Source organism: Mustela lutreola, chromosome 17, assembly GCF_030435805.1.
Source record: "Mustela lutreola isolate mMusLut2 chromosome 17, mMusLut2.pri, whole genome shotgun sequence".
Taxonomy (NCBI): Eukaryota; Metazoa; Chordata; class Mammalia; order Carnivora; family Mustelidae; genus Mustela; species Mustela lutreola.
This window is the reverse complement of record NC_081306.1, coordinates 1,622,466-1,681,293: the sequence shown is the minus strand read 5'-3', so window position 1 is coordinate 1,681,293 and position 58,828 is coordinate 1,622,466. Positions and strand designations below refer to the sequence as shown.

At 54.8% G+C, this 58,828-nt stretch overlaps 3 protein-coding genes and 3 long non-coding RNA genes across 11 annotated transcripts; 1 reads left to right on the top strand and 5 right to left on the bottom strand.

Annotated features, from left to right (window-relative positions):
- Positions 1-8,825: 8,825 nt before the first annotated feature.
- On the bottom strand, positions 8,826-17,079 carry LOC131819564 (uncharacterized). Its single transcript, XR_009349239.1, has 3 exons — positions 15,368-17,079; positions 11,273-11,451; positions 8,826-10,367 (listed from the first exon to the last, which is right to left on the bottom strand). It is a non-coding gene; the product is annotated as an uncharacterized LOC131819564 (long non-coding RNA).
- Positions 17,080-17,302: 223 nt separating this feature from the next.
- Positions 17,303-27,115, bottom strand: LOC131819562 (uncharacterized). Of its 6 annotated transcripts, XR_009349235.1 has the most exons (5): positions 26,203-27,115; positions 23,772-24,057; positions 22,195-22,267; positions 18,462-18,568; positions 17,303-18,235 (listed from the first exon to the last, which is right to left on the bottom strand). It is a non-coding gene; the product is annotated as an uncharacterized LOC131819562 (long non-coding RNA). The 6 variants fall into 6 exon arrangements; XR_009349234.1 differs by having other exon boundaries at positions 17,303-18,568; positions 22,195-22,334; XR_009349233.1 differs by having other exon boundaries at positions 17,303-18,568.
- A 540-nt stretch (positions 27,116-27,655) lies between these two features.
- LAT (linker for activation of T cells) lies at positions 27,656-32,135 on the bottom strand. The gene is given in 13 exon segments (XM_059154572.1): positions 27,656-27,927; positions 28,055-28,150; positions 28,271-28,333; positions 28,458-28,520; positions 29,947-30,041; positions 30,125-30,188; positions 30,191-30,234; positions 30,236-30,296; positions 30,391-30,443; positions 30,592-30,679; positions 30,940-30,974; positions 31,082-31,109; positions 31,265-32,135. Coding segments are annotated over 12 exon segments (777 nt in total). The 5' UTR covers positions 31,359-32,135; the 3' UTR covers positions 27,656-27,927; positions 28,055-28,061.
- A 139-nt stretch (positions 32,136-32,274) lies between these two features.
- Positions 32,275-39,971, bottom strand: SPNS1 (SPNS lysolipid transporter 1, lysophospholipid). The gene is made up of 12 exons (XM_059154571.1): positions 39,447-39,971; positions 39,283-39,348; positions 37,547-37,683; positions 36,246-36,397; positions 36,059-36,125; positions 35,099-35,244; positions 34,649-34,804; positions 34,187-34,376; positions 33,743-33,808; positions 33,387-33,485; positions 32,899-33,070; positions 32,275-32,618 (listed from the first exon to the last, which is right to left on the bottom strand). The coding sequence occupies exons 1-12, from the start codon at positions 39,685-39,687 to the stop codon at positions 32,524-32,526; spliced, it is 1,587 nt and encodes a 528-aa protein (XP_059010554.1). The 5' UTR covers positions 39,688-39,971; the 3' UTR covers positions 32,275-32,523.
- Positions 36,915-39,452, top strand: LOC131819448 (uncharacterized). The gene is made up of 3 exons (XR_009349190.1): positions 36,915-37,269; positions 38,213-38,313; positions 38,707-39,452. It is a non-coding gene; the product is annotated as an uncharacterized LOC131819448 (long non-coding RNA).
- Positions 39,972-44,872: 4,901 nt separating the features above from the next.
- Positions 44,873-54,650, bottom strand: NFATC2IP (nuclear factor of activated T cells 2 interacting protein). Its single transcript, XM_059154784.1, has 8 exons — positions 54,243-54,650; positions 53,581-53,659; positions 51,289-51,406; positions 50,479-50,559; positions 50,204-50,390; positions 49,005-49,149; positions 48,778-48,887; positions 44,873-46,949 (listed from the first exon to the last, which is right to left on the bottom strand). The coding sequence occupies exons 1-8, from the start codon at positions 54,621-54,623 to the stop codon at positions 46,791-46,793; spliced, it is 1,260 nt and encodes a 419-aa protein (XP_059010767.1). The 5' UTR covers positions 54,624-54,650; the 3' UTR covers positions 44,873-46,790.
- Positions 54,651-58,828: the final 4,178 nt, after the last annotated feature.

Sequence of the window (58,828 nt, the reverse complement as noted above, 5' to 3'; positions counted from 1 at the left end):
TCATGATTCGGGGCGCCTGGGTGGCTCAGTGGGGTTAAAGCCTCTGCCTTCGGCTGGGGTCATGGCCTCAGGTCCTGGGATCCAGCCCCCGCATCGGGCTCTCTGCTCAGCAGGGAGCCTGCTTCCTCCTCTCTCTCTGCCTGCCTCTCTGCCTACTTGTGATCTCTGTCTGTCAAATAAATAAATAAAAATCTTAAAAAAAAAAAAAAAGGAAGTTTCATGATTCCACATATATTCAGCAAGAAATGTATTACCTTCTCGTTCCAGACCCTTCAGTAGCTCCGTACACCAGTTAGGGTGGAAGTCCTTCCAGTGGCCTCCAAGGTCCCGCTCCATCCCCTCCCCCGCTCCCCTGTGCTGCCTCAGAGCCACACTGGCCTGGCTGCGAGGACCACCCAGCATGCTCTCCCCTTGGAGCCCGTACCTTTGCCCAGGACTCTCCCAAATCTCCTGCTTCCCCTCCTGCGGGTCCCTGCTCAAATATCGGGCCATCAGAGAAAACTTCCTGGAGCAGAAGCCCCTTCCTTAGCTTCGTCGGGCGCTGAGTGCTCACCACCACTCCCGATTCCGTGTTCATGCTTGTCCCCATCTCTGCCTGCTAGCACAGAAATTCTGTAAGAACAGAGTCAGTGTTTGGCCAACTGCTATCCCCCCCATGCCTCGGGGAGGGCCCGCCACAGGACAGAGGCTCCCGATGGATTTGTCAGCTTAATAAGTGAATACCCAATACTATTCCAGGGGCTGAGGATATAGCAACAAACAAGACAGATAATCCTGGGGCACTCAGTCAGTTGGGCGTCTGCCTTTAGTTCAGGTCATGATCCCAGGTCCTGGGATCGAGCCCCACACTGGGCTTCCTGCTCTGTGGGGGGCCTGCTTCTCCCTCTGCCTCTCGCTCCCCTACTTGTGTGCTCGCTCTCTCTCTCTCTGTCAAATAAATGATGGACTATTTGGGGAATGGGGGACACAATCCCTAGTCCCTGAAGCTTACTTGCTAAAGAGGAAAACAGATATTAATTAAATTACATACTTATCTATGAAATGGGGTGGGCATAAAAGAAAAATAGGAAAGAAAATAAGAAATGAGAAAAACAAATCTACCCAAACTAGATCAGAGGGAAAGGACTCGTCCCCAAGAATTTCATCTAGGATACGTTAGAGAAAAACCCTGTCATTTCAAAACATCTATCACTTCTCTGCAATGATGAGGGTGGACACCCAAAGACTTCACAGAACACTTTGGTGGGTTATTAAGGGGGGAAGTGGAGATCTCCAAATGCAAACAGTATCCGTGGTTCATGAGCCTTAGTGTACAAATACCTAAAATTTAAAATATAAATAAAATAAAATAAATAAAATAAAAATTAAAACAAACTTAAAATAAATATAAAAATAAAATAATAAAAATAAATAAAATTAAATTAAAATTAAAAATTAAATGAAATAAAAATTCGAACTGCCAATGCGTCTGAGAATGCCAGGACTTACCACTAGGGGGCCTTGGTTTTCTGCTGACGCTGCTTCTGTCTGCCGCTTAGGGTCACTCCTGAACTTCCCTGCCAACCGGCTCTGTCATGCCCCAGGGGCTTGACCAGAGGGGTTTCCAGCCGCTCCTACACACTATATCAGAACCGGACCAACCCTGGTAACCCCTTAGGTCCTTCCATTTAGCCTAGGTCACCTACCCTTGCTCTTGGCAAGTGCCTTCTCAAGGGCACTTAGTGGTTTCTCCTGCCCATAGTCTCCAGGCTAGACTCAGTCCATCAAAAAGGCTCCAGTAACATTGAACTTCAGAAGGGAAGGAATTGTATTCTTCATATTCCCCCTTTTTCTCCCAACATGCTCCTTGAGTTCTATGCAGGTTTTCCTAGCTACTTGCTAGTGAAAGCTAAGCGTGCCAAGACAAGGCGTATCGAAATGGCAGCCTGGGCCCTCGGCTCAGGTTAGGATCCCTGGGTCCTGGGAGAGAGCCCCTAGTTGGGCTCCGACCTCAGCAGGGAATCTGCTTCTCCCTCTCCCTCTGCTCCTCCCCCACCTCCCACTCATGCTCCCCCCGCCCCCGCGACATGCACTCTCTCTTTCTCTAATAAATAAAATAATTTTTTTTTAAAGGGCAGCCTCAAAGTCCATTACACCCTCAGGCAAGGCAGTAGATGACAACTCAACCTACTTACATCGTGGAGGGAGAGAGTCCCCAAGCAGCATTTCTCTCTCAAAAATGTAGAACCTTACCCCCTATCCCCATCTAGTCCTATTTCGGGGTGGAAATGTGGGGGATATTTCCAGTTCTTTACTGGCAGTTGAGGAGAGGAGAATGTTCATCAACCCAGCCTTGGTTTTTGGAGAAAGAGGGCAATGGAGAACTTCAGGAGTTTTCATCTGGAACCAAACAAGGGGAGAAACATATGGTGGTTCCAGAGGCCGGGAGTGTACAGGGACAGTTGAATAAGCAGTCTGTGTAATCAACAATACCGTAGTGTACACTTGAGATTTACTAAGGGAGCCTATGTTAGGTGTTCTCACCACACACACACACACACACACACATGGTGTGAGACAACACATACATTAGCTTGTGGTGACCATTTCACACTGTACACCTATCTCAAAACACCAAGTTATACAACCTTAAGCATATACGGTTTTTATTTGTCAAGGATACCTCAATAAAGACAAGAAGAAGAATAAAAAGAAGTAGGCTGGTCACGGCCTGACTCGGGAGACCATGAGCCCCAACTTGGAAATCCTCAGAAAGATCAAGGAGGGGCTGTCCTTAATATATGGTTGCCCTTAATATATGGGAAGGGGGCTCTTTTGATATTAGAGGGAAACAGAGGGTGCCTCCAGAAGGTGGAGGCTTTGGGGTTATATATATATATGAGTTGGCTCAGACAAGGACATATAACCCAAGCGAAGCCGCTCCTGGCCTTTTATTACACCTATCCTAACACAAAAGTGTTCTCTTTTCATTAGATTTTTCTAAGTCTGTGTCATGCAAGGCTGGACCTGGCCACCACGTGGGGAGATTCTGTCCAAGCATGAATATGCTCATAAATCCATTTGAGTCTGGTGACTGTAGCCTGCAAATAAAGGAGTTCTAACCGATATCCAGAGAAATTTACTCCACAAGACCCCTGAAACACCCGTATCTGCCTTACAGATACAGTCCTGACCAACAAATGACCTTGATCACGAGAGGCCACTGAGCCCTTCCAGGGGATGGACGCTCATTTCTGAAGCCGAGATTACCAGAGTATTCACTAGCTGCCATTTGGCCCAAAACAACAGAAAACCCAACTCAAAGTCGCTGATGTGAAAACAAAGAAGTAAAGGTCCCTAAATGGAACCAACTTCAGGTGAAGCTTAATGCAAAGGCTTCAGCTGTGACACCAGGATAGGTTTCTTTCCCCAACTGCTCTATTTCTTCCGGGAAGACTCATTCCTGGACTTCGCACCTCTCTCCTCCGGGCGCAGAGTGGCTGCCAGCCACCACAACCTCCATCCTCTCCAGAACGACGCCCAGCGGGAAAGAGCGTGAGAGTCCGGGTCCCAGGCAGGGTGTCCTGGTTGGTGCGTTCCCGGTGTGTGCTTGATTCTGATTGGATGCTGTCCCCGTCGCTGATCCAATCACATGGACAGGGCAATGCGGTTCTCTGATTGGCCGAGGCCTTGTCACGCGCTTCCCTCCCCCCTGCTGGGAGCGGAGCCCCACCCAAAGTAATTGCATTTGACAGTGGTTTGGGGGGGTGAGGTGGGAGGTGCAGAGGGGGAGGGAGGCCCCATGCCTCGCTGAATCCCAGGACCCCAAGATCATGACCTGAGCCGAAGACAGCCTCTTAACTGACTGAGTCACCCAGGCGCCCCTGAAAACTTCCTGAATTTGATGGAAAACATGGGTGTGTCCATCCAAGAATCTTATTGAATATTATTTTTCGCTATTTATTATTATATTAGCTGAGCCATGTAGGAAATTAGGATTACCTTTCCTTTCCGCACGACCTTTTATTTTCTAAGCGTAGGGAATTTCCTTTTCTTATTTGTGTGGAATCAGCCATGTACTTACTATGAATCCAACCCCAATCTCTTGTTTCTCGAGAGGTTTGGTTTGATTAAATGGTTTCCAGATTTAATCTTCTAGGAAAGGGTTAGAGGGACGCCCCTCTTACCCCCGTTCCAAGATGAGCCCACGAATCTTCGGACCTCTTGCAGGATTGTCCCAGGGTCTGTCCCCTCTCATCATTTCCAGGAAAAGTCTCTCTCCCTCCTTTCTACTGGAGCGCCTACTCCTGTATTGAATAACGTTTCTCAAACTTGATTGACTCTTTCGTTTTGGTGGATCACATTCTCCCATAGCCCAATAAAGTAAATTTTTAAAGATCTTCCAAATGCATAGTATGGGATATTGCCAGATTTCTTTCTAAAAGACCGATTAAGAGTTTGTCTCTCCATCAGCAAAAATGACAGTGTGTGTCCCCTAAAACCAAGCAGACATTCCTCGTTGCCTACCGCTCAGAATAAAGTGCTAATTCATCCGAACTTTGACTTGCTCTTTGGATTTTGCCATTTTTCTTTTGCTGTCTGTACGGGCTGGTTCATTTATGTGCCGGGTTTGCACATGGAAATCATCCTTTAACTTAGCTTGGGTACCTTTCCCATAATCTTCCCTCTTGAGTTTAACATAGATTCATCTGGAAGACTTTCGCTGGCCTCTGGGCTTCTTTTCTGGATTTGAAAATTATCCCCAGGGACGCCTGGGTGGCTCAGTTGGTTGAGCAACTGCCTTCGGCTCGGGTCATGATCCCAGCGTCCTGGGATCGAGTCCCGCATCGGGCTCCTTGCTCAGCAGGGAGCCTGCTTCTCCCTCAGCCTCTGTCTGCCATTCTGTCTGCCTGTACTCGCTCGCTCTCCCTCTCTCTCTGAAGAATAAATAAAATCTTAAAAAAAAAAAAAAAAAAAAAGAAAATTATCCCCAATCTGTAGATTTTTTTTTTAAGATTTTATTTATTTATTTGACAGAGAGAGATCACAAGCAGGCAGAGAGGCAGGCTGAGAGAGAGGAGGAAGCAGGCTCCCTGCTGAGCAGAGAGCCCAATGTGGGGCTCGATCCCAGGATCCTGGGATCATGACCGGAGCGGAAGGCAGAGGCTTAACCCACTGAGCCACCCAGGTGCCCCCCCAATCCGTAGATTTTAAGTATAGTTCCCTAAGTGTTCTCCTAAGACTTTCATGAAGGGTTCATTCATCTTTTTTTTTTTTTTTTTAAGATTCTGTTTATTTATTTGACAAAGAGAGAGAGAGTGCACAAGCAGGGGAAATGGTAGGCAGAGGGAGAAGCAGGATCCCCGCCCAGCAAGAAAGGAGCCTGATGCAGGACTCGATCCCAGGACCCTGGGTTCATGACCTGAACCGAAGGCAGACGCTTAACAGACTGAGCCACCCAGGCGTCCCAAGTTCTAATTCATCTTTAACCTACTTTTTGCTGGAATGAGGTACTGATCCAATTTTATTTATTTCTTCCAATGGACAGCCGGTTGTGTTGGCCCCAGTTACTAAGTAAACTGGCCTCTTCTGACCGAATTGAATTTCCGATTTTGTTATGATTTTGACTCCCATAAGATAACGGGTTCCATTTCTGGGCTGTTTATTTAGTTGCCATGGTTGTAGATTTGTGGCATTTTGCGTGTGCAATGTCGTGTAGAGTGATCGGATTTTTTTGAAGGCCCCGTTGGTATTTTGGTTGGAATGACACATGGGGACATACGTGCTTTTCTGATGTTTTTAACTTGCCCCCGGTCCTGATGTGAGCGCTTCTTTATCCTTCAACACCGTTTTCTCCTCGTGGAGCTTCTACCCCTTCTCCGTTAGATGTGTTCCCCTAATAATAGAAATGTGGATGAAATCTTTTCCTTTTTCTTTTTTTTTTTTAAGATTTTATTTATTTGTTTGACAGAGAGAGAGAGAGAGAGAGAGATCACAAGTAGGCAGAGAGGCCGGCAGAGAGAGGGGGAAGCAGGCTCCTGCTGAGCAGAGAGCCCGATTCAGGGCTCCATCCCAGGACCCTGGAATCATGACCTGAACAGAAGGCAGAGGCTTTAACCCACTGAGCCACCCAGGCGCCCTCTTTTCCTTTTTCTATTTCTAGCCAACGATCTCTTACAATATCAAGCTGCCTTATCTCTTCTTTCTCAGTAGTGAGCATTTCATTGCTTTTTTTTTTTATCCCGGTGTCTTTTGACTGAACCTCCAAAAACTGTTTTGTTTTGATTCTAAGGGAAATGGCTTTTGTATCTAACATGGTGTTTGGTGTTAGTTTGGTCGAAGAACCTTTATGATACTTAAGTAGTTTCTTCTTTTTTTTTTTTAAGATTTTATTTGTTTATTTGACAGAGAGAGAGAGAGAGTGAGCACAAGTAGGGGGAGCAGCAGGGCAGAGGGAGAGGCAGAAGCAGGCTCCCTGTTGAGCAAGGAGCCCTGACATGGGGCTCGATCCCAGGACCCTGAGACCATGACCTGAGCTGAAGGCAGACACTTAATTGACTGAGCTCCCCAGGGGCCCCTTTGTAGTAGATTTTCTTAAAAGAAAGCAATTGAATTTTTTCAGCATCCATTGATATGATCCCAATGTTACTCTCTTTCAGTGTAACGTAAAGAATTATGTTGATGAATTACTCAATATGGAACCTGTCTTGCATTCTTGAGATAAGCTCTATTTGCTCAAACTATGGTATTCTTTTGATATTGGATTTAACCAACTGAGCTACCGAGGCACCCCCCTAATAAATAAATACTCTTAAAAAAAATAAGAATAGGGGCACCTGGGTGGCTCAGTCAGTTAAGCATCTGCCTTTGGCTCAGCTCATGATTTGGGGTCCTGGGATCAAGCCCCGCACCAGGCTCTCTGCTCAGCAGGGAGTCTGCTTCTCCCTCTCCCACTCCCCCTGCTCAGGCTCTCCATCTCTTTCTCTCTCAAATAAATAAATAAAATCTTTTAAAAAATAAAATAAAGTGGAGGGCTTCTATCTTTTTCTATGTCTTGGAATGGTTTAAGTAACACTAGAATTACCTTTGCTTTTGTCAGTTTAAATTTTCGGAAGATCAGCTAAATTCTTCTTTGAAATCATCAAGGCCTGGTGCCTTTATAAATAAGTTGATGCACACATGAAAGGTATGGCGCACCACTACCAGCAAACCCGCCATGTAACAGAAATGTAAGTTATTACTTGTCTGGGTCACCGAGGTTCAGCTTGGCTAAAAGGGAGTGGGGGGCTCCCCACTGCGTTCTCCTAGTGGCGGTGCCGCAGCCGGTCGGACTGGCTGGAAAGTTACTTGGGAGTTGGTGGACCCTGCGGTGTGATTTCTGGTTTCTCTCCTCCCTTCCGTTCTTCTCTGTGATAACCCCATACCTGCTTTGAAGTCCTGCCATTTTGTTAACAGGACAAGGCTAGGTAGCCAACAGAGAGGGATTCTGGGCAGAGAAGGACACTTAAAGGTTTGAAACCTACCCCTGCCCTGGGCAACTTGGACATCCGTGTGGGGCTGGTTTCTTGGCTGTGAAACAGATTTGTGTGAGGTTTAAAAAAGATGAAGGGTGCACAGAGTCTGCACATATTCCACAAAAGTGTCTGCTCCTTACCTACCCCCAGCAGCCCCCGCCGACTCCTGGCAGAAGAGGGCTATGCTTCGTTGAGTGGGCACGGGGGAGCCACAGCAGGTCCTTGAGGTGGGGAGTCACTAACATCCAAGAAAGCACGACAGGAAGGGTTTAGCGCCAGGAGGTGGATTTAATTAGCCTAATGTTACAGGAGAGGAAACTGAGGCCCAGAGAGGGGAAGACCCTTGCCCAAGATCACGCAGCTACAAAGCAACAGTGCTGGTATCTGAACCCGGGTCTTTCTGACTCCAGGCCGCTCGGCACAGGGCCTATCCATTCCCCAACCCTGGAATCTGGGAGACACCCCCAGCCCTCCACAGCCCACTGTGCAACCGGCCTCTTGGGAGGGATGAGCATCTCCCCCGGCGCCCTAGAACCTTCCGTACCTGCCCCCGCATGAGTCACTCACCGGAGCCAGAATGAAAGAACCCACCTCCTGGGAGAGTTCTCTGTGTGAGTGCATTTCAGGTTCCTGTCTTAGTCACCACTTCTCTTGGTTCCCACCCCTCCCCCCATCCCCGACTGCTGGGAGCCTCCATGTCCCCTGCCAGACCCACCTGTGCCACCCCCACCGGGCTCCGGTCCTCACTGTGGTGAGGTTTTGGTGGGGCTGGTGAGGCTGAATCCTGAGATGTGGGCAGGGTGACTGGGGGGGCAGTGGGCCCCGTAACCACCACTGGCTTCCCTTAGCCTAAGTGAAAGCCGCGAACTCGGCAGGTGGACAGTCGCGGTGTTAGTAAGAGCTGGCATCTCCAGAGCGCTGACTTCAGCCAGGCCCTGCTCAGAGCCCTTTGTGTCTACTAAGACATGTAAACCTCCTCAAAGCCCATGAGACACCGGTGTCCCTATTTAATAGCTGAGCAATCAAGACTCAGAGAGGGGAAGGGGCTTGCCCCAGGTCACAGAGCCAGCAAAGGACAGAGCAGGGTGTCCCACTCAGGCAGCTGGACTGTCACCACAATGGGCATTCCAGCACCGACATTGTCTCAAGGGCTGGGCAAGTCTGAGTCCCTGCACTGGGCCCGGTCCTGCACCTTGAGCCCAGCCCAGCCAGAGCCCCTGAGAAGGGCCAGCAGGGGCCAGTCCTCTGGGGAAAGGCACCAGCTCTCCCCATCCTGGGGTGAACTCTGGGCCAGGATATGTGTAGCCTCCCTGGCTTGCCAGGTTGGTCAGCCTCTGGGCCTTTGTGGGTGGTTTCCTTTGCTTGGAACACCCTCCTCTCCATGGACCAATCCCCTGTCCCATACAACTCAAGGCAGCAGCACCTCCTCTGGGAAACCCTTCTGGTTATGCACCCTCCCAGAACTGCACACTTCCCTAGATTTGGGAGTCCCAAATCTGCCACTTCCTTGCTGTGACCTTAGGCAAATTACTGAATCTCTCTAAGCCTCACTTTACTCATGCGACAAAATGGGGCCAATGATACCTTGAGGGGTTTTTGCGAGGAGGAAGAGATAAGCCTGGCTGATAACAGGGCAGGGCCCACAGCAGTCACTCAGTCCCCGGGCTCATCTCCCAGCACTGATTTGTGTAACCCGGGCTGTAACCATTGGTGTCTGTCTCTCCCTCTGGACCACGTGTTCTGCGAGAGCAGAAGTGGTGTTCTGTTTCCACACTCAGGCCGGATCCCAGCGCATGGCCTGCCCTGCGGGAAATCTCAACCCTTATCCTACGTATTGGCTGAACAGCCCGGGGTCCAGCTTCCCACTCGCGCTCGGTGCTGAGAACTGAGAGTTGCTCCTTCCTGGATATGTGACCTCGGACAAATCTTTTTTTTTTTTTTTTTAAAGATTTTATTTATTTATTTGACAGAGAGAGAGATCACAAGCAGGCAGAGAGAGAGAAGGGGAAGCAGGCTCCCCCCGAAGCAGAGAGCCCAATGGGGGGCTGGATCCCAGGACCCTGGGATCATGACCTGCGCCGAAGGCAGAGGCTTAACCCACTGAGCCACCCAGGCGCCCCAAATCATTTTTTTTTAAAAGATTTTACTTATTTATCTATTTGACAGAGAGAGGGACAGGGAGAGAGGAACACGAGCAGGGGGAGTGGGAGAGGGAGAAGCAGGCTCCCCACCGAGCAGGGAGCCAATACGATGCATGAGGGGCTCCATCCGAGGACCCCAGGATCATGACCTGTGCCGACTGAGCCACCCAGGTGCTCCAGGCGAGCCGTTTAAATTAACCTCTCTGCCGCTCCTTGCCCTTGCTGGCCAAGTGCGGAGGACACTAGTCCTGCCTCCAAGGGCTCTTGGGAGGATTAACGGAACTGCTGCTTAGAAGGCACTTAGGACCGAGCCCACCCACTGCAGGTAAAGGAGTGTTGTTGAAGTGTTGTTGAAATGTTGCACGTTTCGGCCTGTTCCGTGAACACTCGGCCAGCTCTCACTTCCCGCCCCAGGGACCTGGGGTCAAGGTCCCGACGAGCGCCTCTCCCCGGTCTCTTCCTTCATGCCACCCCTGGTGTTTCGCAAGGCCCCACTCTCAGCGGCGCCCGCGCCTCACCTTCCAGCATCTGAGGACAAGGGTCCCGTGTATGGAGCCAGGAGGGCGGTCCCCACAATCCGAGAGCAGAAGACCGTGGAACCTTGTCCTCCTGCTGAACACCAGTGTCTTGACTCTGCCTCCCCAAGCCTCTGAAGATACCATCGAGCTGGGTTTGGGGAAATGCGGTCCAAACTGGTGAGGTTTCGGTCGTGTCGAAGACTGAGTCCCAGCCACTAGAGAACATGGTGTCATTCAAGGCTTGCCTGTGGGCTGGCCTATGGACCCCAGGCCCTTGGGGCCACTGAGGGGTGAGTAGGAGCCCCCTAGAGTGACAAGACCGGTCGGTGGTGGGGAGGGGGCGGCTGGGGCTGAGCTGAGCTTGGGGCTGCTTTGGCCCCATCCCCCACCCCCTGCCACCTGCCCCGCGGCTGGGTGACAGGAGTGCTGTGGTTTCTCTTGCAGCTTCAAGGCTTCTCCGTGCTCGCTCTGCTCTGGCTCCCCAGGCCTCCTGCTTGAGGCCCAGTTGGGCGCCAGCCCACAACTCCAAGGTCACGTCACCCCTGAGAAGAGGGAGCCTCTCCCTGGTGGCAGGCGCCAGCCAGCCATTCCCCCAAGTTACCTTCCGGGTCCCCACCGGAGCCTGCAAAGACTTCTGGAAGGCTTCTTCACTATGCAGCGGATGTGGGATACCCCTGCCTCCCCCCGCGAGCAAGTGCTTTCCCGTTCACTCTCTGCCCCGTCCCCTTCATGCCCGTGGGTGGGCTTGTTGGATGAGCCACAGGACATGGGTTAACCTGGAATTTTGGACACCCAACGAATCGTGTTTGGGGATAACTAGTATGTCCCATATATTGGATCTGGGATTTTTATTTGCCAAATCTGGCGGAGTGACTAGGAGCCCGGACAAAGCCAGCGGCAGGGAGGGACACCGGTCCCCCTTTCCCTCAACAACACCAAACCCCTTGGGGACCTTTGTCTCTGCACTTCCTTCCGCGCCCTCCCCTCACGGACGGACCCCCAGGAGAGGTACGGAGGAAGACCTCCGCCAGCTCCAACGTCCGGTCTGCGTGGCCGTCCCAGCGCACGGCGGTTCGGCTCCTCGCACCCGCCTCCCCGCCCCAGGCCCTTCTGCTCACACCTGGCACAACGCTTTGAACTGGCGGTTTGGGCTCTGCGTCTCCATTCCCAGCTGCTTTTGGGGGGGATGGTAGAAAGCAGAACACGTGTTTTGATGTCTCGAGTGAAGAGGCCACCACAGATCAACGCTCCAGGCCAATCTTCGGCACGCACATCCTCTGCTTCACGTCCCGGTACAAGCTGCCCATTATACAGATAAGAATACTGAGGCCCAGAGAGGTAGAGGCCTCCGCCCCCCACCCCACACAGCTGGGGACTGACAGACTGGGGGTCTCTTTTCTTTGTTTTTTTTTTTTTCAAAGATGTTATTTATTTATTTGACAGACAGAGATCACCCGTAGGCAGAGAGGCAGGCAGAGAGAGAGAAAGGGAAGCAGACTCGCTGCCAAGCAGAGAGCCCGATGCGGGGCTCGATCCCAGGACCCTGGGATCATGACTTGAGCCAAAAGCAAAGGCTTAACCCATTGAGCCCCCCAGGCGCCCCATGGGGGTCTCTTTTCAACCCCCAGGACGCCCAGAGAGGGCCCCTGCCTCCTCGGAGACCTGGCTTCCCTGCAGTGGCTAGGCAAGCCCTGGAGAAGGGGCTGAGCTGTGAAGGTCCCCGTTCCCCCCGGGTCCCCTAGGCCTTTTCGAAGGGGACCTGGCGCTGAAGCCGCCTGGTGAAGCCTCATCCCACACCCCCACATCCCCCCGACACACCCCCACCCCACCCACCCCCGTCCCGCAGCTGGGGCTCTGTGACGTTTCCTCTCTGAGGATCGGCCACAGCCGTGCTGGGCTTGGGGAGAGGGAGGAAGAGGAGGCCCTTCGCACTCAAGGGAACCCAAAGTCTGACTGCTCAAGGCAGCCAGACCCGAAGGCGTGGGGCTCAGGAATGGGAAGACCCCTTTCAGAATCAGTCAGTTGGGCGCCAAGGCCCCGGGCAAGTCACTTCTCAGCGCCAAGACTCCATGTCTTCGTCCAAAACTGGGGTTAACAATACTTCCTAGAGCACAGGGCTGATGGAAGGATTCAAAATGGCCTTCAGAGCTCCTGGCCGGCTCAGTCTGTGGAGCCTGCCTGCCTTGATCCCAGGGTTGTGAGTTCAAGCCCAATGTTGGGCACAGAGCTTACTTAAAAAAATAAAATAAGGGCCCATGGGTGGCTCAGTGGGCTGAGCCTCTGCCTTCAGCTTGGGTCATGTTCTCAGGGTCCTGGGATGGAGCCCCGCATCGAGCTCTCTGCTCGGCAGGGAGCCTGCTTCCCTCTCTCTCTCTCTCTGCCTGCCTCTCTGCCTACTTGTGATTTCTCTCTCTGTCAAATAAAAAAAATAATAAATCTTAAAAAAAAAAAAAAAGAAATAAAATAAGGGTCACCTGGGTGGCTCAGTCAATTAAGCATCAGACTCCTGATTTTGGTTCAGGTCATGATCTCAGGGTCACGAGATTGAGCCCTTCGCTGGGTGTGGAGCCTGCTTAAGATCCTCTCTCTCCCTTTCCCTCTGCCCCTTCCTGCCCTCCCCGCAATGAAAAGTGAAACAAGAAAGTATTTTTTTTTAATGGCTTTAAATAATAGAAATAAATGGTTAACACTTAGGATGTATTATATACCAGACATTGTTCTAGGCACTGTTCTAGGCACTTTACATAACACATTAAATTACTTAATCCTCTCAATGACCCTAAGAAGTAGGACTATTATTTATTATTTATTATTTATTTATTTATTTATTTATTTATTGTTATTTTGCGGTCTCCCTGCTGAAGCAGAGAGCTCGATGCGGGACTTGATTCCAGGACCCTGGGATCATGACCTGAGCCAAAAGCAGAGGCTTTAACCCACTGAGCCAGCCAGGCGCCCTGAGGTAGATACTATTATTGTCCCCACTTTACAGATGAAGAAACTGAGGCAGAGAGTTGAAGTCGCTTGCTGCTGGAGTCAGTAATTCGAACTGAGGACTCAAAGGTCCAAGCTGCTAACAACTACAACTTCTGTGTAAAACAGCGTAGAAGTAGTCCTCCAGGTCCAAGACCACCAGCAGAAACGGCCCATGAAGAGAAAGGTGCTATAGAACAGAGCAGAAAATCCAAAAACAGGTCAGGGGAATTTTGAGGATGTGACACCATTTCAGATGAGTACAGAAAACACAGATTAGTCACTAAATGGCGCTGGGGACCAGGTTTTACCACCTGAAAAAAATAATAATAGTAAGTGAAAGGCTGCTCCGTGCCTCCCCCCTTACGCCAAGGACAAATTACATTGGAGACTTAAATGGAAACAATAAACCACTATGTAAAAATTTAAAAAACAAAAACAAAACAAAAATACTTCTCGTAGCAAAAGGCCGGGTGATATAAACAGCAGTCGAGAACTAACACAGGGAGAGGGGGCTTGCTCTGTGATGATTCACCAAGCTGCACACGTCGGATCTGGTACTTGGCTGTGCATGTCACACTGCAGAGGTCTTTGTGTTTGTTCTGATCTGTTTGTTCATTTTTATAAAAAGGGCCAAACTGGGAAAGTGACAAACCGGGAAAATATATTCGCTCCCTCGAATAACAAAGAGTTAATTTTCCTAATATGTAAAGCGTTCCTAGAAATAAACAAGAAAAAACTACCTGGAAAAAAAAAAAAGTGACAGTATATACAGATGGATCGCAGAAAAAAATACGATGACTTTTAAACACACAAAGAGATGTTCGTCTTTTCTTCATGAAAAGAGAAATGCAAATTAAAATGCAGCTAGATGCCTGACAGTTTGGCAAAAAGTTAGAGTTCAATAGCGCTCTGAGTTGGCAAGGATGTGGGGAGACAGGCGCTGTCGGATTATTGCTTGTGGGGGTGACAGCCCGCCCCCTCCCCCGAAGGGGAATTTGGAAATATCTATCACAATCCCACATGCTTGTTCACTTTGACCCAGTGACTCCACTTCTAGGGATTCGTTATATAGAGATACTCCCACGTATGGTTAAATGGCTTGTGTATAAGGTTGTTCACTGTGGCTTTTTTTTTTTTTTTTTGGCAAATTATTGAAAACTGTCTAAAATGTCCATCCCTGTGGAGGGACAGGGTCACAGGGTGATGGACATTAATGAGGGCACGGGATGGAATGAGCACTTGTTGTATGCAGCTGATGAATCTGAAACTAATAATACACTCTGTGTTAATTAATTGAATTTAAATAAATTGAAAAAATAAAATTACAAATCAATCGATCAATCAATCAATCAATTAAATGTCCACCCCTGGAGAATTCAGGAAGGAACACCCATATCATGGCGAACCATGCAGCTGTAGAACGGAATGGCCCCCGGGGAGGCCGTGAAGCTGGCTCGTCTCCCTAGACTGCTCGCCTCACAGGACACTGTGTCCACAGGCCCTCTGCTCTCACATGGCTGATCTGTATACCCTGACCATTTTCTGGAATATTCTTATTTGAACAAAATCAACATATGACAGTTTTCCAACAAGCGGGAATAAAGCTTCTGGGAAACAGAGCATCTTTTTCTAATTTGTACAAAGACCCTGATGCCTCTCTCCAGTCTTTTTTTTTTTTTTTTTTTTTTGTAACCTCCACACTCAACATGGGGCTCGAACTCACAACCTCAAATCAAGAGCTGCCTGTACCACTGACTGAGCCAGCCAGACACCTTCCTCCTCCAGTCTTTTTTATTTTTTTTTAACACCCAAGAGAATTAGACTATTATTTTGCCTGAGCTGCTGTAGTCATGTCTTCGTTACTTACAACCAAATTTAATTCTAATTGATAGAGCAACTAATTTTTTTAAAAATTATAAATAGAGGGTCATTTGCGTGGCTCGATCAGTTAAGCATCTGACTCTTGATCTCAGGTCATGAGATCGAGCCCTGAGTTGGGCTCCACATTGAGCATAGAGCCTGCTTAAGATTCTCTCTCCCTCTCCCTCTGCCCCCCACCCGACACACACACTCTCTCTTTTTTAAGATTTTATTTTTTAATAAGATTTCATTTATTTATTTGACAGAGAGAGAGAGCACAAGCAGGGGAGCAGCAGGCAGAGGGAGAGGAAGAAGCAGACACCCTGCTGAGCAGGAAACCCAATGCAGGACTCGATCCCAGGACTGGATCATGACCTACCTGAGCCAAAGGCAGGTGCTTAACCCACTGAGCCACCCAGGTGCCCCTCACAGCCTCTCTCTAAAAAAAAAAAAAAAAAAATTTTAAATAGGAAAAAATCCATCTTAAATTTATATGGACTCTCAAGACACCACAAATACCCAAAATTATCTTGAAAAAGAAGGAGAAATAAGTCTCACACTTCCTGATTTCAAAACTCATTACAGGGGCACTTGGGTGGCTCAGTGGGTTAAGCCTCTGCCTTCAGCTCGGGTCATGATCCCAGGGTCCTGGGATCAGGCCCCGAATCGGGAATCTCTGCTCAGCAGGGACCCTGCTTCCTCCTCTCTCTGCCTCTCTGCCTACTTGTGATCTCTGTCTGTCAAATAAATAAATAAATAAATCTTAAAAAAAAAAAAAAAACTCATTACAAAGCTACCATAATCAAAACAGTGTGGTACTGGCATAAAGACAGACATAGAGACCAAAGGAATAGAATAGAGAGTCCGGGGGCGCCTGGGTGGCTCAGTGGGTTAAAGCCTCTGCTTTCGGCTCAGGTCATGATCTCAGGGTCCTGGGATCGAGCCCCGCATCGGGCTCTCTGCTCCTCGGAGAGCCTGCTTCCTCCTCTCTCTCTATCTGCCTCTCTGCCTGCTTGTGATCTCTGTCTGTCAAATAAATAAATAAATCTTTAAAAAAAAAAAAATAGAGAGTCCCGAAATAAGCCTTCACATACATGGTCACATGACCTCCACCAAGGGTGCCAAGACTACTCAATGGGGAAAGGGCAGTCTTTTCTACAAATGGTGTCGGGAAAATTGGATATCCACATGCAAAAAAATAAAATAAAATAAAATGAGAGAGAGTTGGGACCTTACTTAACACCATACAAAATTGAACTTGAAATGGATTAAGATCAAATAAAAGATCTAAAACTATAAAATTCTGGGGTGGGGGTCAAAAACAGGAAAGAAGCTTCATGATACTGGATGCACAATGATTCTTGGTTACGATGCAAAAGGGTCAGTAACAAAGCAAAATTAAGTACGTGGGACCACATCAAATGTCAAAGCTTCTGCATATCAGAGAACAAAATCAATGGAGTGAAAAGGCAACTCACAAATGGAAGAAAATATCCACTGATCATATATCTGAAATGGCGTTAATGTCCAGAATATATATAAAGAGTTCCTACAAGCCAACAACAAAACACCAAAAAACTAAGATTTTTAAAATGGGCAAAAAATTAGAAGAGACATGTCTCTAAAGACAATATACAAATGGCCAACGTGCACATAAAAAGATGTTCAGGGGCGTCTGGGGGGCTCGGTTGGTTGAGCATCCGGCTCTTGATTTCGGTTTAGGTCATGATCTCAGGGTTGTGAGATGGAGCCCTGCGTCAGGCTCCGCACTTAGCGCAGAGACTGCTTGAGATTCCCTCTCTCCCCCTCTTCCTCTGGCTCTTACCTAACCATCGGCATGCTAAGTAAGTAAGTAAATAAATAAATAAAATATTTTTTAAAAAAAAGATCATCAACGTCATTCATTAGGCCACTGCAGATTAAATAATAAAATATCGCCACATATACATTAAGATGACTACTATAAGTAAGTAGAAAGGAATAAGGGTTGGCACGGATTCAGGGGACTTGGAACCCTTCTGCCCTGCTGGGGGGGGGGGGGTAAAATGGGGCAGCCACTACAGAAAATAGTGTGCCGTTCTTTTAAAAAAAAAAAAAAAAAAGAGGGTGCCTGGGTGGCTCAGTGGGTTAAGCCACTGCCTTCGGCTCAGGTCATGATCTCAGGGTCCTGGGATCGAGTCCCGCATCGGGCTCTCTGCTCAGCAGGGAGCCTGTTTCCTCCTCTCTCTCTCTGCCTGCCTCTCTGCCTACTTGTAATCTCTCTCTGTCAAATAAATAAATAAATCTTTAAAAAAAAAAAAAAAAAAAAAAAAAAAAAAAAAAAAAAAAGAGAGAGAGAGAGAGAGAGAAAAGAAAAGAAAAATAGCATTACCATAGTGATCCAGCAAGGGCACTTTGGGGAAGTACCCCAAAGAATGGACAGTGGAGTCTGGAAGAGAGATTTGCATACCTGTGTTCATTACCAGCATCATTCACAACAGCCGAGAGGTAGAAGCAAGCCCAGGAGTCCCCCAGGGGATGAGTGGGCACACAAAATATGGTGTGTACGTACACAGTGGAATAGCTTTCAGCCTTAGCAAGGATGGAAACCATGTCACCTGCTACAACGCGGGTGAACCTTAGGGACGTGCTAAGTGAAATAAACCAGACACAGAAAGTCAGTGCACGATTCCAATTATGCGAGGCACCTAAAGTAGTCAAACGCATAGAAACAGAAAGCAGTCGGGTGGCTGCCAGGGCCTGGGGGAGGGGGGACATGGGAAGGTGTTGTTTAATGCATACAGAGTTTTAGTTTTGCAAGAAGAAAACGTTCTAGAGATCTGTTGCATGGCGACGTGAATACACTTAACACAATTCAACCTGTACCCTGAGAAATGCCTAGATGGTTGAATTTTCTGTTATGTGTGCTTTTTTTTTTTTTTACCACAATAAAAAAAAAGAAAAGCATTTAAACGCTGCGGTGGGCCACCAGTTTGCTCTCCCCTTTAGACAATGCTCACCACCACCACCACCACCACCACCACCACCACCACCCTCACCGGGCCAGGGGCTGGTCGGGTACCACTTGCTAGGATGGCAAGGACGGGGGTCGGGGGGTGGCGGAGGGGAACTTGTCACATAAGAGGCTGGCCAGCTTGTCTTAGGCTCTTTCTCTTACTTGGTTCATTCTGACAATACTTGCCAGGCATGGACTCCATGTCAAGCTCCAGGCCCCAGAGCCACAGAGGTGAGGAGGGCAGCTACCAGTCTGGGGAGCACAAAGACAGACGCTGAACACATGAAAAGGTCGACGTTGATGATCCCCATTCAGTGGGGTAGCAAGATATAGGGTGACTGGGAGGGCCCGAGATTACAGGGAATGGACAGGAAGGGCTCGGAGAAGGGGAACTTGATCTGAGATCCCAGTGACAGGAGCTTGGGGCCCCTGAGGATGTGCGAGAGCTCCAGGCACCCCGGAGAGGGAGAACAGAGACCTGGAGGCAGGGGCAGGCCTGGCGGCTGGCTGCACGGTGGGCAGGAGCCGGAAGGCTGGGCTCGGGAGCTCTCCGCGGGGAGGAAGGCTCCAGCGCTCTCAGTAGCCCTGTGTGCAAGAAACAGATAAAGCCCCGTCTTCCATTGACATAAACTTGCTTTGTGGGTTCAAATGTATCATTCTCTTTTACAATAAAAAAAAAACAAATTAGAACAATAAACTATATTTTCCTAGAGAAAGGCTGAGTCAACAGACACGCATCAAACTCTCGTATTTGTCTCCACACATCCAATAGCTGCTGAATCTCTGAATTAGCTCCTTGGCACGGTTTAAAAACCGCTGATCTGGAGCGCCTGGGTGGCTCAGTTGTTAAGCGTCTGCCCTTGGCTCAGGTCATGATCCCATGGTCCTGGGATCGAGCCCCACATCGGGCTCTCTGCTCAGCGGGAAGCCTGCTTCTCCCTCTGCCTCTGCCCCTTCTTCTGTTCCTGCTCTCACTGTGTGTCTCTGTCTCTCTCTGCCAGATAAACAAATGAAATCTTAAAAACAAAGAACATGGTTGGGTTACAGACACTGGGGAGGGTAAGTGCTATGGTTGAGTGCCGTGAAGTGTGTAAGCCTGATGATTCACAGACCTGTACCCCTGGGGCTGATGATACATTACATGCTAATAAAAAAAAAAAAAAAAAAAAACACCGATCTGCTTGGGCCCCGTCACCCTCACTCACCCCCACTCAGCAGAGGGGTGGACTGAGGCCTAGAGCAGGTAAGGAGCTCCAAGCAAGCCCAGGGGTGAGGAGGAGTTAGGTCTGGAGGTTAGGGTTGCCTGACCCCCAGGTCAGTGGTCGGGAGACCCTTGCTTCTGTGGGGCCCTGCTTCCTTTATGGGGAAAACCTCCTCCCCAACCTCTGGGTGGTCCGGACGTGGGCGTGGGGCCTGGGGGGCACAGCTAGGGGTCAAGCCAGCAGCCTGCTGGCTGGGCTGGGGATGTCTGGGCACCCCCAGAGCCAGCCGCCGCCTGCTCTGCAGGACCATCCCTCGCTTCCTGCTGGGCATCCAGGCCGGCTTAGCCCTCTCCCAGGATCCTCCGGGCCTGCCTCCCCTGCCAGCGCATCTCTGAACCAAACAGCCCTGTTGGAGTCTAGTGCTTGCTCCCAGGAACTCCGACGGAGCCGGACGGCCTCTCAGGCTCCCGCAGCCTGTGCGGTGGCTGCTAGGGTCCCAGCCCTGCCACTGAGTGGCCAGGAGCTCTGCCTGGCTGGGAGGGCCTGAATCGACACGTAGGACTTTTCACCACAGTCATAGCTGCCCGAGCCAATTTTCTCATGAGGGTTCTTCTAAATGACTTCCTTTTTAAACTGAAATCCAGGGGCACCTGGGTGGCTCAGTGGGTTAAGCCTCTGCCTTTGGCTCAGGTCATGATCTCAGGGTCCTGGGATCGAGTCCCACATCGGGCTCTCTGCTCAGGGTGGGAGGCTGTTTCCCGCCTCTCTGCCTATTTGTGATCTCTTTCTGTATCAAATAAATTTTTTTTAATTCTATTTTTAACTAACTAAATAAAAAAATAAATAACCTGAAATTCATTTCCAAGGCAACTAAATGGAAAGCCAGGGTTGCTTGCCCTAAGTTCAAACAAATCCAGCAAAATCAAGTCAACTTAAAGTCCATAGTGCTGTCTGCTCAGGGGCCCTGAGCTTGAGGCTTCTTTCTCTATGGGGAAAGGCACAGCCCCGAGGGTCTCAGGGTGTCAAAGGGCAGCACCCAGAAGAGCCTCTGTCTGTAACCAAACTCGGAATTGAGAAGAAAACGACTTTCTCTCCCCAGGGTTTAAGGCGAGTTCACACTGCCTCGAACGGGCACTGTCTACAGCACATCCAGACTGTGGCCACGACCCCTTTCCTTCAGAGTCCTGGCCCCGTGGAGGGTTCCCAGCTGTGTGACCTTGGGTGGGTCACTCAGCTTCTCTGTGCTCAGTTTCCCCATCTGCAAAATAAACTTGATGATGGCGCCCACCTCACTGGGGTGTCGTGAGGATTAAAGCAGGGAGTAGAAACAGGCCCTGCGGAGAGAAAGTCTGACCCAGCGGCTGTTCAAGACGGAAGCCCGCTGGGGTAGAGAAGGGATGGATGCCGGGCAGGGAGAGGAAGGCCCCAGGGAGCCTCTGGGGCTCTCAGCCCCTCTCGGCTGCAGCCAGCCTCACTCGCAGACCGCCCTGCACCTGCGCTGCCTCCTGTCCTTCGTCCCCAACCCCCTGAGCCCCTCCCAGCTCTGCCCAGGCTGCTTGACTGGCTGCTCTCACCAGCCCCGCGAGGCAGCTCGTTCGTCAGGCCTAGCCCACGGAAGGGAGCCCTGAGGCCCAGAAAGGAGACATAATTCCTCCGTCTCTGTGTGCAGCACACAGAGGGCAGGAGGAAGACGCAGGGGATTCTGGGATCCCCCACCCCCATCCAGCCTCAGCCCCCCTCCGCGCATTATCTCTAGGCGGCAGTGGCTGAGCCTCCCAGTATCTCTCCGATCCCCCAAATTTCCGGTTCCCCAAAGACAACTCAGGATGTGGGGAGGGAGGGGCAGGGAGAGCAGGAGAGAGACAGAGAGAGAGACAGAGAGAGAGACAGAGAGATGAGAGAGACCGAGACACAGAGATGGGAGACCGAGGGCCGCCAGAGACAGAGAGACAGGGCAGAGAGACAGCGCTTCCAAGACAGATGAGCAACAGGGGGAGGCAGGCAGAGATGGGGGGACACAGTGGAGAGAGAGAGCTAGAAAGGGGAGGGTGGCCCAGAGATGCAGACCCAGAGAGGAGACATGAGGGGAGGCCTAGAGCCTGAGGCGGAGGCAAAACTGAAAGTGGCGAGTGGGAGAGAGAGTCGGTGGGTGTTGGGGTGGAAGGCACGAGGTGTTGGGGGGGCATCCGGAAACAGAAAGAGAACTGGTGAGTGTGGGAGCCAGGTGGGAGCGGGTGAGGAAACCTCGGAGGCCCGCTCAGGCGCACAGGGAGGCAGCCTGGGACAGGGACCCAAACACGCAGGCCAGAGAGCTCCCAGGGAAGGAGAACAGAGCCCCACTTCCCCTCCTTTCTTGGAACCCCCACAGGGCCACAGATGCCCTAAGCGCCCACCCACTGGGCTCAAGAAGCCCTGTGTCCTCGAGAAAAGGGACTGTGTTCAGACCCAGCCTCTGCAGCCCCAGAGCCAGCAGCCCCTGGGGCTGTCCGGCTGCATGTGCTCTGAGTGGACCCGGCTGCCCACCCTGCTCAGAGGCAGAGGGGGACTGAGGCCTGCGGGTGGACCTGGTGGGCACAGAGGAGGCAGTCGGGAACAGCGGTAGCCTGGCTGCTCAGGGAGGGAGCACTAGAGCCCTGCTTGGTCCAGCCACCTGCCCTCTGTAAGCCTCAGCTTCCTCATCTGTCCAGGGGTGATAAGGAGAAGAACGCACTCAGGGTCACAGCGAGGACCAGACATATGGGAGAGGCGTGGCACTGCGTGGGATATGTATGTGTCTGAAGGTGGGCCCGTTGAAGGTCGATGCTCCCCAGCATCCTGTCGAGATGAGTCAGGGCCCTTTCATTTGCAAATGACAGGAACCCAGCCAGAGCTGAGCCAAGTGAAGGAAGACTGTTAATAAATTCAAGTAACTAAACAGTTCTTGGGTGGATCCAGCTTCAGGCACAGATGGATCCAGGATCTCAACCCCCCATTCCCAAGAATCTTTCTCCCTGATGTGGCACTGCTCACCTTTCTGCTGCCTTCTCCCTCGGGCGCCCTTCCCATGCGTCTGGCAGCTCCAGGTTCATGTCTTCCCTGTTGGCTGGTTCCAGAAGACAGAGAGAGAGAGAGCGTGCACGCCTTATTCCCCAGAATTCTAGCAAACGTCCCTGTGCAGAGCACAATTTACTCTCTGTGGAATTTCTCTTTTAGTTCGCCTCTTTGTTTTCTCCTATGCACTAACTTTTAACCAGAACTTGGCCTTCCTTCCCCCACCTCAAAGTGGACTTTGGGTTTGGGATTCTGTAAGTAACTTTGGAATGTGCTGTGTGACCTCAAGCAAATCACTTAACCTCCCTGAACCTGTTTTCTTTCCTGAAAGAAGGGTTCCTCCGGCCCTCTATAGACGAGGGTGTGGTGAGACTCCCTGAAACGATGAGTGTGGCACATAGTAAATGTGGAACGGGGCATCTCAAAGCTGTCTCCTTTCTACCAGCAAGAGCCCCTAGGTTTGGGAGACTTCCCATCTCCAGTCCTTCAGAATTGGGGGTGGAGCTTCTGACACCAGCCTAAGTCAGTCAGCATATGGCATTCTGGGCCAGCAACTGGTTCAGGGAGTCACATCCACCAAGTTAGGGCAGCTAGAGTAGTGTAGGGCTTTTGATGGAGATGCTCAGATCTCTTGCCCCATCCCCCACGCTGAGAACCCAGGAGCGCGCGGTCTCCAGAGCTGCTAGAACTGTGACCACATGAGCGACGACTACAAATGGAGGCACTGGAGAAAGGAAAGCTGAAGCAAAACGAGAAGGTGGTAATAATATTTAGGCCTCTGACTCCAGGCACAGCTGATCGCTTCCAACCTTCTCAGCAACCAGAGATCCCTTCTTTCTACTTCCAGGGACGCCCTTTGGGGCTATGGACCTCAGAATGGGAAGGTTTTATGACCGAGGTCCAACAGCTTCAAGGGTGCCCAGAGTTCAGAAATCTAGTGGCAGAGTCGTGACCAACACGAAGTCTCCTGCCTTGTACCCCAGGCTGCTCGCCACCAGACGTGGTCCTCTGTCTGGAACCTTGGCTCATCAGCTCCGAGACTAAGAAAACTGAGTAAGTAAAGCAAAAGTAAGGAAAACCTGGAGAGATTTTCCTGAGGGGATCGAGGCAGGAGGGAAATGGGGGGGGGGGGGCGGGCACGAGGAACGGATGCCTGGGCCAGGCGGGGCACAGGCCTCGAAGGGTCCTCCTGGGTGTCTCTGAGGGGCAGTTGGAAGAGGTGGAGGGTGAGGAAAACCGGAGTCTGGAGCTTTCTCACATGGGCTGCTAGGCGTTCCTCGTCAGCCCAGGGTGGCCTGATTGTGGTTGTGATTTGGTGGAAATGATAGCAGCCATGGTTATGTCAGAACTCTCTCTCCTGCAACGGACAGAGAGTCTGGCTCAAGTTAGCCTAAGCACACACACCACACACACACACACACACAGCCCCTTGGTTCTTTAAAAAGTAATAATGGCTTCAGGAACACTGATCTGAGTGCCTGGACGGCCTATCAGAAGCCAGAACTTCTCTATTTCCATTTCTGTGCTCTGCTTGCCTCCGTGGTGCCTTTACTCACAGGAAGACTCTGTCCAACAGAAACGTGCCAACCGCGCCAGGGAGCGCCTCTCCCTCAGGCCCGTATGCCCACTGCGGTGTGCAAAGAGCTTCTCTTTGCCAGGAGTTCCACCAAAGTCTCAGGAATGGGTCTCATTGGAGTTGGGTCACGTGTTCCAATCACTGGGCCAGGGGGTGAGAGATGACAATGGGCCATGGCGTCCTGGGTCCCTGCAGAGCCGCAGGCACATTTCCGTAGCGAATCCAACGGCGCCTCAGCGTTGGAAGAAGGCAGGGGTGCATGAATGCTTGAAAAGGGAAAACAAAAAACATCCTCCAGGGGTGTTGTAAGGTGGTCTGCAGATTGCTAATAAGAACATTTTTTCCCCGCTGAAGTCAAGTAAGTTCGGGAAATATCAGATTCGGCGAAGATAAACACTATTTTATCCCAGGATCTCTCTCGAGCCATTACCTTCCTGCTGCGCACTTCGCTCGGCAAGTCCGGATGGGAGAACACTGCTTCTCCCAGGCGCTCCCAGCCACCGAGTCCTTTCCTGAGAAGCTTCCCCCGGGACTCAGGGGCCACAAGATGCCTTTTGGGAAGCGCGACATCTGGACCACCCCAAAGAGCCCAAGAAGTCACGGTCAGCGTGTCGTCCCCTTTCGTGGCCTGCTGGCCCGAGTGGCTGCTGCCGGCGCCTGCCGCCCCCCGACTCGAGGTTTGCTTTGGCCACCAGAAGCCAGCAGTTATGGAGAATTCGGTGGGGACCACGGGGTGGAGACGCGGAAGTAGCCACGCGCCCCCCGCCCCCAGGATGGCACTGTGCACAACCCCTGCCAGGGTTTTGGGACCACCTCCCGAAGAAACCACTTGCACTAAGACTCTCGCTTCAACGACTGCCTCTGAAAAAACCCAAATCGAAAGAGCTGTTGCCTCGCCATGGCTTTTAGAAGCACCAGATGTCTCCTCCGCCAACTGCAGAGAACACTCTCTCTCCTCACTACATCGACCTTTCCTCCGACAACGACAGACTCTGAGGGGGAAAAAAATCTATTTCTGCTACCCAGCTTCCAGGGGAAGCTTTGAGGGATTCTTTCCACAGGCCACCTCAGTGGGCTCAGATACCCCAACCCCAGCCCCACAGATCTCATTACATTGACTTGGTCTGTCCTGCTTGGCTCATCGACTGGAGGAAGCAGAGCCCCATGTTCTTGCTGGTCCAAGAAGCAAAAATGGGAAGCTGTTCCTGCTTCAGGGAATGCTGCTAGCCCCAATCCACCAAGGAAAGAAGTACCCCAGTCACCTTGGACTTGCCCAGGCTTCACAAGGCAGGGCTATCACCACGCCCCTTGCTTCGGCCCCCAAGCATCTCCTTCCACCTCCTCTCCCTGTTGTTCCTCCTTCATTAGCTAGCCCACCACCGCCTTTCACGTGGATACTCCCAACAGCCTCCTCTCTGCTCCCACCTCAGGCCCTTTGCACATGCTGCTTCTGAGGCAACTCACCTGCTTGGCGCAAACAGATCCATGACCCTTAAGCCTGTTTACTGTCTCTTAAAACTGCCCCAACCCCCACCCTCTCTACCACCACCCATTCCCTCCTTGGGCCTCAGCCTCTCTTATTATGAAATCACTCAGCTATGCAAACACTTAAGAGAATCATTTATCAAACACTTGTGAACCCAACCCTGCTTCAGAGTAAGACAGGACACTTGTCACCGGGGCCTTCCTGAAATCCTTCCCAACCACTGCCCACACTCTGCCACAGGGGTGCCTCTCCCCTGAACTTGGTATTCCTCATCCCTTTGCCGACCTTGCGTTCACGTGTATCCCCGAACCATATAGACCTATTTTCGTGCTTTCAACTTTATATAAATAAAACACCTTGCTTTGCTTTTCTCACTCCATATTCTCTCGGTGATGTCCATCCTCCCTGATAGGAGCTGCCCCAGTGGGCTCATTTTTACCTGCTGGGAGCATTTGCCCGTAGTGTGACGGGGCTACAAGAGCTCGACCTGCTCTCCAGGTGAAGGCCTCCATCTGCCATCACCATCACCATCGCCAGGCTGCCCCCGCCTCTGGTATCCGCCCCCTTAGGCTGAGGGCTATTTGCTCAGGATTTTTACCCAGGAATCTGCTAGGTAAAGGGACACACCATCTTCAGCCTTTACTGATGTTGCTAGATTGTTCTCCGAGGTGTTTATACCAACATACTTCTTTTTTTTTTTTTTTTTTTTTTACGATTTTATTTATTTATTTCTCAGAGAGAGAGCGCGCGAGCAAGCACAGCAGACAGGGCAGCAGGCAGGGCAGCAGGCAGAGGCAGAGGGAGAAGCAGGCTTCCTGCCAAGCTAGGAGCCCGATGCGGGACTCGATCCCAGAACACTGGGATCATGACCTGAGCCAAAGGCAGCTACTTAACCCACTGAGCCACCCAGACGTCCCCAACATACCTTTCTGATAAAGCTTCCTCAGCCCAGGCACAAAAGTGCCCCTTTCCTCGTCTGTTTCCTCCAAATAAACTCTGCCTGCTGATGTCCGGCCTGTCCGCGCTCTCCCCGGGCCTCCCCTCCCCCACTTCTCCAAGCGGGCCTCTTACACGCCTCCCTTGGACAGCAGCCAGCACTTTCGACAACAGCCAGAGCAAGGACGTTGGCAGCAGAACTCCAGAGGCCAACAGCTGCGGATAGAACCCCCGGTTTGCCGCTTCGGCTGCATGCCTTTGGGCAAGTCACTTCTCCTCGCTGGGCTCGGTTCCCCAACTGCGAGTGGTGACACCTCCAGTGAGCCAGCCACAGGGGAAGGTCAGTGATTAAATGAGATAAGCGTGGAAACATGGCAGGTGCTTGAAGATAACTTGTTACTGTTGCCTTTGAAGGCCCCAGAGGAGGCCGAGAACTGTGTGCATCACTCTGAGCTACTTTGCCATATGCAAGAGAAACCCCAAGTCAAGCCGGTTGAAGATAATTGGGAATTTATTGGCCCACATAACTGGGAAGCTGGAGGGGGGCATCTCGCTTCAGGTGTTACAGGATCCAGGAACTTGGACGCCAGCAGGAAGCTGGTCCTGTCCATTTCTGGGCCAGTCTGTCCCTCACACCACCTTCCTTCTCAGGCGGCTCTCCAAGTAGGGGCTCGAGGAATGTGTGCTTCCAGTTTCCCAACTGCCATGAACAAGAACAGCTTCGCCTTCCAGATTGATTCTTCCTACTGGCATCCCAGGGCCAATCCTCAGCGGCCCAGGTTGGGTTTCATGCCCGGACCAGAGCCAGTCACAGTGACCGAGTCAGCCACCAGAAGCTGCTCCGAGTGTGGTTGTCAGAACGGGGCTGTCAGAAGCCCTCGGTAGCTTCTTTGAAATGCAGACTGTCAGGCCCGGACCTACTCACTCGGGATGTGCATTCTGGCCAGACCTCCAAGGGAATCATCTGCACACCAAGGTCTGAAAAGGCTGCTCGGCAGGTTACCTTTCAGCTGCCCCGCAGTCTAGTCTACCCATTGCTTTAAAGATGGATGAACAGGGGGCCGAGGGGACGTGGTCTTGCTCTAGGCGTCCACTTCGCACCCAGGGCTCCCCAGGCCCTGCCCCCCACCATCCCAGACATCATCGGCCGCAGCCATGGACTGTCTCATGGGGGCCGTACTGAAGCCCAGAAGTGGCCGCCTGGTTTGGACTTGCCTCGCGCCCACGTGCCAGAGCCGTGTCTCTGCCGACATTCGGTGGCTCCCAGGACTGGGTCGGGACCGTGCCAAGCGTGGCGGCCCCAGGGTGGGGGGGATGGAGACCCTCCCCCAAGACACACACATGGGCTTGTGCGCGCGTGCACACACACACACACACACACTCTCCCACATGGCCCCCTCACGCGGACTCCCACCCACTGGGCCCCCCAAACTCAAGAGCGCTACAGACCACGTCAGCCTTTATTCTCCTGCAGAATAGGGCCGGGACCGGGGTGGTTCATTCTCAGGCTACGTCAGAAGGTGCAGTGCTGGGGGCACACAGGCTGTACCCCAAAGTGATAATAAGTTAGGGGGGAGACTCTCAGACTGATCTCAGGCTGGCATCAGGGCGGGGTGCCATGCAGGGTCCCCATCCAGAGCCCTGCCGGCTGCCCAGCTCAGTGGGGGTGGGGGGCTCTCGGCGAGGCTGGTTCCAGGTCGGGCTTGGCCTCACGCTGAAACAACAAGGCAGGAGGGGGAAGGTTTGTGAAGTCGGGAGGTCAGCGGGGGTCGGAGGGGTCCCTGAAGGAGTCAGAGGATCGGGCTGGGGGGGAGGGGCAGGGCGGGTGGGGGGCCTCTCACCAGACACTCAGTTAAGGCCCTGCAGATTCTCATAATCTGGAGCTCCCTCTTCCTCTTCTTCGTCCTCATCTTCCACCTTCTGGGAGCTCAGGACAGCTGGGAGGGGTCGGAGGGAGGTCTTGAGCTCACAGACCCCCCTGTCCCCCCTTCCCCAGGCGGGCTCCCTGAGCTTCGGCCGCCCCCTCCATTCCCACCCCTCCCCAGCCCCACACACACCAGGTTCGGTCCTAGCCATGGGCGGCAGCTCCTGGGACACGTTCACATACTCCCGGCTCCCATCTGCAGGGGGCAGAGCAGAAGCGGGGGGATGGCCACGTGGAGGGCGAGTGAGCAGGACACTCCGAAAGAGGGCCACAGCGAGTGAAGGACAGAAAGGGGACCCCCCTGGGCACTGGCCACTCACCCAGAGACGCGTCTGCACTCTCCTCGCTCTCAGGAACATTCACATAATCCTCCCCGGACTCCACTGCAGGAGAAGCAGGGCCCCCCCGGGCACCGTCACCCAGAGCCCTGTGCCCAGACCCCCCCATGGCGTCCCAGCGGGCCAGCCCCAGAGCCCTACCCGCTGATTCCAGAGGCTGCCCCACTGCCAGCCCTGGGCTGGGGGCGCCCACAAAGGCCTTGGTGACAGCGAGAAGTAGGGCAACCTGGCCAGAGATGATGAGAGGGAGTGGAACCCTGGGAGCAGCCAGACGACAGACCCTGGCATGTCCCCCAAGCTGGGGACAGGGACAGACAGCCTACACTCTGGGTGGCACCGTGTGCACACAACACTCAGGGCCATGCTGAGTCCGAGGTGTTGTTCCCCGTGGGTCTCATCAGCCAGACCTGCCCTGACCCCCACTCTCATCTCGGTGCCTTCCGGCACCTGTCACCACCAGCGCCATCTTGTCCTTTTATGCGGACTCATTTCTCCACGAGGCCGTGGACTAGGCGGGCTTTGGAGCCAGAGGTTCAAACCCAGCTCTGGCACTAACAGTCGTGTAGCCTCACACGAGGCACCTAACCTCTCTGGGTCTTGGGGTTCTCATCGGTAAAAGAGGCTGAGCGACGGCACCCGCCTCCCAGGGCTGTTGTGAGAACTAAAGCAGAGAATATTGAAATGAGGCCTGTCCTCCAACAAGCGCGTCTGGTAAATAAAGAATCCCTCCTGTCGCACAGCTGGGACAACCGAGGCACAGGAGGGGAAGAGCTGGGCCCAACAGCACCCGGGAATCATGGGATTTAATAAGCTAACGCATGAAACACTCTTAGGAGGGCAGGCAGTAGGCCCCGAGTTAGCTCTCACCCTGACATGAGAGGTTTCCAGTAAGTATGGGGCGGGGGGGGGGGTGATGATGAACCTCTGAATGACAAGAAGAGCTAGCACAGATGGCGAGCTGGCCGGAGGACGAGGAGTGACAGAAAACCAGACATGGAAGGCAGCCCCTAACAGGCAGCACGAGACCAACACGAAGGGAGAAAAGCAGCTCAAAGGAAACTGAAATGATGCCGGAAACAGAAGAAAACTTCCCAACTGCCCCCTCACCCCCCAGACCAGCTCTAATCAATCTCCTTAGAGAGTTACAAGATGACACAGCCTCCGTGAAACCAGACGGCAGACTACGGGGAAGGAATGCCAGAGACCAAGAAAGAGCTTCCAGGCGGAGAGACAAGAGAAGAGTCTAAAAGGCGCGAAGTCTACAAGACCACGTAGGCGACAGAAGACAACGAAACAGGAAAGATGACAGGAAAAGGAAGGAAATCAGAGCATCAGCGCAGAAGCCCACCCTGAGGGACAGGTATTGTAGAAAGAGAGAAGAGAGACCACGGAGGGGCCGCGAGCGTCGCAGAAATCACGGGAGAGGGACGCGCCGGGGGGCCGCAGCCCAGAGTCACGAGGGCCAACTCACTGGAGAAGGCGCTGTCTCGGAGGCCGGGGTTGCTGGTCACAGGAGCCAGTGGGACAGTGGTGCTGGTGGCCGGCGTGCTGTCGGGAAGCACCTCCCTGAGGGGAAGTCAGGGGAGGGGGAGGCGGATGAGCGAGGACCCCCAGGGCCACGGCCCCCAAGCCCCCACCTGGCCACTCACAAGTAGCCCTCGTTGGGATAGTCCTCCTCCTCCTCGTCGTCGTCCTCACAGACGGGTGCTGGGGTAGCGACACAGCGGTCAGCAGGGCCCAGGCCGGGCGCCAGCCTCCCGGCGAGCAGGGCACCCGGGGCCCCAGACGTACCCTCGTTCTCATAACTTGCCACACTGTTGGCTTTGGAGAGAGAGCGAGAGGGAAGCGGAGTTGGCTCAGACAGGCTCTGTCCTCTGCCCGGCCCCAGCCCTCTGGGCTCGAGCCTCACACTTACCACCATCTGAGTCCTGCCGGGAAGACGGCACGCGGGGCGGCTGTGGGGACCTCCTGGGAGTCAAAGGTCAGAGGTCATGCTAGGATGGGGCTCCGGGGGGCAAGAGGGGTTGTAACCGGGAAAGGGACCCCCCCCACCCCGCCCCAGTCTACAGAGCTGAGGGGAGTAGAGGGAGGATTCAGAAGAGAGGGTGCTACTTACGGGATAGGGAGCAGGTCCGGCTGGCTCAGAGGTGGGTAGGAGGTCACAGGCCCATAGGAGGCAGCTGATGGCCAGGGCACGACTGTGGCTGAGGACACATGAGACCAAGCTCAAGGAATGGGTCCGGAATGTTGCCCCTGTCCTCATGGAGTCCCTGATGGACAGACTCACCCTGGGACCCCTCCCATGCCCTGGACAGGCCTGATGACACCCCTGTCCTTCCCTGTCCCCAGCTCCAGTCAAGGCCATGTGGGCAGCCACTGGGACCTGAATAAAGGCACACGCTCTCTCACATGCCAGGGGACCCTGTCCCCTACGCCCAAGGGAAGGGACCCCCCAGGTACTCACGAGGTCGTTTGAGCACGATGCTACTTGGGGTCAAGCTGGCAGGAGAGACAGGGCTTGGTCAGGGGCAGGAGAGGCCCCCACTCCCAACCCCAAGGCCACACGGGGCAGGGAGGGGCCCATAAGGGGCCCACGGGCAACTCACCTGTCAGAGGCCGCCGTGTCATAAGAGCCTGGGGAAGAGAAGTCAGTGAGGCAGGAAGAGGGGGGTCGGGGGGGGGGGAGAGGGGGGTGAAGCAGGGCAGAAGAAGGGAGGGTTAGGGTGGCGTGAGGGGCCAAGGAGAGCCGGGGATCCCTGCAGGGGCATCACCGGGTGGCCCCCACTCACCTGGCAGCTCCCGGCAGCGCACGCACAGGGCCGCGACCAGGAGAGGCAGCAGGACGAGGCCCAGCACGTAGGGGATGAGAACCACGGCCTCCATCTGCAGCGGACGGCGCGCACTAGGCCCGGCTGCCCGCCGCACACCCTCGAGGGCTGAGCTGCCACAGGGTGAGGGCTGGGCCAGCAGGCCTGCGGGAGCTGAGTGGGCACCAGCCTGGAAGCCTGAGCGCCCGCAGCTATGCCTTCCTTGGGCCCGTCGCTGGGCCCCCTCCCCTTGTTAGGCGGCCTGGGGGGCGTCCGCACTGGCTGGAGGAAGCCCCGTGATCCCCAGGCCCTCCGGCCAGGCTCTGGGCCGGAGTGTGGGGCGCCGGTCCCCCCTGCGCAGCCGCTGCGCCCCAGCCCTACCTGCCACTCGGCTAGGCGCCTGCTTCTCTCAGCGCCTGCCCGCCTGCGGCAGGAAGCTGTGGTGAGCCCCAAGTGAGGGCAGGAAATCATCAGGCTCTGCCTGGCTGCACCGCCCCCTTCCCACCCCCACCCAGCCAGTGGGGAGGGGGAGGAAGAGGCCTGAAGAGCCACCCCTCCACCCCGGGGCCCTCAAGAGGGGTCTGCTGGCCTCTGGGACAAGGAGCAGCAACTCCTACCAGAAGGAAGGCAAGACACTTACAGGCCAGCCAAGAGCCACAGCCTCCGTAGCTATGGCTGGAGGGGGCAGCTGGGAGGGAGGCCCTGCCTCTGGGAGTTCTGAGGGGCACGGGGCAAAGCCCACCCCACCTTGCCCTGGTTGGCCTGCCAAGAGGGGCGGGCTCTCGGGGAACCACGGGCGTGACTCACGGTCACACAGAGCTAGCTCACTCCATACCCTTGTTCGCCCAGCCCAGGAGGGCAGGGATCAGCCGGAGGTCCCACTGGAGCAAGCCCATGGCCGCCGGAGTCTTGGAGCTAGGGAGGGGGCATGCCCTGCCGTCTAGCAGTCAGAGGCCAGTAACATCCAGAGAGACTCAAGCAGGCACTCGGGGTCTGGATACAAATTTTATTCAGTTACAAATAGCACCAAGCCCCTGGGGCCGCTCCTAGGGAGGGGAACCCCCCCCTCCCGGACCCGCCACCCCTTGCCCTTGGCTACTGCCGATGTAGTGCGTGGGAGCTGGAACGTGGCCCAAGGCCACTCTTAGAAGCTGGGCCGGACCGAAGCTTTGGGCCCGGGCTCCTCCTGGGGCGGGCCTGGGTCAGCCACGGTAGGTGCGCAGGCGGCAAGCCACGGCCCCTCAGATGAGCACACTGGACACGGGGACCCGGGTGGAGCGGCCTCGCTGGGGTACCACAATGCGGTCGTCTGTGGGCCCTGTCTCACGCAGCAGACCTGCCGGGGGCGGGGGGCGGTCAGAGCCAGGGCTGGATGGACAGAAAGACGCAAAGCCAGGGAGGGGGACCGAGAGGCAGTGGAAAGTAGACGGGGCAGCAGAGCCGTGGGCACCGCGGGACGTCAGCTGGGTGGACAGGGGGACCCGAAGCTGAACGGGGCAAGGCTCGTGGGCTGAGAGAAGCCGGGGACACGGGCTGGGACAGACAGACGGACGAGCCGGTAGCATCGTGAAGCTGGGCGAGGCGCCACGGGTGGACGAAGGGAAGCCCCCACTGACCCTGCACGTGCAGCTGGGCCCGCCGGCGGTCCCCCTCGATGAAGATGGCCGTGCCCAGGAAGGCAGCCCCGCCCAGAGCCCCAACGAAGGCGCAGAGCATGAGCGAGAACTGCAGGGCCCGGAACTCGGACAAGAAGGAAGGCGGCCAGCTCCGGCGGAGGCGGTCGGAGATCTGCAGGGAGACGAGGGAAGGACAGCCAGGAGGGTTGGTCCCGGAGAGGGAGCCCCGAACTCCAGAAGAACAAAGTCGTCGGGGCCAGCAGAGAGGGGTGGTCTGGAAGACCCGGGAAAGCCCCGTGGCCTCCCTGTGGAAGGCCGAAATGCCACCCGCCCGGCTGACGGTCCAAGATGAGGGGGGCCTGGCACAGAGCAGACACTTCACTGGGCTCAGCCGCTGGAAGTCAGCCCCAGCTTAGGCCGACAGCCAGTGCCAGAAACATGGCATCTCCCGAACCGCACCCCAGGTGCAGCCGAGAGGCAGTGCTCACCAGGCCAATGAGGTAGGGGCTCCCGGCATCACCCAGCAGGTGGGACAGCACAATCTGGAAGGCCTCAGCAGTGGAACGTCGTGTGGGAATCACCACGTACTGGGGGAGGAGGGGCAGAGCGCAAGGACACGGCCAAGGCTGAGCCCAGGCTGAGCCCAGAAGGAACCGCAGCTCAGGGGTGTGAGTGGGCTACAGGCTCAGACTACAGGCCCATGTGGGGCTGACTCTGAAGTCGGTCTGGGTTTGAGTTTTGAAAAAGGGGTAAAAGCTATAATGGAGGCAGGTGAGGCCTCCTGCCCCCCACTCCGTGCTCCCACCCGCCTCTGGGCTAACCCTGAAGTGACCGACCTACTCACCAACAGAATGTCAGCTACAATGGCCCAGTTCATGGACAGCAGTGTCTCTCCAATAAAGATGAAAATCTGGGGGGTTGAAGGGGGAGACGGGGGAGGGGGGAAGGGGCGTTGTCTCATCACAAGAAGCGCCAACATCCGGAGGGTATACTGTGTACAGACCCACCGGTGGACTCATTTAATTTAATCCTCAGAACAACCCCGTGAGACCAAGCTATTATTCCTGTTTGACAGATGATGAAACTGAGCACAGAGAGGTGAACTCGCTTGCCAAACGTCACACAGCTGGGAAGAGCCAGAGCTGAGATTCGAAACCAGGCCTTCTGGTTCAAGCTGTCTTCAAACCACCATACTGGTTGACCCCCGTCCCGCCCCCTGGGCACCCCGGTCCCGCCCCAGTGCACCCCAGACCCAGAACACCCACTTTGATGGCCACTGGCTACTCACATAGGTGGCCACGATGCTACCACGGGCACAGGCAAGGGACAGGAAGAGGAAGGGCGCAGAGCCCAAGAGGCCAGCAGCGCAGACCAGTGGGTCAGCCCGGGGGTTGGAACGGCGGAGGCGGCGGCTGGTCTCCACACCCAGGCCCACACCCAGGACCCCGGTCAGGCAGGTGATGAGCCCAAAGATGAGGCTGGGGGCAGGGGAAGGGGCATGGGGGCCAGTCCGCCTTGCCCGACCCCCGCGGCCTGGGGAAGAAGAGGGTCCCTCCCAGCCGCCCACACGACTCAGGTCCGTCCGGGACCCCCCGGGTCGTAGAGCTACGAGAGGATGGTATCAGCCCATCGCCTATTTCCCAGCCCAGGAAACTGCACTGGGAGAGGAAGTAGCCCGAGTCTGAACCAGTGACTCTCCACTCCATCCCCTGCTGCCCGCAGGCCACCTAGCGTTGGCCCCATCTGGTACCTGTCAGAGGAAGAGCAGGAGTCTCCAGGAAGGCAGGGCGGGGTCTCCCCCAAGACCACACGGGAACGCAGCAAGAACGCAGGAGCCCAAAGAGCCAGGGAGCCAGTGACAAAGGCCACAGCAGTGAAGCCAAGGGAAGAGAGGATGAAACTAGGACTGCGGACATTTGGGAGGAAGGAAGTCAGGCCCCACGGAGGGGTCAGGGCTCTCTCCCTCCCGGGCTTACTTTAGTAAGGTCAGGACGCTGGGTAGGGAGGCCGTCTTGGCCTCCGGATCTGGGCCTGTAATTCAAACAGCTGCCACCAGGGGGCAGTGGTGACCGGGTGCCTGGCCCTGAGGGCCCCCAGCCCAGCAGAAAACAGAGACCACACTCAAGTAAATCTCCAACTGGACAGCAGCCCTCCTGCCCCCGGGAACTCAGATGTTGGGCTAGAATGGAACTAAACTCACTTTCGTGCCAGAGCCCTCAGATCTGCCCACCAGGAGGTGGGGCTGAGGGGCGGGGAGTCCGAGTGGCGCTCCACGGCTCCCCTTGGGGGCTCGCGTACCACCAGGAACAGCAGCAGAACAGCCACCACCCCTAGACCTGGAGTCACCTGGGGAAAGAACAGACTTCAGGACAGGCACAGACAGGGACACGCTGAACCCCTGGGGCCAGGAGGAAGTGAGGGTGTACAAAGACAATTCGGGCCCCAAGGCCTCAAACCCCCAGCAGCCGTCTGCTCGCGGGCAGGCTCTGACCCTGCGTTCCGAGGGAGAGGCAAATGCCACCGAGGGCCCCTGTTTCCGCAAGCCTAACTGCTCCCTCTTTGGTAACAGCACCCTAATTTCCTTTTGGGAAACTACTCCCCCCACTTCTCTTAATCCATGTGGTTCAAACAGGGTGGGGCTCGTGACCCAGACTGGGCCGACAAGAGGCATCTTAACCTCCCTGGCCTCCGTGATTGATTGAATGGCAGGCACGTGACCCACGTTCACCTAACCAGACACCATCCAGGACTATTGCTCAAGGATCCAGGGTGCCGAAGTCTCTAAACAGGAAGATAAGCACGTGGAGCTTTCACTGGCTTGAGAACGACACTGACACAGAGCAAAGTAAAGCGGAGAAAAAGGGTGTCTGAATTCCTGGGAAGGAGCGGGAGTCCTGGATCCAGCGTCACCAGAAGCTCACCCTGGGACTCTCCATTACAAAAGCCACCGGCTTTGGTCTTCCAGGGCGCCTGTTGCCGGCAACCAGGAGTTGTGTTTAGCACGTGGCTTCGTGGTGAGGGCAGCCAGGCTCCCTATACAGGCTTGGCAGAGTAGCCACTGCCTTAAAGGGGAGGGGGTGGGGAGGCTGGTGTCTGAAGGCAGGAAAGGGAGAATGCATGGGAACGCTGCTGACCTTCCCCAGGCTGTGCCCACGCTCACCCGCAGAGCCCAGTGCCAGTCCCCGGCCACATCCTTCACTTTGGAGCCTGCAATGTAACCCAGACCACTGGGGAAAGGGGACGGGAGACAAGAGCGGACGGCCGGTCAGTCCGGCCCCACGCCAGGTCCTCTGGCCTCCCGCGCCCATCCCCCCACCAGACCCCCACGAGCCCTGAGCCCCGCTCACCTGCCCACAGGGATGGCAAAATAGAACACGCTGAGCATGCGGCTCCGCTGGTCCGCCACGAAGAGGTCGGCGATGAGGGTGGGCGCAATGGTGGAGTAACTGGCTTCCCCAACCCCCACCAGGCCCCGGGTCAGGAGGAGCAGCCAGAATCGCTGGGAAACGAAACATGGGGAAGTGGCACCCCACCCTGCAGCCGGCCTCCCGGCCTCCCTCCCCAGCCAGCTCTGGAGAGGCGAGGCACGGATGGCGGGAGAGGCCTGAACTTGACAGACCTGAGCTTGAATCCTGGCTCCACTACTTCCTAGCTGTGACTTTGGGAAAGCAACTTAACCTCTCTGAGCCTCAGACTCCTCATCTGCAAAAGGGGGAAAATAATAGCTTGCTCACATAACTATCACCAGGATGGGACAATCTAAGTTTTATTTAGTGCGGTGCGCCCGGCGGAGGCGCGATGAATCTTGACTTCTACCACCCAAGACACCCCCCTGGTGAGTAAGGGTCTCAGGCAGAGATTTATTTGTGCACCAAAGACACCTGAGGTTAAAGGACAGGGTAGGATCTGGCCAAGCAGAGTACATAGTGCCTGGTACACAGTGTCCTTAACCTGGGGCTAAGGACAGACTTCCAGGGCAGAGAGTGAGAACAAACAGAGGGGCTTTCAAAGGAGCAAAGAAACAACAGCCAGGGAGGCAGGAGGAAAACCGGGAGGACTGGCATCACTGAAGCCAGAAGAGAGTTTCCAGAAGGAAGTGGGTCAGTGGAGCCAGAGGCTCCCGGGGGATCTAGCAAGAACAGGATTAGGAAGTAGGAGCCACATTTAGCAACCAAAAGGTCACTGTTGACTGTGGCAATGGAGCGGTGGGGGCACGCTGGCAGGCAGGGTTCCACGGTGAGTGGGAGGAGAGGAAGTGCCAGCAAAGTGAGAGCCTCTCCCCGACTGCTCCTTCACCCAGACTGCCGCTGGGTCAAGGGGCCTTGTGGGAAGTCCGGGGAGGAAGGAGAAGTGGGAGACCAGACGGTCCAGGTGAGTTCTTTCCCGTGTGCAGAACTGGAGTGCGGAGGTGTGGTGTGGAGGGGGTCAATAATGGTGGGGGAAAGAGGGTGATGGACAGAAGAATGTTCTAGAAGAACAAAGGAGAGGTGGGCAGATTAACTCAGGCAAGCAGAGGATATACTATGGCATGGGCCCAGGGAAGAGCAGAAGTTTCCCAGGCCCAGTCTTCAATGATTCCCAAGAGCAGCAGCCAAGACCGATGGGTAGTAGGGGGGCACCAGAAGCAGGAGCCAGCATGGGGTCTCACCTCTCTGGGGATGAAGGACGACCCCAGTGTCACCAGGGACCAGAAGGCAATGCCCCCGCACATCAGATACTTCCGATTGTACCTGTCACCCAGGTAGCCAAACACAGGTGCCAACACCATGTAACTGGAGATGAACACTGAGGGGAAGCAGAGAGTCACCGCCCGGCCCCAGGACCCCTCGCCCACCCTGACCCCAGCTCAGGGAGGCCAAGGGGGCCAGGATTAACTCCCAACCCTGAAACAACCAGAGCTCTGGCCAGAGAAGTCCAGCCCGTCTTCAGCATCTTTCAAACCTTCCATTGTGGAATGAACGGCCCAGCTAACCCATCACTTCCTCCCACCCAGCCAAGAGCAAAATGCAGACTCTGTACGCTGGCTCGCCCACCAGGCACTATCTCATCTAGCCTCCCTACCTCTCCTACCTGGTGCTCCTCCACTCCCCCTTCTCTGCATCCCAAAGGCCCCACTGCCAAGCCCAATATCGTCCTAGGACTTCTGATGCCCACTGTCGTCCCCAGTGGGGACATTTCTCCTCGCACCTGAGCATCACAGAACCTTCAGCTCGGATACCGTTCCGGCCCCCACATGTCCAATCTCTCTTTATCGCAATTACCCGGTTCTCTTTACAAAATACTCCTACTGAAAATCATCTCATTCTTCGTTTAGGTTAAGGACTGGTGCCATCATTCCCAGTACAATGCCAGCTCCATGAAGACAAGGGCCTTGCCGGTACCGGCCGTGGCTGTATTTCCCCCACATACAAACAGGTGCTTGGTAAAAGTGTGTTGAATGAGAAAAGTGAATGGCGCTGACAAAGACCTGTTTCTCCTCTAACTCAACACCTTCTGAAAGCTTTGCAGACCTTGACCTGTAGATTGCTCTCATTCCTCTAGACTTTGCCTTAAATACCTCGTGGTGCTTTTTCTGACCTCGGGCAGAGCAAAGAACCCTTCAAGATCTTTCAAATTCCTCTCCTCTTGCTTGTTGTGTGACTCCAGGCAAGCCTTCTCTAAGCCTCAGTTCCTCTATAAAAATGTGGACAGTACCATCTACATTTTCTGTGAAGTAATAACGACACCGACTCTTGGGCTGATGGGAGGATTAGATGGGCGTAAAAGGTCCTGGCCAAGTTATGTGCGTGTTATCACTTCTTCTTCCAGGGCAAGTGCTCAGAAATGTCCAAGAAACCGAATGAAGGAAAAAAGGAAGGAAAAGAGGATTCGGCCTCGGTTTTGCCTCTTCCGTAAATCCCAAGGCAAGGTTCTGAACAAATAAAACTCAACTCTCCCCACTCCAGACACCCCCCTTCTTCCATCACTTATTGGGGGCCTACCAGGCTCTGGACACCGTAGCACACGTTTTATAAGCATTAACCTGCCTATAACCCTCACATCAGCCCTACCAGGTGCTCTGGGTTAGGACTAGTTCCACCTCCCCCACAAGAAAGGTGAGGCTTAGAGAGATGGAGGGCCTTGCCTGGCATCCCACTGAGGACGCGGAAAGCTGAGATTTAAACCCAGGTCTGTCTTGCCCATCACACTCAGCTGACTGCCATTCAGAAGGTGGTATCCTAGCTAACTGAGGACGGCCCAAAGCAGAATAAGGGCCCTCTTCCCCCCTCCACTAAGTCTAACCGCTCTGCCTCTACTAATGAGGCCAAAGCATGCTGGCTCACAGCCCCATATGGGGGAGAAAAGGAAGAAAAGCTCCCGCGCCCGAAGGGGACCTGCACTCACCGGTCTGGATGAGGCCAGAGCTGCTGTCTCCGATGCTGAAGAACTGCTCAATGTCCGGAAGGACGCCTGGGAAGAAGACTCGGGATGGGCTCGGCGAGGCAGCCGTGGCTCCAGAGCCTCCCCAGCCCCGTGCCCTAGTGGGACGCCCTCCCCGAAGTCAGTACCCGCCACGGTGAAGCGGTCCATGTAGTTGAGAAGGTTGATGTAGCACAGCACGGCCACGACGAGAGCCGAGCGACGCGGAGACAAGCCGGTGATGCGCTGCAGCCCCTCCCGGTCCGCGACCCCGGGATCCTCGGACTTGGAGCTCCCCAGGGACCCCGGTAACCCCGGGGTGCCGGGCGCCGGCCCGTCGTCCGTGTCATCCGCCTGGCTGAGGAAGGGCGCGGTGTCGGGCCCGGACATGGTCCCCGGGGGCCTCGCCCGCCCGCGCTCCGGCTCCTACCGACGATCCCACCTGCGAGGGGAGGAGGCTGGAGAAAGGGGGACGGAGGGGAGCCCGGCGAGGGCGCTGCGCCCAGACCCCCGCGGGCGCTGGCCCGGGAGCACGGAGCACGCCTGGGATGGAACCCGGGCCCTGCCCGTCATGCCGCCCCGTCCCGGCAGGCACCGCGCGCGGCGAGTGACGCCGGCGACAGAGCGGGAGGGAGCGCCGCCCCCACGCCTGCCCTGCGGGACGCCTCCCCTCGCACCCGGCGGGACCCCGCTGCGGTCGCGGCCGCTCAGCCCCGGCGCCGCACCGCGGCCGCCGCCATGTTGCCCTGCGGCCGGTCACGTGACGCCGCAGCCGCGGAGGCCGACGGCGCCCGGAGCCGGCCCTGGGCACGTGACCGCCGCCGGCGCCCCGTCACGTGACGGCCGGGCGGTCGCCTGGGCAACCGGGGCGGGTCCCGGCCGGGCCCGCGACGCCCTCGGGGCCTCCGCGCTCCTCCGCCGCTCCCGCGGGGGCGCCGCTCGTCGGAGGTCCGGCGAGAGAACGGCGGCGGCGAAGGTGCTGAAGTCGCGGGTCTCCGGAAACTGGAGCAAACCGTGTCCGGCGTGGGCCTCCGACGCGCTCGGGCGTGGAGCGGATGGACGCGGCACAGCGGCCTCGGGGCCGGCCCCGTCCTGTGCGGCCGGCCCCGTCCCTGTGCGTCGGGCCCCGTCCCTGTGCGGCCGGCCCCCCGAGCTGACCGCGCGCCACCGAGCTTCCCCGGGGACGCGGAAGGCTCCCGGACCCTGCGGTGCGCCTCACCTCCAGCCGAGACCGAAGCCCTGGCGCCCTCTGGGGGTCTCCTCCGGGATTCTCCTGGCTGCGGGTGTAGACTCCGAGACCCCAGACGCGAGCCCTGGCACCAAAGAATAGCTTGGGGTGGTCCTTGAGTGCCCCCAGCTCCGGTCTCCAAGCTACAGTCGGAACCGTACACTCCAGCTGCGATGAATACGCTTCCGGGGCGCCCGGGGGGCTCAGCGGGTTAAAGCCTCTGCCTTCGGCTCCGGTCGTGATCCCGGGGTCCTGGGATCGAGCCCCGCCATGGGGCTCCCTGCTCTGCGGAGAAGCGTGCTTCTCCCTCTCCCTTTTCTGCTCCCCCTGCCTGTGCTCTCCCTCCCTCAAGTAAATAAGCAAAATCCTTTTTCAAAAAGATTTTTTTAAGAGACTTTTTTAAAGGATTTTATTTATTTGAGGGGCTCCTGGGTGGCTCAGTGGGTTAAACCTCTGCCTTCGCCTCGAGTCATGACCTCGGAGTGCTGGGATCAACCCCGAACGGGGCTCTCTGCTTAGCCTGCTTCCCCGTCTCTCACTCTGCCAGCCTCTCTGCCTACTTGTGATCTCTCTCTTTCTGTCAAATAAATAAATAGTCTTTAAAAAGAAAAATAATTTCACTTAAAAAATTTATTTATTTGAGGGGCGCCTGGGTGGCTCAGTGGGTTAAAGCCTCTGCCTTCGGCTCAGGTCATGATCCCAGGGTCCTGGGATCGAGCCCCGCATCGGGCTCTCTGCTCCTCAGGGAGCCTGCTTCCTCCTCTCTCTCTGCCTGCCTCTCTGCCTACTTGTGATCTCTGTCTGTCAAATAAATAAAATCTTTAAAAATTTTTTATTTATTTGAAAGAGAGCTACCCAGCACGAGCGATGGGGGTGGGGGATAGCAGGAGAAGCAGGTTCCCCACCACCAGGGTGTCCCATGTACGACATGATTCCAGGACCCTGGGATCATGACCTGAGCTGAAAGCAGACGTTTGACTGAGCCACCCAGGTGCCCAAAAGACCTCTCTTCCTAGCAGATTTCTAAACCCTTCTACTGAAATTACTGAGTCGCATGGGGAGAGCATGGGGTCCCCAAGAGGTCTTATCAGAAGCCATTTAAGTCATGAATACCCCCTCATTGGCATCACCCCAGAAGACATTTCATGTTTGATAAACTTGAGCCTGGCCTTCCCCGAGGGTCTAAGGGAAGGAGGCCGAGAACTTCAGATCACAGTCTAGTCCCTGAATTTCCTCAACAAAAGATTACTGAGCATCTACTATGTGACTGGCATTATGCCAGGTGTCAGGCAAAGCAGATTTAGTCCCTACCCTCAGGAGGCTTATCTGGAGGAGACGGATATCCATACACATGTAAAATAGCACCTGTGAAAAAGAAAACACAAGCTACAGTCTGAGAAAATATTTGCAAAGTTGTGGCTCAGTCGTTAAGCATCTGCCTTGGGCTCAGGTCTTGCCAGGGCCCTGGAATCAAGCCCGGCATCAGGCTTCCTGTTCATGGAGAAGCCTGCTTCTCCCTCTCCCCCTGCTTGTGTTTCTTCTCTCGCAAATAAAAATAAAATCTTAAAAACAAAAAAAAAAATAAAAAGATAAAAAAGAAATATGGGCAGCACCTGGGTGGCTCAGTTGTTAAGGGTCTGCCTCTGCCCGAGTCATGATCTCAGGGTCCTAGGATAAGCCCCACTGCAGCCTCCTGGCCAGCAGGGGGTCTTCTTCTCCCTCTGCTCCCCCCCCCGCCCCCCCCCTCAGAGACACACACTCTCTCTCTCTCAAATAAATAAATCTTTAAAAAATCAAAATAAACTCAGACTTGCATTTGAGAAGATCCCTTTGGGTGCACTGTACTTGGATGACCTGACCTGTCAGGCACTGGACTAGGCTGCGGGCAGCAGCTTGCTCCAGGGTGGGATGGAGAGGGGGAAGGGAGCCGCTCATCTGGGGCAGCTGAGTTGGGTGGGCGATGGGGCAGATATGGGGGTTAAGAGGCATCTGACACCAAGCTGGGGATTCTGGAGAACAAGATCACAGTATTTGTTTCCAAGGAGCTTACAGTCTAGCAGGGGAGGCAGAGACCAATGCATGGAAGAGTGTGCTAAGCCAGCCCCTGGTCCTGGGCTGAGCTGGGACGCACACAAGAGAACATGACCAGTGCCACGGGGGGACCTCACAGAAGGAATGACAAGGGTCGGGAGACGGGAAGCTGTGAAGCTATCGGGAAAAAACAACTGCACCTTGTGGTCAGCGACCTGATCGCAACACCTGGGAGCTCGTTGGAAATGCAGCGTCTCGGGCCCCATGGCTTAATGCTAACCACACGTGTGCATTTCACAAGCTCCCGGGCTCAAGGGTTCAAGTATGAGAAGCGCTGCTCTCATCATAGGTCAGGCGCACCCGGTCTTCCATCTGGCTCTGCATTGGGTGCCAGTGAGGTCTGGGGCGGCTTCACTGCTCTGAACTTCCTTTTCTCTTCTGGGGAATGGGAGTAATACCACCACCGACCTTGCAGGCGCTTGAAGGATGAATGAGATCATGAAAAGTACCGAGGTTGGTGATATGGCACCAAGTGTGCCCACTCTAGCTTTGAAAGTTTGTTTCTAATTAGGAGAGATTTGTTTGTTTGCTCTGTTTTGTTTTGTTTTCAGGAGAGTTTAAAAAGACCACCCAGTGAGGCTCCTGGCTGGCTCAGTCCATGGAGCATGCGACTCTTGATCTTGGGCTGTGAATTCAAGCCCCACATTGCGTGTAGAGAAGACTTAAAAATAAACTCTTTGGAAGGGCGCCCAGGTGGCCCAGTTGGCTAAGTGTCTGCTTTTGGCTCAGGTCATAATCTCTGGATCAGGCTCCCTGCTCAGTGAGAAGTCTGCTTCTCCTTCTCCCTCTGTCTGCAACCCTGACCCCAGCTTGTGCACTCTCTCTCAAATAATAAAATCTTTAAAAATAAATAAAAATTAAAAACGAAATAAAAAAGACCACCTGCCAAGTGATCCTTTGATCAAAAGGATGAATAATTTTCTCATCATAGAAGACACACAAATTCTTTCACAATGAGTGGTCTCAGGGCGCCTGAGTGGCTCAGTGGGTTAAAGCCTCTGCCTTAAGCTCAGGACATGATGTCAGGGTCCTGGGATCGAGTCCCACATCGGACTCTCTGCTCAGCGGGGAGCCTGCTTCCTCCTCTCTCTCTGCCTGCCTCTCTGCCTGCTTGTGATCTCTATTTAATAAATAAAATCTTTTAAAATAAATAAATAAAAATAAAATGAGTGGTTTCTAGGGGTGCCTGGGTGGCTCAGTCGGTTAAGCGCCTGCCTTCGGCTCAAGTCATGATCCCAAGGTCCTGGTATCAAGTTCTGGATTGGGTTCCCTACTCAGCCAGGAGCCTGCTTCTCCCTGTCCCTCTCCCCCTGCTTGTGCTCTCTTGCTCTCTCTGCCAAATAAATAAATAGAATCATTAAAAAATAAAAAATAGGGACGCTTGTGTGGCTCAATCAGTTAAGCAGCTGCCTTTGGCTCAGGTCACGATCCCAAGGTCCCAGGATCAAGTCCCACATAGGGCTCCTTGCTCAGCGGGGAGCCTGCTTCGCTCTCTGCCTCTGCCTGCTTATGCTGCCTCTCTCTCTGACAAATAAATATATAAAATCTTTTTTTATATAATTTTTTTTTAATTTAAATTTTAAATTTTTAAAATAATAATATTAAAAAAATAAATAAAATGAGTTGTATTTCTCATCTCCTCCTGAGCCTAAGTGCTGGGGAAGAAGAAACTGGAATCTTCTAGCACTGGAGGTCCAGTCACTTTGGTCAGCAATCTCACAGGTACCGAAGAAAGAGCAGACAGGGGCAAGCAGTCAGTGACTGGCGATTCCACTCCTGGATAGAAACCTGAGCAAACTGTGGGGTCTCTACAATATGGCTTGCAATAGACACAGCCTGGGGCTAGAAATCCTCAAAGAGCACTGATTTTACCCAAGATGGAATGTCCCCTTCCCATGAAAGCCTGGAGGTCAGCAGTGCGGGGCTGGTGGGACCTGGGCTCCTTCTCTCCTTGTCCTGTCCCACGTGGCTTCCTTTCCCAAGATTACCTCCTGTCAGCAGCAGGAAGAAACCAAAGGAGAGGGGTTCGCGCTTGGCCACTTTTGGAAACACCCTGTGAGGCGCATCCCTCCCCGACTTCTACCCACGAGGCCAATTTGGCACCCGGCCACGACACAGACTGCCAGGAGCTGTTCTCACCGGGGGTCCCGTGACTCTGGAAGGAGGAGGCATGGAGGCAAGGGGACAACTCAGGGTCTCAGTCAGTGGGGCCACAGCAGGGGTCCCACGAGGGCCACAAAGACAGAAATCCTCAAGTAGACACAAGGGGAGTATACTCCCGTTTATTGGCTAAGACTGAATACACATTTTTAATGTGTCCAAACATTAATGGATATAAAAGATCCTGAAAAAAAAAAACATGAAAGTTATACCATATTGTGGATTATTTAAATGTCATACAGGCTTCTTTCTGTTTTTCTCATATTATAAGGTCAAAGGAATGTTGTATTCCAACGAAAGGTTTTAGAAAGTGACATACTTTTGCCAAAATTATACCACGTATCAGTGGACTATTGATGGCTTTATTAGTAGACAGCACTTGAGAAGACTGGCTCGTTTTGGGGTGAAAACAAAACTTGGATCTCACATGTGAAGGTGAAACCAAACGGTTTAAAAGTACCACTCAATATTCAGCAACGAGTGCAGCCCAGAATCGACCAAGGAGAACCCCTGGCTCATCATGCAGGAGACAATGCCAGCCAACGTGCACACTGGGCTTTACTGACTGGACTTCAGCCCTAGCTCGCGGCCTAAAGGTTAAAGGACAAGCTGACAAGCTCACGGCAGGAAACATAAACCATCTAAACTACTTTTAAATAAGAAAACAAAAAGCAACAAATGAGAGCACAAAACAGTTCCCACTCCTACATTAAAATGGAGTGTTTCTGCCTGGTGAAGGGCACCCCCTAAATAACCAGACACGAGTGCCGTCCTGAGCGCTGTTTGCACCCATCAGGGCAGTGCACAGAAAGCGATCCCCAAAGGGGAAGAAATCCTCCCCAGTAACTGGCGATCAGATGAATGGACACTGAAACACGCCACGACCTTCCACCCACCAGACTGGCAACAACGAGAAAGCAGGACGGCAACAAGTCCTGGTGGGGACCCCCCAGGGGACGCTCAATGACCAACAGGAAGAAAACTTCGGTAGAACCATAGGAAATTCACCAGTCTGACTTGTCCTCCCATGCCCGGCGGCTATGCTGGAGAACGTTCCAAGCAAGCATGGAAGGGACCCACGGAAGATGTCATCGTGGCTTTGTTTACGAGCCCGGGAGCTGGAGGCACCCAGCTGTCTGCCCCTTGAAGAACATGTGGGACTCTGCAGAGCGGTCCCAGCACCGAAGTGCACGGAGGAGCGACATGTGCTGAACAAGAGAAGAAACAGCCCAAGGTCTGCAGCAGAGTGAGACCACGTGTCGCAGAAGTATATCCCCCCACGTGACAGCACATCTGACAAGGATACATTCATGTTCAAAGTGAAACGGGCGCTCGGCGCGACAGGAAAACAGGGAAGACAGCGCCCTACGCCTGGAGAAGCCTTTCGTGGACGAGCACCCCGAGAGCCACACAGAAAAGCTCGGATGTGCTCTATTGTGCCTTTAACAACGCGTGTGCATCAGGAAGTCTGGCTCTCAGGGGTGCTGGGGCGAGGAAGACATTCGAGGCTGAGAATCCACACTGTCGTAGAGAAGGGCGACCCGCCATCCGCCCTGCTTGTGTGACCGTCTGTGTGAGCCGGCTCAGTCCCCCACGGAGCACGCGTGTGCCTCGAGCCAGCTTCACCCGAACCCGCTGAGGGCCGCTGCGGGTCTCAGGCAGGCAGAAATCCCAGGCCTGGAATCTGCACCCCCGCACCCCCACTTGCTCTAAAATGGAGCGGTTTCGTACAACAGACGTTTTGAGGAAGGAAAGGCTGGGGGTGAGGAACACATTCTCTGGGTCCCGGGGGCTGCCAATGCAACAGACCACGCAGATGGAGTCACAGTCCCCCCAGGGTGGCAACAACCACCACTTAGCTAACCAGGGAACTGCAGGCTTGAAACCGGGGTCAATGGAGGGGGAAGGGCACTGCTCAATTTCGCATCAGCTTAAGGATAAACCCATATAGGGCCAAAAGGGGCAGCTGTTCTCCCCAAGTCCAGGTAGGGCCTCCAAATAGGGAGGGGGGCTTTCAGCCCCAGACCTCGATGAGGTCCCCGGATTCCATACCCAGATCAGCAGGCAACTCCTTGCCTGAAAGCTTTGTCCCATCAAAGAAGAAGGAGAGCTTGTGGCCTGAGAGTCCCATGGCCTCCTCGTACCGGGACATGAGGTTCTTGAGAGGAGAGTCCTGGACAGAGAGGGAAAAAATGAAGGTTAATAACTTGAAAAGAGGGGGCGGCACCTAGCGGGCTGTCGGGAGAGCACGCGACTCCTGATCTTGGGGTCGTGAGTTTGAGCTTACACTGGGTGTAGAGATTACTTAAAAACAAAGCTTAAGGGGTGCCTGGGTGGCTGGCTCAGTGGGTTAAGCCTCTGCCTTCGGCTCGGGTCATGATCTCAAGGTCCTGGGATCGAGCCCCACTCGGGCTCTTGGCTCAGCAGGGACCCTGATTCCTCTCTCTCTGCCTGCCTCTCTGCCTACTTGTGATCTCTGTCAAATAAATAAATAAAATCTTTAAAAAACAATAACAAAGCTTAAGGGGGCGCCTGGGTGGGTCAGTAGGTTAAGTGTCTGACTCCTGGGTCTCGGCTCAGGTCGTAGGATCGAGCCCCGTATCAGGCTCCATCCTTGGCGCGGAGTCGGCTTGTCCGTGTCCCTCTCCCCCAACCCTGCCCCTCTCTGTATCAAATAAACAAATCTTTTTTTTTTTTTAAATTTTTAGGGGCGCTTGGGTGGCTCAGTGGGTTGAACCTCTGCCTTGGGCTCAGGTCATGATCTCAGGGTCTGGGATCGAGCCCCTCATTGGGCTCTCTGCTCGGTGGGGAGCCTGCTTCCCCCTCTCTGCCTGCTTCTCTGCCTACTTGTGATCTCTCTCTGTCAAAACAAATAAATAAAATCTTAAAAAAAATTTTTTTTTAAATACAATAAAATCTTATTTAAAAAAAAGAATTTGAACGGAGGGGCTGAGAACTTGTAGAGTCGGACAGAGGACTCGGGACAGGGAGACCACAAGGGGAAGGCGAGTGGACAAAGAAGCCAGCACAGCTGGGCTCCTCTCTAGGGGACTGGGCCAGGGAGCCTAAGGCTCAGGATGTGGGCTCTGGGTCAGGCAGGTTCTGCAAGCCCCCAGTTCCTCACATCCCAGTGCGGCATCTGTCTCCCGACGCAGCCAGCCCAGACCACAACACGGAGTGAGGACGATCTGAGCTGGAGGCCAGGCTCTCCCACTCTACTGATGCCTGACCCTGGGCAAGTGTTACAGATCCTCTGTGGTCCCAAGCCCCGGTGAGTGCGAGAGGGACCTTATTTGGAAACAGGGTCTTTGCAGATGTAATCGGGTGAAAGGGAGGCACACACTCGGTGAGGGCGGGCCCCAGCGACTGATGTCCTTGCAAGAAGACGCACGCGCAGAGACACACAGGGACCACACTACGTGACCACAGAGGCAGAGACCAGGGTGATTCAGCGGCAGGCCACCCCCAGAAACCAGGAAGGGTTCTGCCTGGGGTCTCTGGGGGAGTGTGGGCCTGCGACACCTCGGTGTCTGACTCCAGCTCTCCAGGCCAAGAGAATACATTTGGGTAAGCCACCTAGCCTGGGACATTCTGTGACACAAGCCTAGGAAATCAACACTGCAAGTCGCCCCCCTTCTCAGGACACGCGTCCCTGCTAGCTAAAGGCAGGTAACAACAGCAGTTTCCATCTAACTTGGCTATGCAACTCACCAAGGCCCTGACCGTGGATTCTCTCTACCATGGGGACTGTCTCTTAGAAGCCTGGCAGTTACTCTGACGGGTTTCACGGTCACAAGGGGCCTTTCCGTTTTACGCAGGAGGAGTCAGGAGACCAGAGCAAAGGTTCCTGGCACAGTGGGGGAGAGAAGCTGAACAGCGGGCTTTTTGCCAGGCTCCAGGATGGGCGGGACCCCAGAGGGAAGCCCCCTGTGTTAACTGGTGGGAGGGACAGGAGGACAGAGGGCCGGGGAGAGGCACGCACAGCCAGGCCTCCCACTCACCGGAGACAGTGCGACTTCCAGCGTCTGGTGTTTCTCCTTTCCCTGCACCCGCAGCTGGAGCACTTGGGACATCTGTGAGGTCTCGGGCGAACTTGCTAGCACCACGCAGTCTGCGGGAAGGAGGATCAGGAAGCCAGGCCTGAGCGGGGCCTGGAAGCCCGGCCAGCTGCATCCCCTCCCTGCGGCAAAGGCCTCCTCCAGGCTCCACCTGCCCGCTTTCCTCTCACCAATGATGTCAGCCACTCCGAGCTTTAGTGTCCTGGGAGTAGCAGTAGGGGACAGCTCTGTCTCTCCAAAGAGCAAGAGGATCCTGCTTGGGGACACCCCGAGACGGGTGGCCATGTGGTCCACCACACGCTGTAGGGGCTCCGACTGGGGAGGGGACAAGAAGCAGAGGAGGCCACCTCCTGACATGCCCTGCCGCACCCCCCACTCCGACATGTCCCTGGCCCTTGCTACTGGCTGAGCTCCTCAGGCGAGCGCCACAGACTTCCCTGGAGAAGCACAGGATAAAGCCGTGTCTGTATGGGGCTGGAGAAGAGAAAAGGACAATGGCGCAGACCACAGCAAAGCGGACCTCGTACGCCCCTGCGACGGACCGCTCTGGACAGGTCCCCAGCTCTCGCAGCCCGGGGCGGCTACGTCTGCCTCGGTAAGAAAAGCCAGGAAACCACTCATGGTGCAAGCGGTGGCAATGAGCTCTTTTTAAAAGCATTCTGCAGGGGTGCCCGGGTGGCTCAGTCAGTGAGGGGGTCTGCCTTCAGCTCGGGTCATGATCCATCCGGGGTTCTGGGATTGGGCTCCCTGCTCTCTGAGGATCTGCTTCTCCTCCTGCCCCTCCCCTGGCCCATACAACAGCACACGCACTCTCTCTCCCTCCCAAGTAATAAAATCTTTCATAACAAACAAATAAAGGCCTTCTACATCTGCAGGGCGGCCGAACAAAGATGCGCTTCTAAAGCCACGGGCTGCGTGTTTGCGCCGTCTGGTTTAGCTGCTTCCGAAGCGTGGTTATGGCTCAACCAATGGTCGCTTCTGTGACCACCGTTGTTCCGGCACCGGGCTCATCGCTACAAACACGGTCCTCTCACCGGGGAGCAGGGGGAGCTCCGAATGAATGAGTGACACCCGTGTGGGGAAGGCTGCCATCGAAGCAAGTGCTCATGGGGAGCACGGGGTCCGAGGGAAGGGGGGGGGGGGGGCTAGCAGCCAAGCCTCTCGGGATGCTTGGAGCACTGAAGGATGGGTGGGCGGCCTGCCGGAGAAGGGAGGGTGAGGAAAAGACCCCCGGGATAAAGGGAAGAGCGAAGCAAAGGCATGGGGCTGGGGGGCCTGGAGGGGACACTGTCCCCCCGTGCCCACCCACCGCGCTCGCTCCACCTACAGCTCGGGGGGACCTTCTCCCACAGGCCCTCCAGGCACTTGCCATTCTGACGGGCAGTCTGACCACATCAGCCCGGCACCGGATTTTCATCGGGAAGAGTCGGGGGCTCTCCGGAAGGGTGGGACCCTCCACCAGGACCACCTCGTCCTCCTGGTGCTGGTGATCCTGGTCCTGGCGCTGCTTGGGACTCAGGCAGGAACGGAGATCTTGGAGGCGCTTGCTCACCTCCCTGGGGTGCGGAAAGGACTCTGGGTCAGGCAGGGGCGGCCCCCGCCAGACTCTCCTTCTCTAGCCCAGTTAGCCCCTGCCCTTGGCACCTTAACTTCTGGAGTGCCCGCGTATGCTTTCTGCTTTTGGTCCGTGGCAGAGGTGAAGGCAAAGGAGAGGTGTCTTGAACCCTGCCAAGAGAAGAGAGGGCTGGGCGGAGGAAGAGGAGGGGACCCCACCCCAGCAGCCCCCCTCATGAGCTATGGACCGCTGTGGAGCAAGAGCGGCAGAGCTCGACCCAAAAGGGAGCATCTTCTAGGAACATCATCCTGTGGACAGGGGGAGGTAACGTCAGGAAGATCTGAACCCTCGTTTCTGTACTTCCATGACCTAAATATTGGCAAGGAAAAGGCCTAACACTCATTCCTTCCTTCATTTGTTCATTTATGGATTTTAAATGCCCAACATTTCAGGTAAGTCACTTCCCAGGTGAGGACCTGGTAACATCCAATGGACACCAAGTACTTACTACATGCCAAGTGTTAATCTACGCGAAAATTTTGACACAGGTGCCACCATTATCCCCATTTTCTAGAAAAGGGACGTGAACCACAGAGCTAGTTAAGGAGACAGGCAGCCGGGCTTGAAGCACAAGGGCCATCCCCAGAGCCACACCTGTCAGAAGCCAGGATGCTACATTCCACTCCCAGGGGCGGTCCCGAGGGCCCAGCGCTCCTCCCAAGACCCTCATTCCTCACCTGGGCCCGCAGGCTCCCTCCACTCCCTGCACCCCTTCTCCTTCCCTTCCAGGAGCCCCCCAGGATCCCGCCCACCTCAGCCCAGCCCTGGGCTCCCTTTCTGCTGGGGGAGGAGGCGGGGGGGGGGGGCAGGGGGGGCGGGCAGTGCCCCGTGTCACTCACAGAAACACCTCCTTTGTCTTCTCTTCTGCATCCTTACTCCTGAGCTTCTTCTTCCAGGGAGACTCTGGACACGGGGCCTCCTCAGCATGGGGACTGCTGGAATCTGCCATATCCGTCTCTGGGGACAGAGAAGGAAGCGGACAAGGTCAAGGAAGGGAGGGCAGCAAGAGGCCAAGCAGAGGCAGGCCAGGGGCTTCAGAGATCCCAGGAAAGGAGGAGACCGAGGCGCCCCAACAGGCGCACACGCGCACACGCGCGCACACACACACACGCAGTAGCGCTGGGGAAGTGCTCGAAGGGCGTGAGTCCCAGGGGAATGCCTGCCGCCGAGAAAAGCACGAGCCGGAGTCTGGCAGAGCGGAAGTTCTGAGTCGCGCTCTAAGGCAGGAGCCCGTGTGGTGAGGGTGGACAGTCCCAGTGGGACCCGCTCCAGCGAAGCCACGGTTCACTTACTCTCTTCTCACTTTTTTGATCAGCTGCACCCACAAGTACAAAATAAACACACCCTAGGAAACACGTTTTTACCTAGTGCGCATGCACTCCTTATGACACGTGTATGTACTACTTAGTTATGTGATAAAACAAACTTCAAACCAGATGCTGGCATTGTTTTTTAAAAATGGTCCTCTTGGTGGACCCGGGTGGCTCAGTTAGTTAAGCGTCTGCCTTCGGCTCAGGTCATGATCCCGGGGATCCTGGGATCGAGTCCCACATTGGGCTCCCTGGTCAGCAAGGAGTCTGCTTCTCCCTCTCCCTCTGTGTGCTCTCTCTCTCAAATAAATAAATCTTCAAACAAACGAACAAAGGTTCCTCTTATGTCCTTCCTGTACTTGATTGGATGGGCAGAGCAAGACTATGGGGTAGGAGGTGGCGGGGCACAGAGAGAGAAGGAAGCAGAGGTAGGTGCAGGTCCTCTGAGCCCGTATTTCTCAAATTTCCTCCATGTGGGCATCACTATCACATCGTGCCATCCATACCTCTATAATGTTGAAGACCTTTTTTAAATCCCTCACTGTAACTAGGATTTCTTGTAATGGGAAACTAGAGATTTATTTTAGAACACAGAGGCTCTTTCCCATCTTGTTAGCCACCCACAAAGGATCATCACTAACCACAAAAATACATATAAATACTGCAAAAACAAAGCAAGATCAAAACAAAGTCCGAGATCAGTGGTTCTCGACCAGAGGCAATTTCTCCTCCCAAGGGACATGTAGCAATGTCTCAAGACAATTTCTGTTGTCACAGTGAGGGGGAGAGGGGGTTGGAGCGTGTGATACTGGCCTCTGGCGGGTAGAGGTCAGGATGCTGCCAAACCTCCCACAATGCCCAGGACAGCGCCACACAAAGAACGGCTCCGTCCGAATGTCAGCGGTGCCGAGGCGGAGACACCCTGTCCTCGATCAATGTGGCAGCTGCTAGAGACCCGAGATTCCGCCTTTCTGACAAGCTCCTGGGAGATCCCCAGCACTACTAGGCCTCCATGTGGGGCAAGGGCAGAGGGACCCTTGGACCTGTACACTCCAGGTACCGCCCAAAAGCATCAATGTAGCCCAAGAGAGGGCTCTCGACGCATTCTCTTTGATTAACTCTCACCAAAATCCTTTGACACGGACCCACTGTTCTCCCCATCTTCCTGACGACAAAACGGAAGCACTGAGAGAGGAGCCTGCCCAAGGCCACACAGCTAGCTACCAGAGGGTAGAGCTGAGATTCAAACCCAGGCCAGCTGGTTCCGAAATCAGCTCCTGATCATCCTACCATGCTTGCTCATGGTGTAGACGTCTTGGTCCAAGGTGTGCATTTGCCCACTGGATCACTTCCTTATCAAACTTGATTTGCCTTTGGGTGGTTTGCAAAAGCCACCTCACTGGGGGAGGACCAAGGCTGGCAGCCCTGATAAGATTCAAAGAACCCCACGCTGGCTCCAGAATGTTCCCAAGGAACCTGTTGCCGATGTACCCAGATGTTACAGATTGTCAACAGCTCCTCCTCCCCCGCTCCCCAGGATTGCAGAATCAGAATCTTTGGACATGGCCTAGAAATCTGTAGATTAGCACACTCTTGCGCCCATCGGCTGGGGGTTAGGGCGGTTTGGCAGCGTTCCCTTCGCCTCCTGGTTACGCTCCATCTGGATTCGGGACTGGAGCTTTGCTCTGGGTAGGATGCAGGAGTCAGCCCTCCCGTCCCTGTCCTCTGGGCCTCAGGGAAAATGGGCCACAGGGTTGTAAACTCCAGGAATCTTCCTCAGAGACGCCAGCACTAGGCTCCTCTCCCCGGAAGCCGGCGTACCTTCCTCGGCCTCCGCCTCCGGGGGACAGAGTTTCAGGAGGGACTGGTGATCTGGGATGAGATGAAGGCTGCTTTCCACCTGTAAAGACAAAAGGGCCTCAGTCCCCGAGAAAGGGAAAGCGAGCGGACTCTTTCCTCCGTCCAGCCCGCGAGTCCAAGTCCTCTCTGGCTCTGGGGGGGGTAGGAGCCCAGCCTGCCCAAGGTCCAGAGCGGAGAGCCCTTCCGACTACACGCCTCTCCCCCAGACCTTCCGAGGACGCAAGCTTCGTTCTTCTTTTACCGCTCACTAGGCTGCTGGCCATGCCCCCGCCTCGGAGTGCTGGGAAATCCCCGACCCCCGCTCACCCTACCCTGCGGTCCCCAAGCTCCTCCTCCTCCTCCTGGACCCTCCGCCGTGGGCCCCCATCTCCCGACCCGACCCGAGGGGTTGGGCCGGCCCCCCTCGGAAGCATCCGGGGTCCCGGCGCCGAAGCCGCGCTCGCTGCTCCCAACACTCCCGCTCCCGGAACCCCAAATCCCCCAAACCTGTCCACCAGCCCTGCGGCCCCGGCCCCACCCCCGGCTCCTCCCGTTCGTCCGCCCAGGCCGGCCCCAGAAGCCCGACCGCGGCGGCTCCCAGCCCCAGCCCCAGCCCCAGCCCGCGCCCCCGGGCCCCGCGGCACCTTCCCCGAGTACACCGGGACGGCCGGTGCCTCCCCCGGACCCAGCAGCCGCCGCCGCCGCCGCCTGACCGGTGCCCGCGCGGCTCCGGCGGGCGGCGCGTCCGCCCCGTCGCTGTCGCCGTCGTCCCGGCGGGCGGCCGGCCCTGAGGGCCCCGCGGGAGGGACCTCGACCGAGTCCAGCGCGCCGCGCGCCGCCGCGACCTCCACGACCTCCTCATCGCTGTCGCTGACCAAGTCCACAAACTCCGAGTCCAGGGTGCGCGGGGCGGAAGGTCGCGGGACGCGAGGACGCCGCCCCCGGCCGCCCCGGGACCCGCGAGCCCCTCGCCCGGCACTGCCGCCCCGAGGCCGGCGGCCCCGTCTCCTCACCGGCTCCGCCATGGCACACACCCGCCGCCCACAGCCGCCCGCCTCTCGACGCCTCGGCCGGCCCCCTCCCGCGACTTCCGCCCGTCATTGGGTGAACCTGCTGCTACTCAACGCCTCTCCCCGCCCACAGCCCCTGGCTTCCCCTCCCCGCCTTCTCATTGGTCGCCGCTCCCGCCCATCAAGTATCCACCACTAAAACCAAGGCGCCAAAGATTCCAACCAACCTCGGCGCAATCAGCCTGGGTTTCGATTCGTTCCAGCTCACCCATTGGCCGGCTGCCTCCCTCTTGACCGGCCCACTCCGTTCCCATTAGAGATCCGGTTGGTGGGGGAGCGGGGCATCCTGGGAATTGTAGTCCTTAGGCCCTCGAAAGCGGCCTCTCGAGTTGCCTTTCTTTTATTTATCGTGTATCATTTTTTAAAAGATTTTATTTACTTATTTGACACAGAGAGAGAGAGATCACAAGTAGGCAGAGAGACAGGCAGAGAGAGAGGGGGAAGCAAGCTCCCTGCCAAGCAGAGAGCCCGATGTGGGGCTCGATTCCGGGACCCTGAGATCATGACCTGAGCCGAAGGCAGAGGCTTTACCCACTGAGTCCCCCAGGCGCCCTATCGTCTATCATTTTTTAAAAGTATTTTTTACACCCAAATGGGGGCTCAAACCCACAACCCTGAGAAAAGAGTCACCGGCTCTACCAATTGAGCTACTTCTAGAAACCGGCAATAGGAGCCCCTGGGGGGCTCAGTTCCTTAAGCCTCTGACCCTTGACCTCAGCTCAGGTCTTGATCTTGGGGTCTTGATCTTGGGGCGGTGGGCTCCCCAGTGGAAGCTCCCCCGAACATGGAAAACCCACGGTGGAATTAGGCTTTAGCTCTCTGGGATATCCTCGTGCAGTGCTCACCGCCACTAGGTTGGGGTCTAATCCACTAACCGCCATCCCCAACCGCAGGTGCAGAATCCACACGGAACACACCCCGGCCCAGCACTCCAACCCCACTCAACTCTGAAAAGCCTTCCACGTCACACAGAGCCTCCCTCGCCCCCAGCGCCTACTGACCAGCCTCACACGCACTGTCAACCCAACCTGCGCCCACCGTGGACACCGGAGCACCACCCGCCTCGCAAACAACACCTGGACGGGCAAATCCAGAAGAAAACTAAGAGGCTTAGTTTTAGTTGAAAAGAAAGGGTGTGACTTCCCCCTCTCCCTGCTTTTGTTTTTTTCTTGGTCCTTTCCAAATGTATGTAAATCTCTACTGTGGTTAAGTCAGCCTCTAGGAATTCTCATAACTCAGGAGCTGGTAGTCATCTTTTTGAAATGCAAGCCTTTTGGGAGGCTTTTGGGGGCCTTGCTACTAGATGTGGATCCACCTCTGGTCATAAATAAGCAAGAAGCTTGTTTCTCCCCCGGAGAGAAGCCCAGGGCCATGATAAAGTTAGCGTGAACTCTGCGGGACAAACTGTGTTGCCAAATCCCCATACTGGAGGCCTAGTTATTGTTTACCTTGGAAAGAAGATAGGGTTTTTGAAATTTTATGTTGAAAACAGGTTAAGGGGGCACCTGGGTGGCTCAGTGGGTTAAAGCCTCTGCCTTCAGCTCAGGTCATGATCTCAGGGTCCTGGGATCGAGCCCCACATCGGTTCTCTGCTCAGCAGGGAGCCTGCTTCCTCCTCTCTCTCTGCGTGCATCTCTGTGATCTCTGACAAATAAATAAAATCTTTAAAAAAAAAAAAAAGAAAAGAAAAGAAAACAGGTTAAGGGGTTGTACCTGCTTTGGCTACCTGTAGAATTCCTTGTGTGAAACTGAAGGGAAAAAGTCGTATTCACAATGAAGTTGGGGGACACCTGGGTGGCCCAATGGGTAGAGCGTGTGACTCTTAATTTCAGTGTCCTGAGTTCAAGCCCCACCTTGGTGGTAGAGCTGGACGTGGAGCCACGAGAGGGTGGTCAAGGAAGAATTCTTGAGATGTTTTCAGTGCAAAAAGGTGATTTTTATTGTAACCCGGGACCAAGACTGGTGGGCGGAAAGAGCAGCACTTATGGCTGTAGGAAGCTGGTGGCTTATACTTAGTGCTCAAGGGAGAGGGGACATGCAGGGAATATGAAATCATAAATGACTTCTTCAAATATATATTTTTAAAAGATTTTATTTAGTTATCCTAGAGAGAGGAAAGGAGAGCGTGTGGGGTGGGGGTACAGAGGAAGAGGGAGAGAATCTCAAGCTGCCTCCTCACCAAGCACAGAGCCCCGCTGGGAACCCACACGGGGCTCAGTCCCAGGACCCCGAAATCACCCAAGGAGTAATCAAGAATTGGGTGCGGAACCCACTGAGCCACCCAGACACCCCATGAGTTTTATTCTTCAGGGGAATGCCTGCAATGTGCATCACATTCTGGTTTAATGTTTTCAATAATAAAAACGGTTTTTGTGGGGACGCCTGGGTGGCTCAGTCGGTTAAGTGTCTGCCTTCGGCTCAGGTCGTGATCCCAGGGTCTTGGGATCAAGTCCTGCATCAGGCTCCGTGCTCAACGGGAAAGCCTCCTTCTCCCTCTGCCTGCCGCGCTCACAAACACTCTCTCTCTCTCTCTCTCTCTCTCTCTCTGGCAAATAAAGAAAATCTTTATTAAAAAACCTGTTTCTGTGTCTCTGCTACCTTGGCGGACGTTTTCCGCGTTGGAAGAAGATTTTGTTTTTTCTTTCCATTTCCCAACACATGCACCAACCACACCTCGCGTCTCAGAAGCTACAAAGCCTCCGCACATCTGCTTTATTTGCAACTGCTACTCATCGCGCACCCCAGCGCGGTGCAGACATGCCCCTTCAACGCTTCACACTTCCTACATCACCTCCAGCTGATGACCCCCGACCCCTCGCCCCACACTTCGCACACGACACGCACACGGCATACGCCCCGTACCAGCGCCTCTCAACACGATGTTCACATCACTTGTACTTCATCCGTCCATCCATCCAGGGCCGCATCCTGGCCACCACGCACAGCCCAGTCCCTCTCCCTTCCCATCACCTAACATCCCCAACACAGACGCCCCACTCCGTGTAGACGGGGCCCAGCCCTATTGGAAGGGCAGAACCCCAGCAGATGGCGCTGTGTACCAGGGGACAGAGACCAGTCCCCACCCCGACTCCCACCCCAGACTCCGGTAGAGGGGACCCTAAGGAACTCCCGTCCCGGGAAGCCTTTGGCCACTCTTGGTCGCCAGGCTGAGAGCAGAAAGATTGCACCCAAAATCCTTCTGCCAGCCTTGGGCCCCACCTAAAGGCCGCTGTCAACCATGGAGGCCGGGGGTGGGGGTGTGTGTGCAGGACCTTGGAATGTCCCTCAAGCCTCCTTCTCCAACTTTGCTCAAGAGCTAGAAGTGGTCGGGCCGCTGCCAAAAAGCAGGTCATGTGGACACGGAGAAGCTCTGGATTGTGACTTCGTCCTGGACAAGTCTCTGCCCTGGAAGGAGCCCCAGTCCAAACGACCTTGGTGCCCTCTGGCTCCTGGCACATAATACTGGCTGCTGGCTGAGTGCTTACTACAGCAGTGTCTAGAGCTTTCCATCTCATTTAAGACTCATTAAGGTAGGTATAATTATTATCCCTATTTTACAGATGTCTGTCTGCACACGGAGAACCTGAGGCACAGCTAGGGAGGGCTGAGCTGGGATTCGAACCCAGGTAGTCTGATCCCAGAGGACTGGACTGGAGCTGGAATACCTCGGCTGCTCAGCTCTGCCCCCGCCCCCTTCCACCACACCTCCCTGGGTGGCCCAGGAGGGGCGCCATCCTCTAGGGGCTTTCCAAGGCGGTCCTCTCTCCTCCTTCCGCACTCCTTTCTGGAGCTCCTGATCGCTGCCACCACCTGGCTGGGTACCAGGGGCACAGAGAAGACCCGGACATGGATTCACCCCCAAGAAGGCAGGATGTTTTCTCCCGGAGTCACCTGTTCAGATGCTTCAGGCCCAGGCAGGAAAGCTAAATGGAATAAAGGAGGTGGATGAAGGGTAATAGGGAATGGCAGGGACTGTGGCAATAGGGAGAGCTTAGAGACGCCTGGGTGCCTCTGTCGTTAAGCGCCTGCCTTGGGCTCAGGTCATGATCCCAGGATCCTGGGACGGATCCCCAGCTCCCTGCTCTGTGCGAAGTCTGCTTCTCCCTCTCCCACTCCCCCTGCTTGTGTTCCCTCTCTTGCTGTGTCTTTTTCAAATAAAT

Bases quoted from the DNA above. Each gene is read 5' to 3' on its own strand.
- SPNS1 (XM_059154571.1), bottom strand. From the start codon at position 39,687: ATGTCCGGGCCCGACACCGCGCCCTTCCTCAGCCAGGCGGATGACACG. The intron at 33,071-33,386 runs GTGAGCACTGCC...GTCTCCCTGCAG, and splicing joins GCCCCTACCTCATTGGCCTG to ATCTCCGACCGCCTCCGCCG. The intron at 32,619-32,898 runs GTCAGTGGGGGC...CGCCCCCGGCAG, and splicing joins GGCCCAGCTGCACGTGCAGG to GTCTGCTGCGTGAGACAGGG.
- NFATC2IP (XM_059154784.1), bottom strand. From the start codon at position 54,623: ATGGCGGAGCCGGTGAGGAGACGGGGCCGCCGGCCTCGGGGCGGCAGT. The intron at 48,888-49,004 runs GTGAGAGGAAAG...TCCTTCCCGCAG, and splicing joins CGGAGTGGCTGACATCATTG to ACTGCGTGGTGCTAGCAAGT. The intron at 46,950-48,777 runs GTGAGTGGGAGG...CTCTCTGTCCAG, and splicing joins TGGAAGTCGCACTGTCTCCG to GACTCTCCTCTCAAGAACCT.